Source organism: Marmota monax, unplaced genomic scaffold (assembly GCF_021218885.2).
Source record: "Marmota monax isolate L192 unplaced genomic scaffold, Marmota_monax_Labrador192_F-V1.1 WCK01_AAM20220418_F8-fsc00034, whole genome shotgun sequence".
NCBI classification, from domain to species: domain Eukaryota; kingdom Metazoa; phylum Chordata; class Mammalia; order Rodentia; family Sciuridae; genus Marmota; species Marmota monax.
The window spans coordinates 10,584,163-10,655,340 of record NW_026693934.1 but is presented as its reverse complement, the minus strand read 5'-3'; the positions used below and the strand labels follow the sequence as shown (position 1 = coordinate 10,655,340).

Sequence of the window (71,178 nt, the reverse complement as noted above, 5' to 3'; positions counted from 1 at the left end):
TTTAAGGAAAATGAACAGAGCTCATGGGACTCTAACAAGATCTTAACATCATCAGAGTCCTGGAAGGAAAGAAGAAGGAGAGCCGACCAGGCAAAGTATGTGCACATACACTGGCTGAAAACTTTTCAAATTTGGCAGAAGGCATAAGTCTACCTAGTTAGGAAGCTGAATGAATGAATGCCCAACTGGATAAACACAAAGAAATAATTCCATGATGACATAATTAAACTTTTGAATACTAAAGAAAATAATATTAATAGTAGCCAGAAGGATGGAAAAAAATACATTATCTATAGAGGAAAAAAGATCCAAATGTCGGTGCATTTCTCATCAGAAACCACAGAGGCCAAAAAGAAGTGGCATAATATTTTTCGAATGCTAAATGAAAAATATTGTTAATCCAAGATTCTCTACCCAGCAAAAATATTTTTTTTAGGAATGAACCACCAAATTCTCAGATAAAGGGAAACTATGAGAAATTGCCAATAGCACACTTACTTCAAGGATGACTGAAGGAAGGTCACTGACCAGAAAGGAAACAATAAAAGAAGGAAGCTTGGAACACCAGGAAGGGAGAAAGGACATGGTAAGCCAGAAGGTGGGCAAATACACTAAGTGTAAATGGTATAAATACACTAGTTAAAAGGCAATAGTTGGGGCTTGGGATATAGTTCAGTTGGTAGAGTGCTTGCCTCACATGCACAAGGCTCTTGGTTCAATCCTCAACACCACACAAAAAATGGCAATAGTTGGCTGAGCAGGGTGGTGCATGACAGGAACTTGGGAAGCTGAGACAGGAGGACTGCAGTTTGAGGCCAGCCTCAGCAATGAAGTGAGGCTCTAAGAAACTTATCAAGACTTTGTCTCAAAATAAAAAATAAAAAGGGCTGGGGATGTACCTCAGTGGTAAAGCATTCCTGTATTCAATCCCCAGTACCTCCATCCCCCAAAAGGGCCATGAATGGCAGAATGGTTTAAAAAACATGCCCCAACTCTATGCTGCCTCCAGGAAATATAGACAGGTTGAAAATAAAAGGATTAAAGAAACATAGACAATTTGAAGGTAAAGGGATGAAAAAAAAGTATATGATGAAGTATTAATCAGAAAAAAGCAGGAGTGGCTATAATAATATTAGAAGGTATATTCCAGAGCAAAGACAACTTTCAGAGACAGTGAGGGACAATATAATGCTAATGGGTCAAAATTCACCAGGACGGCATAACGATCTTAGATGTGTATGTATCAGACAGGCAATGATAAACTATGTGACATGAAACTGAATAGACAAGTGGAAATAAAACAGATTCACAATTACAGTTGGAGATTACAATGTCCTGCTCTGAAAAATTGATACAACAACCCTGCACCTACTATAGAAGAAAACATAGGCCCAACTTTCCATCATGGCAGCCAAGGAACAGTCTTCCTCACCAAGACTCCTAAAGCACAAGAAGTAAAATAAAGAATCAATAAATGGGATGGCACCAAACTAAAAAGCTTCTTCATGCCATAGGAAACCATCAAGAACTTGAAGACAGAGCCTACAGAATGGAAGAAAATCTTTGCCACCTGCACCTCACATAGAGCATTAATCTCTATTAATCAAAAAACTTAACACCACCCCCCCCCCAAACCAAATAACCTAATCAGTAAATGGGCAAAGAAACTGAACAGGTACTTCACAGAAGAAATCTAAATGGCCAACAAATATATGAAAAAGTGTTCAACATCTCTAGCAATTAGAGAAATGCAAATTAAAACTACAATGAGATTCTCTCACTGCAGTCAGAAGGACAATTATCAAGAATACAAGTAACAATAACTGTTGGTGAGGATATGCAGGGGAAAGGTACACGCATACATTGCTGGTGGGGTGGCAAATTGGTGTAACTACTCTGGAAGGCAGTATGGAGATTCCTCAGAAAACTTGGAATGGAACCACCTTATGACCCAGCTATCCCACTCCTAGGTTTATACTCAAAGGACATAAAATCAGCATACTACAGTGACACAGCCATGTCAATGTTTATAGCAGCTCGATTCACGATAGCTAAGTTATGGAACCAACCTAGGTGCCCTTCAACAGATGACTGGATAAAGAAAATGTGATATATATATATATATATATATATATATATATATACACACACACACACACACACATACATACATACACAATGGAATATTACTCTGCCATAAAGAAGAATAAAATTATGGTGTTTGCCAGTAAATGGATGAAATTGGAGGCTAACATGCTAACTGAAATAAGCCAATCCCCAAAAACCAAAGGCTGAATATTCTGATATTTGGATGCTAGCTTACTATAAGGGGTGGGGAGGGAAGAATAGAAGTTCATTGGATTAGTCAAGGGGGAATGAAGGGAAGGGAGGGGGAATTGGAATATAAAAGACAGTAGAATGAATCAGAACTTTCCCATGTGCTTATATAAATACACGATCAGTGAAACTCCTCTCCCTGTACAACTGCAAGAATGGGATCCTAAGTAGAGTAACTTATATTCCATGTATAAAATATGTCAAAATATACTCAACTGTCATGTATATCTAAAAAGAACAAATTTTAAAAATCTTTAAGTATGTGCTAGGTAGAATATATTTTAAAAAATTTTTGATGTTTTTACATGCTTAAAAATTAAACATCAAAAAATAAAAAAAAATTGATAGAACAATAAGACAATTTTATATGATAATAGAAGAAATAAATGCCTAACAGTCTTAGTTTGCTATTTATAGAACACTCCGCCCAAAACCAGCAACACATATCTTCTTTACAAGTGCTCATGGGACATAAACTGAGATAAGGCACATGCTTGATGATAAAATGAACTTCAACAAATTTAAGATAATTGGAATCATGTAGTGGGTGTTCTTGGACACTGTGGAATAAAACTGGAAATTAATAACAGAAAGAGAACAGAAAAATTTCCAAACATTTAGAAATTAGATTTCCTTCTAAGCAATCCATGAATCAAAGAGGAAGTCTCAACAAGACAAAACAAAACAAAACACACATTGAATGGAACGAAAATGAATATGTAATGTTGAAATTCATGGAATACACTTAGAACAGTGCTGAGAGGGAAATCTGTAGCACAAAATGCTAACATTAGAGAAGAGGAAAAGTTTCAAATCTAAAATACAGGCTCAAACCTCAAGAACCTAGAAAAACCCAAAGCAAGGAGAAGTATAAACAATCATAAAAAACAAGAGAAGAAATAAATATGCAGTTGTTTCTCAGTATCCCTGGGGATTGGTGCCAGGAGCCCCACTAGGATACCAGAATCTGCTCATGTCCCTTATATGAAATGGAATAGTGCTTGCATTAATTAGAACATATGCACAGGCTCCCATATCCTTTGTCTTCTCTCAATTACTTATATCTGATACAATGTAAATCCTATGTGAATAGGATACACTGTTTATATTGTTTAGGGAATAATAAGAGTCTGTACATATTCAGGACTTTCTTTTTTTGGAGGGGGAGTACCTGGGATTGAACTCAGGGGCACTCAACCACCCAGCCACATCCCCAGCCCTTTTTTGAGACAAGGTCTTGCTAAATTGCTGAGGCTGGCTTCCAGCCTGCAAGCCTCCTGCCTAATCTTCCTGAGAACCTGGAATAAAAGGCATGCAGCATTGCTTTGGCCCACCCCTTTTATTTTTTATTTTTATTCTAAACTGTTATGTACGGCAGCATAATGCATTAGAGTTCATATTAAAGATATAAAGCACAATTTTTCATATCTCTGGTTGTATACAAAGTATTTATTCACATCAATTTGTATCTTCGTACATGTACTTTGGATAATGATGTCCATCACATTCCACCATCATTTCTAACTCCATGCTCCTCCCTTCCCCTCCCACCCCTCTGCCCTATCTAGAGTTCGTCTATTCCTCCCATGCTTCCCCTCTCTACCCCACTATGAATCATCCTCCTTATATCAGAGAAAACATTTGGCATTTGTTTCTTTGGGTGGGGATTGGCTAACTTCACTTAGCATTATATTCTCCAACGCCATCCATTTACCTGAAAATGCCATGATTTTATTCTCTTTTAATGCTGAGTAATATTCCATTGTGTATATATGCCACATTTTCTTTATCCATTCATCTACTGAAGGGCATCTAGGTTGGTTCCACAGTTTAGCTATTGTGAATTGTGCTGCTATAAACATTGATGTGGCTGTGTCCCTGTAGTATGCTGGTTTTAAGTCCTTTGGGTATAGACCGTGGAGTAGGACAGCTGGGTCAAATGGTGGTTCCATTCCCAGATTTCCAAGGAATCTCCATACTGCTTTCCAGATTGGCTGCACCAATTTGCAGTCCCACCAGCAATGTATGAGTGTACCTTTTCCCCCACATCCTTGCCAACACTTATTGTTGTTTGTATTCTTAATGGCTGCCATTCTGACTGGAGTGAGATGAAATCTCAAGTGTATTTTTGATTTGCATTTCTCTAATTGCATGGGAGGCAAGCACTCTACCAACTGAGCTATGTACCCATTCCCCCATCTAAGATGTTGAACATTTTTTCATATATTTGTTGATTGATTGTATATCATCTTCTGAGACTTGTCTGTTCAGGTCCTTGGCCCATTTATTGATTGGGTTATTATTATTATTTTTTTGGTATTTAGCTTTTTGAATTCTTTATATACCCTAGAGATTAGTGCTCTATCTGATGTGCATTGTGGTAAAAATTTGCTCCCAAGCTATAGGCTCTCTATTCACCTCACAGGTTGTTTCTTTTGCTGAGAAGAAGCTTTTTAATTTTAATCTATCTCATTCATTAATTCTTGATTTTAATTCTTGCACTATAAAAGTCTTATTAAAGAAGTAGGGGCCTAATCCTATATGATGAAGATTTGGGCCTACTTTTTTTCTTCTATTAGATGCAGGGTTTCTGGTTTAATTCCTAAGCTCTTGATCCACTTTGAGTTGAGTTTTGTGCATGGTGAGAGATAGGGGTTTAATTTCATGTTGTTGCATATGGATTTCCAGTTTTCCCAGCACCATTTGTTGAAGAGACTATTTTTTTCCTCCAATGTGTGTTTTTGGTGCCTTTGTCTAATATAAAATATCTATAATTATGTAGGTTAGTCTCTGTACCCTCTGTTCTGTACCATTGGTCTACCAGTCTATTTTGGTGCTGATATCATGCTGTTTTTTTGTTACTATTGCTCTGTAGTATAGTTTAAGGTCAGGTATAGTGATGCCACCTGCTTTACTCGTCTTGCTAAGGATGGCTTTAGCTATTTTGGGTCTCTTATTTTTCCAGATGAATTTCACAACTGCTTCTTCTTGGTTGGCATCAATTTTGTTTCAGAGTTTGGTGTATGTTGTCCCAGGATCTTGTAGTTTTCAGGGTCTGGGTTGAAAAATCTGCACATAATCTAATTGGTTTTCCCCTATATGTAATCTGATTCCTTTCTCTCGTGGCTTTTAATATTCTCTCCTTATTCAAAATGTTAGGCCTTTTCATTATAATGTGCCTTGGTGTGGTTCTGTTGAGATTTTGTATATTTGGTGTCCTATCAGCCTCTTGAATTTGGTTTTCCAATTCATTCTTCATGTTTGGAAAATTTTCTGATATCACTTCATTGAATAGATTGCTCATTCCTTCTGTTTGGAACTCTATTCCTTCCTCTATCTCAGTAACTCTTAAATTTGGTCTTTTTATGCTATCCCATATTTCTTGAATGTTCTGTTCATGGTTTCTTACTATTTTCACTGTGTGGTCTACATTCTTTTCAAGATTCTATATTCTGTCTTCATTGTCTGAGGTCCTGTCTCTCAAGTGGTCTAATCTGTTGGTGATGCTTTCAATTGAACTTTTAATTTGGTTTATTGTTTCTTTCATTTCAAGGATTTCTGTTTGGTTTTTTAGAACCTCTATCTCCCCACTGAAGGAATCTTTCGCTTCCTGTATTTGTTTATGTAGCTCTTTGTCAAAATGATCTTTTGCTGTCTGTATTTGCTCTCTTGTATCATCCTTCAATTTGCAGAACATTAATTATTTACATCCTGAACTCCTTCTCTGTCATTTCATCTGCTGTGCTGGCCGTGGATACTAATAATGTGGTATCTTGATTTGTTTGGGGCATTTTCTTCCCTTGTCTTTTCATATTGCTTGTGTGTCTGCCCTTCTAGCTCTGTGGATCCCAGGCATTACCATTTTTACCCTATAGGCTTATAGTGCCCCTGTAGAGTTTCAATACCTCTCCTTTGAGGTGAAGGACAATGTTAATAGAACCCAGTATAAACAATATACACTCTAAAAACAAATGTTTGCTATTAAGACTTTTGCAGTTTGGTCACAATGTACAGAAATGTTGAATTCAATTATTATCTACAATATACTCAGTAGGTTTGTAAAAGGGTTTACAGTTTCTGATGGTGGACAAAGAACTGGGAGTGAGGAGTAGGATGATATGCTGAGGAGGTAGGAGGAGAGGATATAGAGTTATTAAATCTTAGGAAGTGTGAAAGAGAAATCTAAATAATATTAGGGTCTGTAAACAAGTCTGGATGGCGCCTGGCATTTTGCCAGAGGGAGTGGTTTGTGAAGTAACACCAGCGAGCCATTAAGTGTGGAGATTCCTTATTGGTTGACTGCGTATCTAGTTTATGTTAATTAAGATAAGCTGTGTGGAATGTATAAATACCCCTCCTGTCCTACAATAAACGGCTCCCACTCCTGCTATATCAATCTACACAAGTTGCTCGTCACCCACCGGCTCTTTTGCCCAGCCAGCCGGGCTGTGGCATCTAAAGAGGAAGATTAGTAGCAGAAGAGACAGGAAGTAATTTTTGGTAGACAGGTAAGTGGGAAGACAGTAGAGGACATAAAACAAGTATATATATATATATATATATATATATATATATATATATATATATATATATATATCTCAAAAATTAAAAAGAGGTAAAAATAGTAGAAATTGGTGGGAAAAAGGGAAAACAAACAAACCAAAAAAAAAAAAAAAGAAAAAGAAAATATAAAACACAATTGTAATATCCTATTCAGACCTCCCTGTCCTCAAAATCCTAGTTCATGCAAAATACTTGGTTTCACAAATGTTGGGGATGTGAGGGCCGGAGAATAGAGAGGGAGAAGAAATAAAAAATCTTGAAGGAAGAAACAAGGATATTTTTGGTTGGAGATCAGTATCTTTCCTGCTTTCCTTCTCATCCAATATTTGGGTGGTCTGTTGTTAGCTGGCTTCTCTGCCCTCAGGATGGTGAGGGTAACCAGAGTGTCACTGTGCTGGGATAGTGGCTGCTGGGGAGAGGGGGCAGTTAGACCCTGGGTACCTGGCCAGCCAGAGTTCCAAACTGGGAGTTGTCCACATTGAATATGGCAATGAAGGTGACCCAAGATGGAGGTCGTTGCTTTCAGCCATGGGGTGTCGGGTCGGATGGGGGGAGCCAAGCGATGGCCTTGGACCATGAGTTCAGAGTGTGCAGTGTGTGGCAGTCGGCTGACTTCAGAGCCTGTGTGAAGTTCCTGGGTGCTGGCAGGCTACTGTGTGTAGGGGACTCTCTCCACTGCTGCAGAGTCCCGACATGGAGGTAGAGGGGGTCACAGGGGAGTGGTGGCTGGAGTTCCTGTGTGTGGGAAGCTGCCAGGTGTCTGGGGTCAGTGATTTCTGCTCGGGTGGGTGGCCGAAAGTTCTGCACCGTCCTGCTCTGGTAGCCGGTAATCCTGTGTGGCCGAGTAGTTGGGATACCTACTCTGACCCTGAGTCCTGGAGCCCTGGACAGCACAGTGGCCATGATTCCTGGGCAGGAGCAGGAATATCGTTCGCTGAGAAGCAGGATTCTCACTACTTGAGTCCCAGGACAAGGAGTGACACAGAATACTGCCTCCCTCTAGCCTGCTGTCTTGGATCCTCTTGGATCCTCCCCAGCCCTTTTATTTTTTGAGACAGGGTCTCACTAAGTTGCCCAGGCTGGCCTCGACTTGCAATCCTCCTGCCTCAACCTCTCCCCTCGCCATGATTACAGGTAAACATCACCATGCCTGGCTCCAAGAGGCTCTCTGGCACTGCCTTGAAGTAAGAGACAAAAGAGAAAAGGCTTCTTAGTTTCTACAAGAAAATGCTGGGGCATGGATCTTCTGCATGGGTCATGTGACCACCACCTGGCCAAACCCTGTGACCTAGAGGCAGGGGCATCCCCTAAGGCGCAGGTCAGGCACCTCCAGTGTCCTGCTCAGATGGAGTTTCCCTCATTCAGCTGCGCTGTGCCTTGTGGAGCTGTGGTGCCCACTCTTGATACCTGAGGAGGACCCTTTGGCCAGGGCCCTGGAGAAGAGGCCAGATGTATGTGTAGGGGAAGGCTGGGATGCTCTGGTAGAGGGAGGACTGGTGTCATGTTGCTCTTTTGATGAATCCAGCGAAATAATGCAAACAGGTGCTCAAAGCCCCACAGCTGCCACCACCCACATCCCCGCCTCCCTGGTCCCGGTGGGCTCCTCTGTACACATCCTGGGAATCCTTGGACCCGGTGACAGTGCCCCTTTCTGCCTCAGGACTCTGAAGACTAACTTTTAACCTTAGGTTTTGCCTCCAGGCAGACTTTTAACAATTGCCACTTTTATTTTGAGTCATATAAGATCATGCAGAAAAGTAAAAAGAATGTTTTTATTTTCTAGATTTATATTATTAACATCATCATAAAATATTTATTTATACATAAATACATAGATATAACTATCACCCATCACCCAGGAGTGACAACTATCCCTTTGCCCATCTTACTTTCTAATTAAAATATAGAAAATGTTACAGATGAACTTTGCCTGTACCTTTCCTTCATTCCTCCAAGCCGGATTCCCACCCTGGCCTCAATCGGTAACTTGAAGAAAATTTTGCTTTAGTTTTATTTTCAGTCAGATACTGTTGAATAGGTGATTCATTCACATTTAAAATTCAATAGGTAGAAAAGGAAAAAAATATCTTTCCATTATCTGCATATTAATGCTTCCAGATAAATGAGGTCAGGAACAGGAGGGGGACAGGTGGGCAGGCTCTAGGCAGTAATCCCCAGCAGTGTGGATCGAGGGTGCTGTTACTAGGCTGCGGCCTTCAATTGTGTTTTCTTTGCAGCAATTTGATCTTTAGTGATCTTTTCATGTATTACACCATTATTAAGATTAGGTTCATTAGAGAAGGATAGAAACCCCAAGAGACACTGGCTTCAACAAGGTACATGGTTACTTCTCTTGTACACAGATAAAGTCTTAAAGTAGGCAGTCCAAAGCTGTTAGGGTGTTTTTACAATCTTCAGGGACCTATATTGTTGCTCTACTATCCTCAATACATGATTTCTACTTCTTGGTCCAATATGGATGCTTGAGCTCCAGACATCACATCCTCAGTCTAGCCATTAGGTAGGAGGAAAGAAGGAACAAGGCCAGCTGCTTCTCTTTCAGGATTGTTTCCTTAAGAACCAAGTGTCATTTCCTCTGATACTCTATTGGTCATAGGAGGGTGGTGTAATAGCGGTCTACTTTACGTTTTGAATATAGCCCTTGCTGCTTTGCCGCTGTGAAATGAAGTAATTTAGACTTTGGGGATGGCACCAGAGGATCTAAGAAATGACTCTTAAATTAGCAAGTGAATTACATCTCCAGACTGGAAACACTTGGAATGTAGCCTTGGAATCACCTCTTTAAAAGCCCCCGGTTTCCGTGATGGGCAGAATTACAGACTCTGGCATAAGAGTCCCCGGTGTTTCTCCCTTGTTGACAAAGCAATAAACATTCTTTTTCCTTTTCCCCAAAACCTCATCTTCATGATTGGGTTGGCTTTGGGGACAAGGACTGAGTTTTCAGGAATGGGGGTGAACCACATCTCATTGTAAGGGAGACTGGGAAGTAGAGGCTGGCCCACTGGTACGTGGAGGTTCTATGACTAGGAGGCACAGAAAGCAGGTTCTGCTGCAAGGCCCCAGTTTCTAATCCTTTCAAGAGGAACAGTCCCTTACTGCAGGGACAGCCAGCTGAAAATAGGCAGGTACCCCTCAGGCAGCTTGCCGCAGTGCCTCTGGACATCCTCTGGAAACACGTTCAGACTGTGGGGCAGACTGCTTCCTAAATAAGACTGTGCAAGTCCTACAGGCGGGTCCTTTGTTAGGCCCAGTTCAAGCCCTTTTTCTGAGCCAAGCGCCCCTCCAAGCTCTTCCTGCCCCCCCACCCCACCCCAAGGCTTTGTCATACCACGCCACTCCCTGGAGAGGGGACTGTGAAAACACCAAGCCCCTGTCATTCAGCATCTCAGGAACAATATTGCCTGAAGTGCCCTGGGCTGGCATAGGGCTTGGGGAAGGGCGGGCACCTTGGGAACAAAGAAGCTTTGCTGAGCTGGAAGCCAGAGGCCGGCAGCCGACTCCCTGGAGTTTCAGCCTCTGGGTCTTGAATGCCTGGCTTTTTGTTTGAAAAAGAAAAGTGTTTTGCAAAGTCCCCAGGCTGCCTCTCACATAGAAATCAGGGCTCCAAGGAGCCAGAGGGAGGGGGAGGGCAGGGAACAGGGAGGACTGGGGGAAGCTGCCAAGGTGCTGGGAGCTGTGGGACTTGGGGCAGCGAGGGAGGGAGACACGTGGTCCCTGCCGGGGCGGAGGCAGTAGGAACAGGTGGAGGGGCTGGGAGCTGCCAGTCTGGAAGCCCAGGCCGTGCAGTGGAACGGAGGGGTCAAGTGACAGGGGGATCCAGTGTCTGGGAGTTAGAAACCTGTGCTGAGGTGGGGACTCAGCAGCCCAGCCTTGGATGGGGCAGATGGCCCCAAGGAGGGGTCTCTGTGCCTTGCCTGAGCCAACAGGGGAGACCCCTGAGTTCCATCTGTCCTGGGCACCCCATGGGGAGCAGGTGGGGACAGGGACTGGCATCCTGGCCCGGGGGACCCTGTGTGGGTAACTTGTCCCTGCTAGGGGTTGAGTGTGCCTTCACCCAGAGTGAAGGGGAAGCAGAGATGGAGAGGGGACCCTAAGAGACTGGTTCAAACCAGCAGAGACATCACTAGACCAGACACAGTTTGAAAAAATGTAAATCATCCTTCAGGGAATGTGAGGGGTTTCTTTAAAAAGGGGATATTTAGGGCACGTCTGGGCAGTGCTGTGTGTCTAGACCCTCCTCAGCCTGGGCCAGGAACCCTGCTCCACCAGAGGGCCTGGGGCGCTGGGCTGGGCTGCGCTGGGCTGGGAGTGGGCTGGTCTGGTCTGTTGGACAGGAAGCTGGAGTGAGCAGAGACCCAGGGGGCAACAGGGCAGGCTACCTGCTAGGAGAAGATAGGACAGAGACCCACCCAGCCCTGGAGGTCAGAAAACAAGATGACCGGATCAGGCAGGGTGGGTGGAGGGTGATGGGTGGGAAATTCTCAGCAATTTGGGGAGGAAAAAAGGGGTGGTGGGGAGCTGAGTATAGTGGTGCATGCTGTGATCCCAGGGACTTGGGAAGCTGAGGCAGGAGGATCTCAAGTTGGAGGCCAGTTTCAGCAACTTGGCGAGACTGTCTCTCAAGATAAATAAATAGAAGGGCTGGGGGTGTAGCTCCGCCCAGCGTGTGGGAGGTCCTGGCTTCAATCCCCAGAACTGCAGGAAAAGGAATCCAGGATGGTCCCCAGGTAGGAGGGACTGGGGTCCACGTGGTTTTGGTGCATGGTGGCCCAAGCCGTGGGTCTGATCCCATTGGTTCAGGTTAACGCCAGGACTCTGCTTTTTAGTGAGCCCTCCTAGGGGACTGTCCCTCTGTAATCAGGGCTGGAGACTGTCTTCACGGCAGGAGTGGGGCCAGGGCGAAGACCTTGCCAGGCCCAATTCCTCCACTGGATGTAAGGAGGCGGGATCCCCAGCAGCATTCCCAACTGACGGAGAGAAAACGCGTGGGGAGAGAAAACGCGTGGCCGGTCCGTGGTCCAGCTGAAATTCAGTCCTCCATGACAGAGCATTTCCTGAGAGGTCTCTGTGGACGCAGTGTGCTGGGGAGGGGAGCGAGACCAGGCTTTCCCACAAGAGTGGGCGTCCCCTTGCACCCCTGAGGTGAGGCCTGTGTGGGAAAAGCAGCCCTGTCACCCAGTGTCCTCCTGGAGGCCTCCCCAAGACCACCTGCATATTCCCGGAGGGGACTTGGGGCTCCCATCCCTGTGAGGTTGGCCAGAGGCCAGGCTTTCCTCTATGCCCCTGTTAAGGGGAGCAGGGGTCCTAAGCTAGGCACCTGTGAGACCAGGCCTAGGAGGGGGCAGTCAGGACCCAGCGTCTTCAAGAAAGAAAAGAGGCAGCAAGTGTGCACAGGTGTTCCCGGCTGAGAAGGGTGAGGACAAGCCAGGCCTGCTGGGGACTGAGAGAAGACAGCAGGATTGGGCTGGGTGACAGCCAGTCGTGGTGTGGGTTTGATGGTAGGCGAAGAGGGTTCTGCTTTTGTCTGAACCCAGAGACCTGGGGAGGAAGGAAAGATGTGGTTTCTTTCTCAACATTACTGGAGGGAGCAGGGGGCCGCCAGCAGGTGGGCCTGACCTCATCAGGAGCCGTGCACCAGAAGTGATGAAGGCTGGGCTGGGGGTGACTGGAGCCCCTGGATCTGGCTTCAAAGTAGTCTTCAACTTGACACAGACAGAGGAGGATGAAAAAAAAAACCCTGTTTTTAGGAGAGCTCTTTTCAGGACTGATTTCAACTCTGATCACAACACCAGCCCTTATAGGGCTGAATGGAGTCACCGAAAAGCAGAAGACCCTTTCATCCTGGGTCCTCCGTAGCAAGAGCCGGGTGGAGGTCTGGTCCACAGCATCCCAAAGAAACCTCAAATGAAGGGTTTAGGAGGGGCTGAAGCCCCTGGAGATCTTTGCACGTGGAGGCAGTTCCTTAGAGTGGCCGCTCCTTACTTATTTGGACCCACGTGTTGGAGAATACAAGTCCCTAGTTGGGGTCTGAGGCTGGGCTCTGAAGGGGCAGCTTCATCCTCTTCCTGTTCTGCTGGTGCCATGATTCTTCCAGAAAGGCCCGGTCTGCAGGAGGTGTTCACTTTTGTTTGTTTTGACTAAATTGCAGGCACAAGCCCGGGCTCCCTGTGGCTCTTCTAACTCCTCCTCTGCAGGCAGCCAGTGGGGAGTAAGCAGGTGCATTCCTGCCCCCGCAGAACAGAGAAATAAAACTAGCACCAGAGCATTCACCCGGAGAACCACCTCCCCTGCCTGACATTCAGGCCCAAGATGTTAACCAAATCCAATCATGAGGAAATGAGAGAGAACTGACTTAGTCAAAAATATCAATATTAAAAGAAATAATGCTGGGCATGGTGGTGCAGGCCTATCACCCCAGGGACTCTGGATGAAGGAGATGAGGGGAGTCATTAGCTGCACTGTGAGGTCCTGGGGTTCCAAAGGCCTTCTGGAGACATCTTTGGGACAAGAGGAAACTCTGGCTATAGATCATTACATAATGATATATCAATATTAAGTTTCGGGGATGTGATAATGGGGTTGAGTTCTGTAGCCCGATATCATTCTTAGGAGATAGGTGTGGAAGCATTTAGGACTGAAGTATTCTGATGAGCACAGTCTGTTTTCAAATGTTTCATGTGAGTGTGCACACGTGTGCATGCCAGAGACAAATGGGAGTGTGAGCACAGAGTAAAAAAATATGACAGCACACTACCTGCAGGCTTGCTGTGGTTGGATACGGTTGCTTGTGTCGAACTCAAGCCCAACTGTGACGTGTCAGAGGGTGGGAACTTCATCTGACCACAGAGGCCACAGGTGGGGCCTTTGGGGGTGAGCGGGATTAGACAAAGTCTAATCAGGGTGGAGTCTAAGTTCCACTCCTGCTGGCTTTATAGAGACAACAGAGGACACACAGATTTCCTCTCTTGCTGTGTGATGCCCCCTGCCCCAAGGCAGGAAGGACTGTGCCTGTGAGGCCATCATCAGATGCTGTCCCTTGACCTTGGACTGGAACTATGAGCCCAAATTAAACCTCATTCCTTTGTAACTCACACAGTCTATGGTGTTGTGTTATTGGCAACATAAAAGGAACGAATACAGAGCTTACTAGTGTCTATGTTTGATTCTTTTGAAGTCTTTCCAAATAAAAGTTGAAAAGAGGTCACTGCCAATGTAACCACATGGCATCACTGTCCCTGTCAGCCTTCTTCTGTCATCTTTCCAAACACTGTAATAAATGATTAATGCATCATTCCTCTCTGTGGTAAGGACAGTCCCAGTTTTTACGCTGGGCACCTCTCACTCCATGTTACTGCTCTCCCTGGGCCCTCTGCATCCACAAGACCACCTGTGCTCAGGGATGCTGTTTTAATCACATGGAGCAGGGAGCCACTATGCCGGGGACTGCTCTGCCACCACAGACCACAGCACACAGCCTTCCTTTTCAGAGTTTATTTCATCTGCTAACATTCATTCTCAACCTAGACAAAAACAATTAGATGATTATGACTTGCCTTTCCATTATCAACTCATTTTTTTTGTATGAATAACCAAAAGATTTCTTCTCAACACTTTTTTTTTTTAATAAGAAGCTATAAATAAATAAAGCTTTTAAACGCTTCTGGGTTCAAGTTAAACAGTTCCAGTTCCCAAAAAGTTCAGACGTGTTCATCGGACAGTTCTGCTGTCCCTGGCTCCCCCTCCAGGAGGGGACATCTGCAGGTCTGTAGGGTGCTTGTGACCAAGTTGTTAGCTCACTGCCTGCTGGCTTCTGTCCTCTGAGTCCTGGGACATCTAGGTGCTGTGGGCACAAGGAAAGTTTGCCCCCAAAGCAGGTGGCCTGAGTGGGAAGTGCTGGGTTGGACGGCTGAGGAACTGAGGGTACCTCAGCCTGGTGATGGCCTGAGAGGGGGCTATTTTCCCAATGCAGCAGATATTGAGGAGAGACCCATGCTTCCATGAGAGTTGGGACAGCGGGGCGTAAGTGAAAACATATTCCAATATGTACAAATCAGATCCTACACTCAGGCCCGCGCACACGGGAAGCACACCAAGGAGAGGCCATCTTGAGACTTGGGTACCCACTTCCTGTGGCCTGTGAAAGACTGCAGGGCTCCCCGAACAAACTCATCCTCTCCCTAGGAGTATGCCCACCCCAGACAAGCATCAGAACTGATCCTTCCACATGGCTTGGCCTCTCTTTAAAAGAGCCACCCTGCTGACTCACCTTGGTGCCCACCTCCTCAGTGTGGCCACTCACGCGGGAGGTGGCTCTGGGATGGATGATGCCCACCTAGAGCCTATCTTGCCTTGGGACACCAAAAAGTCCCTTACCCCCTGCCTGTGGCAACAGATGCCTTCGTTCCATGGTGGGACAGCAAGGGTGGCCAAGAGAAACCCGGGGCAGGAAAGAGGTCCCTGTCCTGCTTCGGGGTCAGCCTGCAGCCTCTGGGCACATGCACATGCCCTCTGCAGAGCCAGAGTGCCTGACACTCAGGTGAGGACTCCCCTACGCCTCCTAGAATGAATGGGGGACAGGGCACGGGTCAAGTGTTAACAACATGGCTTCTAGTAGGGCCACTGGCTAGCCTGCAGGGCTGCTGGAAACAGGGCCTGGCCAGTCTTTGTGCGGAGCAGGGAAGTGCAGAGAGCCAGGGTGGGGAGGGCTGAGTATCTGGGTACCATTGCTGTTTCTTCCAACCCTAGTTGAAAATCGGAATCTAATGCGGTTCATCCTGGCCATCCAGAACTACTATGGCCCCAGGGTACGGCTCAGGCAGCAGTGTGGTTCCGCCTTCCAGCCAATGGAAGCTTATTGTACTTTTATACTCAGGGTTGTAGGAGCAGTGGGATGTGAGCCCTTGACTAATCGCCCCAGTGATGGGGTTGGGGGCAGAGGATCAGAAAGAACAGGGGTAGGGAGAGTTCTTAATGCCCATGCCCTTGCTGTCTGAGCCTGTCTGCCTGGGTGGTCACCCCCAGAGATCAGGTTGGACTGAATTTTGACCATGGGCCAGAGAAAGAAGTGGGCTTCCCAGAGGCCACAAGTCTCCTCTGCCGCAGCTGGGGTGGCTTCTGACCATCAAGCAGCTATGGATGGCTGAACCTAGAGTTCCGGTCCTGAGGACACTTTAGACAGCTGCCTGGGTTCCCAGGGATACCCTTCTAGGACCTGGGGGTATCAGGGCCCTCAGAGGCCAAAAAGTTTCGGGTTGGTTGCTTGGAGTTGGTCTCTCGTCCTTCCTGGCCTGGACAGAGGGCAAGAGAGTACAAATGTGTGCATAGTTGGTGTGGGACTCATTCCTGGCACATCCTCACTCTGATGTCTCTCTTCTCCAAACTTCCTGCTGTTGTGACAGTGATGTGGGGGTCAGGAGAGCAGAGAGCCACCTACCCGGAAGCCCAATCATGTCCAACATGCCTGGGGTATCCTAGCACACCTTCTTCTGACCTAGAGGGCCGCACACATTGTCAGGCCTCCAGACTGTGGCATACAGCAAGACCCGCCCTGCCTGGCCCACCCTTTCCCCACTCCATTTTTTCCCAGGATGTATCTGCCTTCTGATAAACGGGTTTGGGATGCTCCCCTAAACAGTTTTGGGTGGGCCCTTCTGTGTGTGAGTCTGCGCCCCATTTCACCCCTGCCCCTGCGAGGCCTCCCCAGCGGCCGCCACCACTACCACTTCTCGATGATGTGGCTCATGTAGTCCTCGGTGGGCACTCGGCCTGGCTCCTCCGCGTCCTCCCTTGGCAGCGCCTCCTTGGCGCGATGCAACAGGCGCTCCTCGCGGCTCTTGAGGCGCTGCTCCCTGCGCTCCAGCTGCCGCTTGTACTGGTAGCGCTGCTGGAAAAGGTCCTTGGCATAGTCATAGAGCTGCATGTCGAGGTCGTTGAGCTCTTCGATGCGCCGGATGGTGTCCTCGTCCACCTCCACGCCGCCCGCCCGCGTGCTGTTGTACTGCATGAAGGGCCGGATGAACTTGAGGTTGAACGTCCGCTCGAACAGGTACTGGGTCTTGCGCTGGAACTCGGTCAGGCCGAAGAAGGCCATGCCGCGCAGGTTCTTCTTTGCGCTCTCCAGCAGCAGCTGGGCCCGCTTGCCCTCGGGGATGAAGGACAGGTTGTAGCAGCCCACCAGGCTCAGGTCCGCCAGCATGCGCACCTGGCGGTTGTTGGCCAGGTTGTACGGGCAGTCCATGAACTCCTGCAGCGTGCAGCCCGACCAGTCCGTGCCCTCGTAGCAAGGTGGCAGCTCCTCGGGCGTGGGCGTGCGCCCATCACACATGTGCAGCGATGTCTTCCACGTGGCCCCACGCTGCACGTGCCGCCACTCACTCAGGTAGCGCGACACAGGGTCTCGTAGCAGGGTGATGTAGTAGAACTTCCTGCAAGGAGAAGGAGACCAGGAGAGGAGTTAAGGTAAGACGGGTGATGAGGTGGGAGGGGAGGAGGCTGGAGCTGTGACTATATGGGTCTCCACTGCAGGACTCCGGAGCAAGTAACTTCGTCCCTAACTGCTGCATTTAGCTGTCAGAATGCCATTTTTGAATGGGAAATCCCTGGAGTCTGAGATGTGAAGGAACCCATCCGGGGAACAAAGGTACCAAGTGGGACCACCAAGGGGTGTCCTGCAATGCCTGACCTCTGTGTCTAGGCTGTAGGCTGGGGGTTGTTCCCAGGAGCTCCTGACTATCCTCACACTTAGTTTTATTGGCGTCTGATGCTCCTTGCCTTCTTTGCGAACCTCTCTTCTCAACTCCACTTTTAACAAGAGTGACAGTGCTCCTGTGTGTCTGGGAGCTGCAACGAGGAAACTGGTTAAAAAAGCCCGTGGAAAAAATGCTCCACTGCGTTGGTCACTGAGGCAGTGACCATCATGAGATAGCCATGAGATAAGCCATTATGAGATGGCATTTGAGTGACAAGAAGGAAAAATCTGACAATAAATAGCTGGGCATGAATGTAGGGCTAAGCTAACTCCCAGCAGCTGCTTGTGGGATGTGAACAGGGACAGGTGTTTAGGGCCTTCACCGGAAAGCTCAGCATGCACACACCCCATGACACCTCCATTCCTCTCCGAGGCAAACATCCCACAGAAATCTTGTCATGTGCAGCAGCAGGCATGGATAAGACTGTCCACAGCAGCATTACTGGTTACTCCCCTAGGCACCTACCTACCCTACGGCATGGGCACATCAGTGGTGGCATATTCTGGAGGAATACTACTCAGCTGTTCACAACATGGGCAAATTGGAAGAATAAGATGTTGTAGGGAAAACAAGAAAACTTCACCAAGTATATGTTTATCAAGTTTCTCAGAATAAACAAAACCCAAGAAAAATTAGTGACACACATATATGAAAATTATCAAAAAGTGTGAAAGATGACACATACGGAAAACTTAAGTCAGAGGCTAGTCCTGGTGTGTTCTGGGGGTGGGAGAGGCCAGGCACGGCACCAGGGGTGCTCATGGTGGCTCTGATCATGTCCCGATTCTGGAGGAGGGCAGTGGGGATACAGGTGTTTATTATGACTTATTTCTTACATACATCATGCAAGTTCTGTATGTACCAAACATGTTGTGACAAAAGATTTAAAGGGAAGGAAAGCAGACAAGATAGATCCTTCAGGGCAGTCCAAGAGGCTCCCACTGCCTCACAGGGGAACTGGCCATCTTGCCAAAGCCAGAGCTTTGGTCTCACACAGCTCCCCAGGCCACTTTGTACCTTTGCTCCTGCTGCTATCTCTCACCTCCAGTGCCCAGCCACCTCCACATCTCCAGCATGTCACCTCCCTGTCCCTTCTACGCCAACACTACTGCAGTGAGCCAGGAGGGGGAGGCTCTGTGGGTTTCAGTGATGGGGGAATGTCTCCACTTTGGGATGGAGAGGGTGGCCAGCTGCCAGGTCAGCTGGGGCTGCCCTGTGGTTTGTTAACTAACTGCAGTAATGAGCCTGACTGCTCTGTGGCTTCTCCATGAAGGAAGCTCAGGTCTCACCGAGCCCGAGCATCCGGCTGGTGGTTGGTCTCGTCATCAGAGGGACTTGGGGATGAAAACAGGAACAGCTCTGACCCCAGGGACTTCACTACTGCTAACCCAGATGCAGGGAGTCAGGGGACCCTGTTCAGTAGCAAATTATGCTTTTTCAGGGCGACAGGCCCCTGGAACCTTCTATGAGTACAGTGGTCCTCTCCTACATGGTACCCACAGCACACTGACCTCCACTGCAGGTGTCTGGATGCCTACTGTGTGCCCTTCTGGACTCTCAGCAGTCGCCCTGCAGTGGGGCATGTACTGGTCACCCAAGGGTAAAGAGGTGGCCTTGCCTATACTTCTTCCTTTGAGCCTCCCTTGCAACTCTGGCTGCTTATAACCACCCTCCAGCCTGTGACAGGATGGGCTGTGGGCAGCACCTCTATAGTTGTGGGCATATTGTCCCTAGGCCTGTATGTGCCAGCCAGTCCTGGTAATTCTGGGACAGCTCATGCTGCCCAGAGCGATGGGGGAGAGACTGCTGAGAGTGCCAAGTGCCCACATCAGTCTGAGGGCTAGCTGGCCTTGGCCACAGGGCAGGATGGGCCTAGGTGGGCTGCATAGGAAGGGATCCATCCACCTGGGAGGGGCCAGGGGCATTGGGAAGCGGAAATGGCTGTGCTATCAGTATTTGGCCTCCAACCCTTTAGCTGGCCATGAATTCATATCTGGGCAGCTCACTGTTGTCACATGGGAACTGGTGGACTGTTGGCCAGTGGGTTCTGGGATTGGATACATTGTGGGGATGACATGGGGTGAAGCAGTAGTCCCTGTCCTAGTGCCTAGGTGGCCCGTGGGAAGGCAGGTTCTAAACCTCCACACTAATGCTTGACAAAGGTCATGAAGTAGCAATGCCTCTGGCCCTTGATGACAGCAGCCAGTACTTGGGTGTCTGCTTAGGGAGGGCAGGCATTTCTCCTGTTCCACAGGGGGGTGTCCCAAGGCTGAGAGGTGGGGTATGTTGGCTTTCCAGTACCATTTCCAAATGCTCTGGTTTGGGTGGAGTAGGACCAGAAGAGAAAGGGAGGTGGCGATCCCTGGGGCTGTGGGCACCAATCTCGAATGTGGGGGGACAGGGGGGCTTCTCAGAGGAAGCCTTACAGTGGGGGCGTGGCCTTGTCTCAAGAAGGAGGTGCAGTGGAGGCTGGAGGCTCAGGCAAAGCCAGGCTAAGGAGGGTCTTACGTATTTTATAGAAAAATAAGCTCAAATGGGTAATGGCCCAGAATGCAAAATTCACACAGAATTCAAAGATAAAGCATGAGACCTTAAAGAACTTCTGCCCTGTGGAGTATTTCTCATCTGTGTGGAAAGCAGCTTCTCCTGACAGCCCATGGGATTTATCGCTGGGATCGTGCACTCTGGCATTTAATTATGGCTGTTCTAATGCATTCTCTGACCTTCAGCTGTTCTGACATTTTTGTGGGCACTGGTTTAAAGTGCCCTACAATCATGTAAGATCCTGGTGGGTAAGGAGGACGTTTTCTTCTTGAGTCTGTTAAATAAGAATTGTAGGAGGTGGCTGTTTTGGACAAGACTCCTACACTGGCCCAATGGACCACAGTAAAAACCAAAATGGAGTGACTCACGCTAAAATTCCCTATCACCAAACACAAGCTTAGTTGTCAAACTTAGCTGATGATTTGGAGAAATTAGGAGACAGCAACAAACAAATTTCCCCAATAGGCCAGTTTCAATGGGCAGGATAACAAAAGTTCTCTTTGCCTTTATTAATCCTTACAAAAAAAAAAAAAAAGAAAACCTAACCTGATATTAACCAGTCAGTTATTTCCCCTTCATTAGTCTGTCTCCCTGCCCCCGCCTTACAAGGAAAGTAACTTTAAAATGACCAACTGCTGGGGCGAGGATTGTGGCTCAGTGGTAGAGCGCTTGCCTAGCACGAGTGGGACCCGGATTCGGGTTTGATCCTCAGCACCACATAAAAATAAAGGCATTGTGTTGTGTCCATCTACACCTAAAAGATAAATATTTTTTAAAAAATGACCAACTGCTCTTTGTTTCTGCTTTCTTCAGCCTCTTCTCTCTATAAAACCAACCTCCTCTGCTCAGATCATTGGACCACTCATTCTATTTTATGGAATGAAGTGCTGCTTCATTTTAGAATCATAAATCGAGTTAATTGAGATGTTTAGTTTAAATTAGCTTCAATCTGGTCTTTGACAGTTGTGAAACTGCTAGGGCTCCAATGAGGATTGGATCAAGATGATTCTAGCACCACTAGACCTTATAAGTGATGGGGAAACTGGGTTCAGTGCCAAATGACCCCAGGCCAGAGCAGGCAGCTTTGCTGATACCGCCCCCCCCCCCCCGCCCCGCCCAGCCCCGCCCAAACCTCTGAGATGTCATAAATTGCAAAGGCTGGAGGAGGATGGAAAAGAAGAGAGAAAAAGAACTTAGTTAATTGGCTGAAAGAGGAGGGCCAAACCAACAAGACTGTTTTCAAATTCCTGACTTAAATCTCAGGACCAGGCACCACCATGCCTCATTTACATATAAACCTTTGGGACTATTAATGTCAACACAGAAGCAATAAGTGGACTTATTTATGGACTGTGCACCTATCTCAAAACTTTCCCTTATTAACATAATCCTGTCCCTCTTATCTACAGCCACCTAGGTTCAATGTGAACAATTTGTGTTTTCCTTCCCTCAATTTTCACTATGACAATACTCTTGGCTCTTAGGTCTAGGGAGGTACTTCTAACTGCTACTGAACTTTGCTGCTGGTGGCTATGGAATCTTGTCCCAAGATGGGTCCTTTCCTGGGTAGCATCTGAAACAGCTCAGTAAACCCTTTTATTTCACAGATCCCTTATTCTCAAGAGTTTTAGTGAAGGGATGGGGGGCGGGGCGGTTGGCGGTGTAGCTTAGAGTCATGCCTAGCATGCATGAGACCCTAGCATTGGTTTTAAAAAAAAAAATCCCATTCCCAGCACTGGTTTAAAAAAAAAAAAATGGTTTTAGTTAAACACTGGGCACAGCAGTGACTGGAGGTGACTTCATTTTTCCTCCTCTGCCCGAGAGGATTGGTTTGACACAAATGATGCCTGCATCTACCATTCCTGACTCTTCCTTGGAAGCCCAGGACTCCAACCAGAGACAAGACCTTAAATCTGGCTCAGGAGACACAGTGGTACACACCTGTAGTGGCAGCTACCTGAGTGGCTAAGGTGAGAGGGTTTGCTTGAGCCCAGGAGTTTGAGGCCTGCCTCGGCAACACAGCAAGAACAATATCAAAAGACCATGAATCTGGCTCAAGGCATGTGGAAAGTCCAGAGTTGGGGGTGCTGGTGGCTTGGTGAGGGCCTTGCACAGTAATTCCACCTGGAAAGAAGGGGTGAGGTATGGCCATGCCACATCTGGAGCATGTTTCCTACAGTGCTGTGTTCCAGGGAGACATGGAAATACAGGAGGAAGATGAATGAACACACACCATGGACTCTTCTGTAGCCCACAATAGAAACGCCTGCATCTACCAGAGCATTGATAACTGCACTGTGGTCACAATTTTGCAAAAATTATATATGTTCAGGAAAAAAACAAAAAACAAAAAACCCCACCACCCAGGATGGTAATGGACTACTCAATGGCTGCTTCAGGACTGGGAGGCTGGGATTTTCCCCCAACACTGTATTATAAACATTTTCAAGCTTACAGCAAAGTTGAAAGTTCAGTGAAAATCTATCAACTCAAATGGGTGACTTTAGCATTTTCTTTATGTATTTCTGCACTGTCTGCAACTATAAATTATATGTTGAGCATCCCTAACTGGAAATTCAAAATCTGAAATGCTCCAAAACCTGAAAGAAACTAAGAGTACAGCATGATACCACAAATGAAAAATCTGACCCCTGTCAAAACCCAGGCACACTAAAAATGTTCTATACAATTAACCTCCAAGCTATGTGTATCAGATGCATATGAAACAAATGAATTTACTCCTTATATATGTACAAACATTCCAAAATCTGAAAGAATCTGGAATCTAAAACACTTGTGGTCTCAAGCATAAAGAATGTTCAGTCTGTATATAAATAACTGAAGTAAGCTGGGTGCAGCGGCGCACACCTATAAACCTAAGAACTCAGGGAGCGAGGACAGGAGTATCCCAGTATGGCCAACTCGGTGAGACCCTGTCTCAAAAAAAAAAAGGGATGGGTGTCACAGTGCAAAAGTGCCTTCGACTGCCCTTTTGGGGGTGAAATGCAGCATTTTATTAGGGCATGCTGCCTCCTTGGGCCACTCAGACTGTGCCTCCTGCTCCACCCAAGGGATGGATGGACCTGGAACGTTTCGAGAACAGGGTATAACCTATGAGTTCTATCCTTAGACCCTAAAACAGAGGCACTTTCCTGTCAGTGCCAGCAGAGTCTCACCCCCTCTTTTGACTGAGAATGCTATTATTTAGTCAGAATGACAAACCCGTTTTTAAAAGAAATATCTCAGCATAACTTCTGAAGCAGGCACTGGAAGGAAGTTGATGTCACGGTTCACCAAGAGTCCTTGGGTGCTAGTTTCAATTCAGCAACGAGAAGGTGTTGCTGCATTCTCTCCGCCAGGACAGGCTTAGCAGGGTCAGAGGGAGGCAGGAGATGCTCTGTGAGGGGCTCCAACAATCCCCATCTACTGTGTACTCTGGTCTCTCCGGACCCAGGGGACCCTTCACAGTAACAAAGTCCACACCACTAGGATTAGATTCAGATGACTGGTTTTTAAAACCACACTCCAAGGGGTATCAGTAGTTCCGAGGGCAGACATAGGTCATCCAGGAATGCTTGGGAGCTTGGAAGCAACCAATGATGGTATCCTGCTTCCCCAAGACTGTTCTCCTGCTCCCCATCCCAAGGCTCATGGGCATCACGGAGCAGGGGAAGTGATTGTGGTAAGTGACCAGACTTCAGAGGTTTAGAAGTGACAACATTCAGGAGACTGTCAAAGCTGGGGAAACCCAGGGCTTAAGGCACCTGGGCCAGCCCCTTATCAGTGCTGCCCACCTGCCAGGTATGAGCTGTCTTTGTCCTGAGATGGCCTCATGTAATGGCTACTGGCAGCACTAAGTGGCCCAGTTCCTGCTTAGTTCTTTAGAAAAATGTAAGTCTGACTGTGCATGGTGGTACATGCCTCTATAATCACAGTGGCTTGGGAGGCTGAAGCAGGAGGATCTCAAATTCAAGGCCAGTCCAGGAAACATAACAAGTTTTCTTTTTTTTTCTTGGTACTAGGGATTAAACTCAGGGGTGCTTTACCACTGGGCTACATCCCCAGCCCTTTTTATCATTTATTTTGAGACAGGGTCTTGCTAAGTTGCTTGGAGCCTTGCTAAGTGGCTGAGGCTGGCCTGGAACTTGTGATTCTCCTGCCTCAGCCTCCTGAGCTGCTGGGATTACAGGTGTGCCCCACCACACCTGGCTGACAGTAAAATCCTGCCACAAGATTTAAAAAACAAACAAACAAACAAAAAGGGCTGCGGATGTAGCTTAGTGACAGAGCACCCCTGTGTTTAATCTGCAGGGGAGGGGGAGAAGGAAAAGAAAAATGGAATTCTGATTTTGGCTCAGAGTCCCGCTATGAGGTGGAAGCCTTGTGGGTCCAGCTACTTCCTCCCCTTTCCTGTAGCAGGAAGGGGCCCACAGCGGGAAGATCCCCAGGGCTGTAAGGCTGTGTCACTTCCCTGCTAATAGGGCTCAGCAGCAGATAGAGGAGGCGGCAAAGGGCACAACCCAGAGGAGATGACCTGCTCCCAGCTGCCACCGGAACACGCTGCTGAACAGGTTCCCCATGGGCACTGACCCCTATCCTGCATCTCACCTCCTTGCACCTGACCTGTATGCAGGAGCAGGTTGCTCTTCTTGGTCCCTGCAGGAAAATCCAGACCACCAACTGGGGAGCCCATCTCCAAATGCAGGGTGGAAAATGCTGCTGGGCACTGTCCCTTCCTGGTAACATCTGCATGACAGCAGGGGTTATCTTTGTCGATTAACTGAATCTGCTTCCCAAAACACTCAGGTTCAGAGGCAGGCCTCACGACCTCAGGAATCAGGTGCTGTGTGGGCACAGGTGTGGGCAGCGCTTGCCCATGAGCTTCCTGGGAAGGCAGGGCTGCCCAGCCTTCTCCTAGGGCCCCCTTTGCTTTGGGAGGCCCAGGGCAGACAGCATGTGCAGCTGGCAGAGCCCTTGAAGGCCTCATCAGTGACCCGTGAGATCTGGGTGCCAAGTGCGGACAGGAAACTGACACCCAGAGGGGCAAATGAATGGCCCAAAGTCACTGGGTCCCTGGAGGGTCCCAGCTTCAGTGTAGCCCCTGGAACACTGACCTTCTTACAGGAAGGGAGCATGGCCAAGGCAAATCCCAGACATAGGAGACCCCGGATCCTGGGCAGGATGGGCTAGCTGGGGCTCTGCTGGCCTCATGACTCTGCTCCCTGCCTCACCTGCCTCTAGCAAAGTGAGGAGGGCGTCATTGGCCCACCCAGGTAAACTGAATTCTTATGACGGTTGGAAGAAGACTGTCTAATACAAAGAGCTGTGCTCATGTGCACTGCCCCCCAGAGATAGGTTCAGGAAATAGCATGGAAGTCCCTAAAGAGGAAGCAGCCCAGGAGCCAATTCCCAGCCAGGTGTGACTGTGTGACTAAGTCTGGCCATCCGGATGTCCTTAGAGACATCCTTCTTTGTCCTGTTTTTCCTCCTGTTGGCTGGAATGTGGATATAACTGCCGAGCATCAGCAGTCATCTTGAACCATGAGGTGGAAGGTCCACTTTCTGGGGCTGATGGAGGTGAGAGAAAGATCCTGGGTCCCTGGTGTTTCCCTAGCTGAACCCCCAGCATATCCTGTCTCTGCTAGTCTCTTTTGCAAAGGGAGGGAAATTATAGCCACCCTGTTTTGGCCTCTGAACCTGATCCATCTACTCAGAGCAATGCCCTAAAGACCTAGGCATGATCAGAGGGTGAGCTCTGGGGGTGGGGGTGGTAGAGGTTGGGTCAGCAGGGCCTGTGGTGTCAGGGTGGCAATAATGCCAAATTAATTACTTAGCTGAACTGCTGGTTCTTTACCTGGTCATCCTGACCACTCACTGACACCTATGGGCAAAACTGATTCCCATTTTGCAGACAAGGAAAGTGAGTCCTACAGGGGTCCCAACGGCTAACTCAGGCCACAGAGTTGGCCAGGCAGTGTGGGTGGAGGCCAGGCCCACTTGGACCTGGGCTCTGTCTGGTGAGATCAGCTCACTACTGAGCCACCACCTGGCTGGTGCAGAGGCTGATCTGGACAACCCCTGGGAGGCCAGGTAAACTTGTCCATCAGCCTGTCCACAATGCTGGCTGGGCACCCTGCTGACCAATGTCTAAACTATGGCCCAGGGGTGGTAGTGTTTTTTAACTTAGTTGTCAGCAAAAGTCACAGGCTATTTCCTTTAAAGCACAGTGAATTAGTTAAAAGGCGGAGAAGTCTTCTGGACCTGCAGAGAAGACACACCAGCACAGGGCTGAACGACTCTAAACGGAAACCAGGACAGTCCTGGGTGGCATGGGAACAGAGGTCACATCCTGGACTTTGACCCACCCTGGGCAGTACCTGCTGTGGGATGCTGGGGCGGGCCACCTCCTCTGGCCTGGACAGGTTCCCCTCTGGTTACACACCCCATGGCCCTACCCTACCGGGGACAGGGAAGATGTCTCATGACAGAGATGCCAGCTCACTGGGTGGAGTCCTATCAGCACTTTTGCCCCCTGCTGGGAAGGCAGGTGGGTGGAGACGTGGAGGCAGGAGGGCATGCACCAGTGTGAGGCTCTGCCATGCACGGAACAACGGGAGAGGCTGCAGTGAGCCACTACCTCAGGGCCTCTTCAGCTGCTCCAGCCCCCTCCCAACTCCGCCACACAGACCAGCGGTCAGGCCAGCGTGGGAGTGCAGGACAGAAGCCGGTGCCACTAGGAACTCTATCTGGAGAGGGACCAAGCCTTGTGGGATAGCAGACGGCTCAACTCAGAAACCTGAGCAAGCCCAGGCTCCAAGCCACCCGGGCCCGACAGACCTCAATGGCCACTATTTCCTGGGCCTTGGATACTCAAGAGACCAGACAGTTCCAGGGACAGGCTTACTTCCCTGTCACACTGTCTCTACTCTGACACACTCAGCAACACCTCCAGGTCACCTTTCCAGCAAACAGCTAGGCCCATAGCTGTGTGATCCTGAGTGTGCCACACTATGAGCCCACCTCCCAGCTCCTGCAGGGAAAATGGGGACAGGGTTCTCCAGCTTCCTCCCACATGGTGATGAGCTGGGGAGAAGGTGACAGCATCCCCAGGGCAACACACTAGAATCTGCTCACAGGATGGAACACGGTGAACCTGTCACTGTCACCTTGCCAAGCATCTATGGGTCTGAGCAAGAGAGACCCTGGAGGAACTCTGACTCTGCTGCTCGCTAAAGGTCTCCTCTTGTGGAAGGCATCCCTGAGCATCCCAGAGACCCCTCATCAAGGGACCTGGTGGCCTGGGAGTCACTGTCTAAGCTATTCCAATGTGAGGCTCTGCCATGCCTGGAACAACCAAGAGGCCTCCAGGAGGAGGTGACCCCTGGGCCAGGTGTCCAGGGTGAGCTAGTGGCCTCTAGCAGTGGCACTCACATGTGGAACTGTGCGATCTCGAGGGAGCTGAGCCCTGACACAGGTGCCCACTCTGCCATTAGTATGCGTCTGCCACATTCTCCCTTCCTTCTGTCAAAAGCCAGCAGGGGTGGGTTTTGGCTCAGTGAAGGTGCATGGTGCCCAGGGCACACAGAACTCTGCTCCCTCTTGGCAAGGGGCTGGCATCTCTCAGCTGTGCTAAGCTCCGAGGCAGCTTCTACCCCTGCAGAAACATCTCTCCCACCCCAAGCTTGGGTGGGGGTTACAATCACCTCCTAGGACTGTGGGAGACCTGGAGATGAAAATGATAAAAATAAGCCCCCCAGGCCTAACCCCTACGTTGTAGGTCCAGAGAACAGACTGGGGAAGCTCTCCCCTGGCAGGGGACACAGGCCTGGACCAAGCTGCAGACGGGCTGACACTCAGCCCGATGGGCAGCCCCCACTCCCTTCATCTCCCTATCAGCCAGGCCCACAGGCAGCCATTCTCCTTCCTGCTCAGTGCTCTGGGGCTTCCTGCTGGGAGCAGGCTTCCTGGCTCCAAGTCTTCTCAGGCTCCTGTGGCCAAATGTGAAGCTGGGTGCTCAAAGGCAGGAATTCATGGCTTAGGCATTTTCGTGTGACCCTCCTTTGGCCTCTGTGCCCTGGGCTGGCAACAGACACCTTTCCCTACCCCCACTCTAGGACCTTCCCTCCCATCTGTTGCCATCTGTCCCCCGCCATAGTCTGCCATCTGCCCTATACACTCTGCCATCTGCCCTACACATATCCACAGGCATGCGCCCAGCCCCTGCCCCAGGACCTCCCCCTTTCCCTGGACACACCAGTACCTACCACGCTAAGGAAGTACGACTCTCTGTCCCTTAAGAACTGAGCCTGAGAGGGTGTGACTTTCCTCCAGTAAGGACAATACAGCTGGAGCCCCTTATTGCAAGGCACCTTGGAGTAGCCAATTCTGAGCACGGCCTTTATAGATACCCAGTATCTGGTCAAGCGGCTCCTCATGCTGGCCCCCAGGATTGCCTCCACTGCTGTCCTGCCACTCACCAGAACACCCCATGGGAGTGAACCTATCTCTGGTCTTCAGGAAACCTGAGCATACCAAAGAACCTGTACTGACTAAGCACTTACTTACTGTATGTACTCTCTGCCCACTAGCTTTGGGATTCTGGGCCACTTCTGAGGACTAGGCTCAGGGAGCCCAAGGATGCTGATTTGAACTCGGGTCCTGCTGCTTTCAGACATGGATGTGAACTGCAAGTACTGCATGACTACAAGTGAACACAGGGGTGGGTGGTGCCAAAGGCCCCATCTGGGCCCATCTGGTCAGGTGGCGGAGGCCGGGGGCCAGAACTGCCAGCTTCTCCTGGGGAAATCTCTCTTCTCTCTCACAGTGTTAGCACACTGTTTCTGACCATGCCTGCACAGGGCTCCGGCTGCTGAATTTTCTGTGAACTCTGGCAGATTCTAGTGTGAAGGTGATCTTGTTTCCTGGAGCCAGGGTGATGTGTGGCCCAAGCTCTCTGGGCTCTAATATTCCTCTCTGGGGTGCCCAGGCCAGGTGTCTGGTGGGGACCCATGTCCTCTGTTCCCTGCCAAACTCCAGTGGAGCCCAAAGAGCCTCAGCAGGCACAGACTCGGGGGTGTGTGAGCCTGCACTGCTCCACACCAGGTGCTCCCAAGACCTCCTCTCATCGTAAAGCTTGGTGCTGACTATGGAAGCCAGCAAAAGCCTCAGAAGAGAAGGCTTGCGCCAGGTGTGGTGGTGCACATCTGCAATCCCAGTGACTTGGGAGGCTAAGGCAGGAGGATCACAAGTTCGAGGCCAGCCTGGGCAACTTAGTGAGACCCCCCGTTTCAAACTAAAAAAAAAATTTAAAAAAAGGCTGAGAATACAGCTTAGTGGTTGAATGCCTCTGGGTTCGACTCCAGTATCACATATACACAGAGAAAAGGATGTGCAGGCAGAGCCCCTGTGTGGGGGTGCCATCGGGTCCCATGGGAGTTGTGGCCAGGATAAAGGGTTGTCTGAGCAGATGCTGTATTCCAGCAAAGCTCCAGACAGCAGAGGGCCCCTCCAGCATCAGCACTACCCTTGTTTCCGCCTCCATCCCCCTGCCAGGCTAAATCCTGCCCCAGGCCTGGTGGCATCTATTATCTTCCTATCCAGGTGCAAGCTCCGGGCCTGCCAATTATTGCCTGGTGACAGCTTAGGCAAATGCCCCCCAGGGGGCCTGGGCCTTTCTGTAGGGATGGGGGGTGGGGAGAGGGTGTAATGGTGGGAGGAGGATGCTGGGAGCCTCCATCTCCACGTCTGCCCCCTCCTGGGTCAGCACCGAGACCGTCCAGCTGCTCCGATCAGCTCTGTCCTGAGGAGGGAGAAGCCGTATTAAAGGGAGCAGAGCAAGGAAGAGGTCTCAGAGTCAGACTGATGGGCAGGTGGGACTGTGCTCTGCCAGATTCTCCTGGGCGGCCTGGGGACAATCACCTGGTCCCTCTGAGCCCCCTAGGTGTTTTTACTAAATAGGTGGCCAGAGCGTACCTACTTCCCAGGTCCATAAGGACTGATGGAAGGATGTGTATTAAAGAGCTTTACGGCCGGCAAAGGATCCATCTACTCACTCATCCCATGGAGGTACAACCTGCTCAGGTGCCAGGAAAAGGGACAGGTATGAGCAGAGTGACCTCACTCACTCCAGGGATCAGCTCCCTGTCCCCTCTGGTCTGCCCGTCACAGGAGGATTCCCTGAGTGCTTGCTATGTGCAGGACAGGGGGACATTCCTTCCTCCCAGCAGCCTCAGGGAAGGCAAGGAATACAGCTGCTAAATAACCAGATAAGCAAGAACCACGGGAAGGACAGGGTCTCCTGTGGCTCCTGGTCAGGCAGGGCCTCCGAGGATGAGAGCTCTGAGCTGAGACCTGGAGGATGCAGAGCAGCAGTCCTGGCAAAGGGCGGGGCGAGGACACTCCAGAAAACCCATGGGGGACAGAGACGGGGGGGGGGGGGGTGGCTGAGCTCACGCCGTGTGTCTAGAGCTGGCAGTGCACCCAGGTACATGGGTGGGTGAGAAGAGGAAATGAGTTCCTGGTTTCAAGGACAGGACATTGTTAGGAAATGGTGGGAAAAATGAAATTTCCCATCCTTGTTTCAAAATACCCAATTGTTAAAAAAAGACAATGCTAGCAGTCTTATTAATTTGGGCGTAGGATACACCTCCAGTCTTCTCCCTCCTAACACCATCTGTTATTAAAGTGGGCTTCTGAAAATCTTCACTTCTTGTTTTATGAACAGGTTAGTGTTGTAGTTTGGATGTGGATTTTTCCCCAAAGCTCATGTGTTGAAAGCCTGGGCCCTAATTGGTGGTGCCACTGGGAGATGGCAGAGACATTCAGAGAGGGAGCCTAGTGAGAGGAGGTGGGGCATGCCCTGAAAGGGTTTGCCTTGTCTCTGTGTCTGTCTGTCTGTCTGTCTCTGCACAATGAGCAAAGTCTGAGGGAACACAGTGGTCCGTTATACACCTCATTCCCTGCAGAGTTCCACCCACACTGGCAGAGAAACTGAGGTATCATCTGGATGCATCATATGGCATAATGTCCTCAAGGCAGGCAGACCCTTCGAAGGTATCCCCGAAGGCCCAGGTCTCCTTGGGGGAAGCCCCAAACCCCCCTCACCTTCATAATCTCACTAGACCATGACAAGGCCCCAGGAGAGCCCTGGGGAGTGGGTGACTTCCTGTCAGGTCAGCATACCTGCAAGGGTACACCTACCTACCTGTGCATGGGTAGTAAGGGGGAAGTAAATGGGGGAGGTGCTGGGTGTGCCCCCTGGCCCCAGCTTGTGTACTGGTCACTCTCCATTCCTAGGAGGGTTCCCTATTCGCCACACTGAGGGTGCCTCAGTGGACTTGCTCAAGACCTGGGCCCCGCTACAAAGGCACAGGTGAGGGCCCTTCCCCCTAGACACACTTCCCAGCTGTGCCCCCATGCATGGCTAATGCAGACTTACAGCAAGTCCCTTACTCAGGTACCCAGCAGACTGGGAGGCGGGGTTGGGATGCTAGGCCCGTGAGTGTCCCCATTTGGCAGATGTCAGGTATGGTTGGAGGTTCCAGGAGCCCTGCCTAGGATGCGGTGAGGAGGTATTGGTCATGTCCTCTCAGCAAGGCTGGTCAGCAAGGCCAAGCTTGAGGGTACTTTTCATTAGCCTTCTCAGTGAGCAGGGCTCTCTTGGTTGGACATCAGAATGATGTTCTGCCTGGAGGCTGAGTTTAAGCAGGGGGTGGTGAGGACCATATCCCTCTGCCCTCCCAACTCCCAAGCTCCTAATACTGCTGGGCAGTGCTCCAGTGAGTGGACCCTGACAAGGAGGTGAGCCCAGCTAGGCCTCAAGACCCCAAAGGGCTGCCATTCACTCATATTTTACACCCACTTGCCTCGGACTTTCTGGCTTCTGACACCCACAGTGAGATGTCACTTCTGTCTGAATGCACACACTTACTCCTTGGGGAAGTGGGGGGCGGGCCAGGGAAGATGATGGTGCTTTGCTCCTCTGCTGGATATGGAGTTAGGTAGCCAGGCAGCAGGGAGACCTGCCTCCAGGGCCCCGATCTCTTCTTGTCCCTGATAAGAGTATTGGGGCTCACTCTTTCTGCTTCCTAGCCTCTGATAGGGTTGTTGTCCAGGGATCAAACTGCTCTTCCCCCACGTCACCACAGCCTGAAACTTCCACCTACACTACAGCTACCCAGGCCCAAGGGAGGATGTGAAGACTGTGAGGTTGGCTGAGGCTCTGCCAGGGTATGCAATATACTGGTCCTTGGTGGCCAGTCTCCACCTGATCCCGATGCCCACGATTAGGCAGATCTCTCAGCAGGTGTGTGTCAGGCATAGACCCCATGGACAAAGGGACCACGCAGTACTCTGCAGCTTGTTGGAGACTGTCCTTGCCAGGTTCCAAAGTGCTCAGGGGCTAATAAGCAAGGGGTCAAGGGCATGCTAAGCCTGGCAATTCCATGGCAACTGGGAGGCACAGCCCTTCTGGGGCATCTGCAGTAACTCAGGAACATTTTTTTTTTTTTTTTTTGGTACTGGGGATTGAACCCAGGGGTGTTTTACCACTGACCCACATCCCCAGCCCTCTTCATTTTTTAATTTTGAGATGGAGTCTTGCTAAGTTGCTTAGGGCCTCACTGAGTTGCTGACCCAGGAGCACACTTCTACATGCACGATGAGCAAGAGTCACACCAAGCTTGGAGATACACCCTTAGGCCAATGCTCTGCCAACCAGGCACAGAAGGGAGACAGGGCAGAATCACTAACATCATCTGGGTGGTAAGAGGCTTGTCCTTGCCTGGAATCCTGGTCAATTTTTCTTTTGCTTTTTCTATATTTCTCCCATTTTATTCAAGCCAAAGGAAGAAAGAATCAAACAAAAAGGTAATGTCCATAATTGAATCTGATTTTCTTTCTGAAGAAGGTGTGGTCAGGGAGGCCTGGGAGGCTCAGGGCGTTCCCAGCAGCGTCTCACGAGGCCACAAATGATCTGCCTTTCTGAAGGTCAGGAGGGCCAGGATTTGACTGAAGACCACAGGAGTGTCCTAGGATCTCCTCCAGGCCCAATCTGCGGACCCCATAGCTGGTGTGTGGCTCCACACTCCAAAATGACCTCTTCTCCCAAGATCCCAGGTAAAAGCTCCTGGTCTTGCCCCTCTTTCCAGAGAAGATGGGGCTGACACCTGCCCCTACCCATATAAGCACAGTGGAGCAGGGGATAGATGGCCTCAAATGCTCTGGAGCATTGGCTATTTTACTCTAGATAGAAAAATTCAAAGCCTCAAACAGTACACTTCAGAAAGAAGTCACCCCAAGTCCAAATCAGCATCCCCACTCTGCTTTCTACCACCTGAGGTGCTGTTGATCTGTGGCTCTGCTCACAGGGTGGTGGTAACCTCCTCTGGTTGATGCACTGGCAGAATTATCACCTCAATAGTGACCTTTGGTCCTGCTGCCTCGGGAGTCCTCCCTCAGCCCACAGGGCCACTTAGGGTCCCTGTCCTGTCAAGTGTTTTTGTGGTTGGTACCTCCAAGGGGGAGTGAGGCCTGCCAGGCATTCCCTTGCTTTGTTCCTGTGACGCCTGCTATGGTCAACATTATTAGACCCCCCTCGGCAGATGGGCAAACTGGCTCATCTTCCTGCACCTGAAGACTCCCAGATCCCAGATCCCAGACCACATTGCCTGATTTGTGTCTGCCAAGGACGGAGCCCACAGTGTACTCATAAGAACTGGGAGTGTTGTCATAAGCATCAGGAAATACGTCTCCTGCTTGCCAAGGGCTGTTACTGAGCAGCCATGTGGGCATGACAGGTTCCCCAAGAAACACCTCTGGCACTGTTTTTCTGAGGTCCATAGCTTGGTGCACTGCATGAGGTGGGGCCTGATCCAGCATGGAAAGGAGAGGAAACAGCTGTAATGGACTTACCTGTTCTCGCCAATTGAAGGACGGCACCAGGAGAGCATGCAAGAGACAGAGAAAGGGAAAAGCCGTCAGATAATTTGCATAAAATGTTCAAATGTACAACTCATAAATAGCTCTATAACTTCCAAAGAAAGGTCAAAGCAACAGTTTAAAAAGCTGTGGGAAGACCCACAGCTTACTTTAAAAAATGTTTATGCTAAAAGCAACACACCTATGTAATCACACGCAAGTGTCCATATACGTAAGCATATTTGTTATCTACAGGTCCACATTCGTATGTAGAAAGTGAGGGAGTACAAATAAAACAAAATGTTTTATTTTGTGGATCTACGTGAAAGGTAAAAGTCTCATTTTACTACTATTTCAACTTCTTTGAAACTGTATTTCGACTTCTTTATAGGTCTGACACTTTTCAAAATAAAAGTGGAGGGGAATATTTCTACAAAGAAAATTCAGACTATTTCTACCAAATTATATTTTCCAAAATTAATTAATTATGTAGCACTAGAGATTGAACCCAGGGGTACTTTACCACTGAGTTACATCCCCATTCCTTTTTATTTTTAGACTGGGTCTTGCTAATTGCTGAGACTGATCTTGAACTTGATTGAAATCCTCCTGCCTCAGCCTCCAGAGTTGCTGGGATTTCAGGTGTGTACACTCAGCTTCTACCAAATTTATAAGGAATAGATTATCCAGTTTTAAGGAAATTTTTCTAGACAGAGTATAGGAGTGAATACTCCCCAAGTTATTCTATGAGGCCAATGGAACCCCAATACCCAAATCAGACAAACACAGAAGAAAGGAAAATTACAGTCCATTTAATCCACAAGAAAAAAATCCCAAGCAAAACTTTTCATATCAAATCCAAAACATCATATAACATATACTATACTATAAGCAGGTTGGATTATCCCAGGTATGCAAGGATGGTTTAATATGAAAAAAGACACATATGTGACTTACCATAGCAACACATTATAGATCTCAACAGGTGTACAAGAACCATTTGCTAAAACTGAATACATATTCACAATATAAATTCTCAGTAAAGTAGGAATAAAAGAAAACTCCCTTAATGTAATGGAATACCCCCAAACTCAAGAGAAAACATAGTCCTGTGGGTAACAGTTAGATGTATTTCTTCCCAGATCAGGACCAGGACAAAAATGCTTCCTCTTCCTGCCAGCAACTTTCTGCATATGGGGGCCTAAGCTGATATGACAAAATGCCAAGGTACTAGAGACACAACTGTTGACAGAGTTCCCTCCTATACGCAGGCATTACTGGTCTGGGTGCTTTACACACCGTCTCCTGGGTCAACAGGAGCCACCAGCATGGGAGAGAGAGACTTCCCGTACCCTCTACCCTTGCCCAGGGTCCCAGAATGCCTGACATTAGGGCTATGGTTTGCTCTTAGAAGGCTGGAGATTCTGGAGGCCCAGAGCCGTGGGAGGAAGCAGCGGCCTCCTCTGCAGAGTCCTTCCTGTGATGGACCTCCTGGGGTGCTAGGTAAGCTCACAGGTGCGTCAGTCAGGGCAGCCAGCTTCGAGCAAGCTCAGTAGGTCCTAAAGGAGTTCTGGCGTGGGAGCCGAGGTCTCCCAGGGCTGGCTGGTGCCTGCCTGGAGCAAGGTGGATCTAGGAACCCTGGTGCGTGCTGTGCTCTGCCTGGCACGGCAGGGCTTTTAAAAGACACACTGGTGGGGCAGGGTCTCTCCAAGATTTGTCCCATGGCACTGGTCCTGCTGCCATGCTCCACCTGGAGCCTTCTACCATGCAAGGATGTGTGTTCAGAGCCTTGTAAGCTGGCTGCATGCCCAGACTCTTCCACCTGAGCATACACTCATTCATCCCCGAGTGAGCCTCAGCCCTCCTCTCCCATTCAACTCCCTCATTGTGCAGGGCCACAGGGGCCTCTGAACCTACGTCTCTGCCACTGCTGCCCAGGTGACTCTTGCACATCAAGCTCTTCTATCCCAAGTGGCTATAAGGGGAGGGTCTGGCTCAGGAGAAGGGCTCTGGGTCTCTGGAGAAGCCTGGGCTTGTCTTGGAGGTGGGGGATGCACAGGGCAGCAGTGAGGACCAGGTTCTCTTACTGCTAGAGACATCTCCTCAGTGCAGATGGGGAGAGAGGACCCATGAGGGGCCATCCTGGCTGGCCAGGCTTGCCCACTTGCTGCACGCTTGTTTTCTCTGGGGTCGGAGCCTGGCAGCCACTAGTCTGGATGGGCTCTGGGTTGTATGGCCTGGACCTGCTCTGACCGAGGGTGGTTTCCTGAGAGTAGTTGGGCCCAAGGCTCTGGCCCGTCTGTGGACTGAACACTGGGGGCAGGGACACCCACATGAGTCTGAACACAGAGCCAACTCAGGGCTAGTCTCTCACAGGGGTGGAGGATATGTGTTCCTCACCCACAAGCTCCAGGGTCCTGCTTCCAAGGAGGAGCAGGCAGAGAGTCCATCAGCCAGGGCTTCAGGGCAGGATGCCAGGGCTCCGGTATCCTGGCTACAGGAGGGCTGATGGACTCACAGGAAGAGCCTGGCAGAGGGGAGTGTGAATGGGCAGTGGGAGCACAGGAGGCCGGGACTGTACTGCAGGGGAGGGACTGCGATGCCCTGAAGCAGGGGAAATGCACCTGGATCAGGGAGCCAGGCCCCTGATCTGGGGCCCTCAGGCTGCAGGCCAGGGCACATGGCCCGGTGGGGGAGGGGGCAATGACTCATGAGAGCAAGAGGAAGGGTGGCTGGGTGCTGTCAGCTGATGGATTCCCAGTGGAAAAGACCTGACTCACACAGGAGGGCGTCTGAGATAAGAGAGGGAGGACCAGTACACAGAGTGTGAAAAACCCCCAGTATCCACCTCCTGCAGCAAGATCAAGAAACTACAGCACAAGGTCCCTACACCCTTCACGCTGAGCAGAATTCCTGAAGTGGGAGATGGGCTGAGGTCTATTGATCCTCTGCCACTAGCTGGACATGACTTCAACTCCACCTCCTCTAAGGGTTCATACTGCCACCCTGAGGGTCAAGAGGGACCCCACGCCTGCTGCTGTTGGGCATGGCCAATGGTGTCCCTTTGAATGACAGGCTCCCAGGCAGAGACTCCTTGGGACCACCTCCCACCTGTCTGGCCCTCCTATAGTCTGCTCCTATTCCTGCTGCAAAAGGGCCCTGGAGATCTCCCAGGTGACTCTGGGGTCCTTGGTGTGGCTAGAGGCCCTTACCTGTGCACAGCTTGTGTGATTTCTTTCTCTGGGTCTGATCGAGTTGCTCCCTGGCTCAGTTTTCCTTCCCGAGAGCCCAATTCTGCACTCACAGTACTAGGCATCTAAGTACCCCACCACGGACCTCATGCCCTTGCCAAGGAGTGCTGCCTGCAGGCACCTCCGATTCCCACGCCAGGGGCACCTCAGGCTGTACCATGCTGTTTTCCTCTCCTTGCCTGTCTCCCTGCTAGCCTGGTCCCATGGGGCCTGGGCAGAGTGAGGCCTCAGAGTGGCTAAGGCTTCGAGGCTTAGAAAGAAGCTGACCCACTAGTGATCACAACAGCCACTCCATAAAACTGAGAGCAAACAGTGGCAGTGACTGTCCCCACCTAAGGAGCACTTGCACAAACCCTGGGTGGAGCCCGGCACAGCCAGAACAGCAGCAGCAGGGGAGGTCAGGAAGGAGGCCTGCAGAGCAGCTTCCTATTTCCCAGAGCCCCGGCTCCTCCCACCCCGAGGGGCGGGGCCTCTCCAGGTAGAAGGAAGCAGTGAAGGACCTGGGATCCACAGAAAGGGGTAGCCGGGACCAAAGGAAGTACCCAGAAGACAAATGCTCCACATTGATGAATCACGGTATCAAGAATACCAAGAGGACAATGCAGAGGTCCTGCCGCATCCTCCTGCATGCACCTTTTCTGCATCTCACGACTAGCCCTGGCCTGGGGCTCCAGTGTATCCATGAGGAGGTGAGAAAATATATTTGCAAAATTTACCACATGGGGGAATAAATAATGTGGTCTAGGTTGGGTCTGGAGGCTTAGCCAAGAGACTGTGGCCACCACCCCTGCAGGGACTTGAGGGCCCCTTCCTGCCAGCAGAGGCTCACACCTGTAAGACCTGGGCTTCTGATGATAGTAGTGCCAGCTGCTGTGTGGGAAAGGGGCTTACACTTGACCATGGAAGCAGGGAGGCACAGGCTCATGGAGCCTGCAGACCTGTGAACAGTGCTGCTGGATGGCCACAATGACCCTGTGTGGTGCGTAGGACAGGAGCAGTTGGTCTATTATAGCCTAAGACCCTGGCAGTTTCACGATCCTCCTGTCTCCACCACATGTGCTGCTAGGATTACAGGCATGTGCCACCATGCCCAGCTGATGCTGATCCTTGTGCGCAGGGATCCCTGAGAAATCAAGATCCTGACAGTGAGAGGTTTGTCCACTGGTCTGCACTCCTAGCTACACTGGTCCCATAGGACAGATGAGCAAGGAGAGGACATCAGGGTGGCCTGAGGCCACCAGCAAGGGAATCCAAGCCACAGGTGCACCTGAGCACCTGCTTCTGAGTAGCCTGCAGGGCTGTGAATATTACCAACCAGCCTGGAAGGCAGGAAGCTGAGGGAATGGGTGAGATCTATGTACACCGGGTTGGTAGCCACCTGGGGCCCAATTAGTCCCTAGACCATGGAACTGCCATGCTGGAACTCCTGGGGAGGCGAGGCAGGGTGGTGGTGTGGAGGCCTGGCTGCAGATCAGGGGTCCAGGCTAAGACCACTCAGGGCCACTGGGATGACCCAGGCCACAGAGCTGGTACACTTAAGCTGTGGTCTCAAGGGCAGAAGCCTTGCCCTCTCCTCTCCACATCTGCTCTATTGGCCCAGACCTTCTGCTGCATACCTGCACAAACTCCACCAAACACTGTCCCTGCACCCTCAACCCCACCACAAGACCCCATATTGGCTCTTGGTCCTGGCACTGCTGTCTGTGCTCCGGGCCCTCTTTTTCTTTGTGCTCCCCTTTCTCTCCCTTTTTTTTTTGGGGGGGGGGAATGGGGTCTCACTCAATTTAGCTCAGGCTGGCTTCAAACTCCCGTGTTCAAATGATTCTCTTGCCTCAGCCTCGTAAGTCGCTGGGACAGGCATGCTCCACCCTGTCTGGCTTATACTGGGCTCTCATGAACTAGGCCAGTGAAACCTGCAACTCTACTGCATCTTTCAGAGGAGGCATAGACGGGGTGGGCTGTGACTGAAGGTCCTGGGACCTGCCCCAGGAGGTCCCCAAACCCTAAGCACTGAGGTCACTGCCTAAGGTGGAAGGGCTGGGCTCCTCCCAGATCTTGTAGTGGGCAATCCTTCGTTCTCCAGCTGCCGACTCTCCTGGGCAGGGTCTCATGCAAGCTGCCTATAACTGCCTGTCTACTTTGGGGAAGACCACCAGGGTCAAGAGGTCTGCTGGCTTTGGGGTAGTGGCTCAGGCTGGCCCCCCTGGCCCCCAGAGCCGTGGCGATGAGCGACTCTCAGCACGGTGTGCTCCTCCAGCCTCCAGGATCGAGAGGTAGAAGACCTGATGAGAGGGTAGGCTGCCTGAGGGGAGGAAGGTCAGGATGCTGGCCAGAGGCCATTAGGAGATCCAGGCCTTAAGGGTGCATGTGTGGGGTGGGGGACACACAGGTCTTCTGACCACGTTCTCATACTCAGGCTCCAAAAATTACCCTGTGGTGACTCTCAAGAGTGTCAGAGTGGGTGGACAGGCTCTGCCTGCTGAAACCTCTTCCTTCAGGGATGTTTGTGCTGACCTTCCACAGACACAGACTGGCTCGTCAGATGGGCTCCTGGAGGAACAATGAAAATACAGAGAGAGGCTGCCAGGATACTGGCTCTAAGGCTCAGTGGGCCCTACACCTGTCCCACCTGCCCCTCTTAAGTCTCCTCCTTGGCAAGGCAGGGAAGCAGGGGTACGGAGACAGGGGACTGGAGGCCCCAACAGAGCCAATGCCGTCTGAGCTCTCGGTCCCTCCTCTGAAAGATGACAAGAGCTGCCGTAGTACGGGCTGACGGTGCTGGCCGACAGCATATCCTGCATCCCTGGTGCTCCCCTGTGCTGGGCATCTTCTAATAGCTCATGCCTACTTGCTCATTTGGTCCTCACCCCCACCCCAGGGTAGGCGATACTGATTCCTTCCTGGCACCCCGGGTGTCTACACCTTTTCCAAACTCTTCCCAAAGACTGCAGACTAACTCATTCTATGAGGCCAGCATTAACCGCATACCAAAGCCAGACAAAGACACAAGAAAACTACACATCAATACCCCTTATGAATATCAAACTCCACAGCAAACCTGCAAGCGGAATGCAACAGCATATTAAAAGAATCATGTCTCATGACCAAGTGTGACTTATCCCTGGAATGCAAAGATGGTTCCACATATTCAAATCAATCAATGCAATATGCCAGATACACAGATCAAAGGGGAAAAACCCATGTGATCACCTCAATTGACGTAGAAAAAACACTGGACAAAATACAATAAGCTTTTATGATAAACAACATTCAACAAACTAGGGAGAGAAGAAATCTACCTCAGTAAAGACAACTGCTAGACTGAATGCTTGTGCTCCCTCAAAACCCATTTAGAGAAGCCCTAATCTCCAATGTGATGGTATTTAAAGGTGAAGACGTTGGAAGTTTGTGAGGTCATGAGGGTGAAACCCTCATGAATGGGATTAGCACCCTTATAAATAGGAGACATGAGAGAGAAGGTCTCTCTCTGGGCCATGTGAGGACACACACAAGGTATATGACAAGAAGTGTCAGATGCTAAATCTGCTGGTCCCTTCATCTTGGACTTTCAGGTCTCCAGAACAGTGAGAAATAAACGTTGTTTAAGTCGCATGGTATTTGTTACAGCAGCTGGGATAAGATAGCTGTGTATGAGAGACCATAGATAATATCACCCATAGTGTTCAGACACTGAAAGCTCTTCCTTTCACATCAGGAACAAAATAAAAATGCCCACGTTTGCCACCTCTAGCAAACAGAGTACTAAATTAAAAAATAAAAACACCCCACAGATTTTAAAAATTGTGCTCTATATGTGTAATAAGAATGGTAATGCATTCTGCTGTCATATATAAATTTAAAAAAATTAAAACACCCCATAGTACTAGAAGTTCTAGTCAGAATATTTAGGCAAGAAAAAGAAATGAAAGTAATTTAAATTATAAAGGAAAAGGTAAAGTTATCTGTTTGCAGACGACACAATGCTATATGTAACAAACCCTAATGATTCACCCCCCCAAATCTGGTAGAGCTAATAAACTAATTTAGCAATGTTGTAAAGACAGAATTTTTAAAAATATCAGGTGTCTTTCTACACACTGAAAATAAATTATCCAAAAAGAAATGATTTTACTTACAATAGTATCAAAAAAATAAATAAATAAAATGGGGCTGGGATATAGCTCAGTGGTGGTTGTTCAGCATGCAGAAGGCCCTGGGTTTGACCCTCAGCACAGCAAAACAAAACAAACAAGCAAAAATTTAGGAGCACACTCAACCGAGGAGGTCAAAGACTTGTATCATGAAAAGGATGACAATGAAAGAAATTAAAGATGACATCAATACATGAAAAGACAGCCCAGGCTCATAGATTGAAAGATATAATAGTATTACAATGTCAGTGCTCCTTAACTGGATCTACAGATTCAACACAACCTCTGTTATACCCCAAGGGTATTTTCTTCATATACAGAAAAACTTATTCTAAAATTATTGGAACTCTAAGGGGTCAGAAATAACCAAAGCATTTGACAAAGAAGAATAAAGTTGGAAGACTCATAAACCTTGATTTCAAAAGTTACTACAAAGCTACAGTAATCAAAACAGTGTGTTATAGGCATAAAGACAGACACAGGGACCAATGGAATAGAATAGAAAACCCAGAAATGAACCAGGGTGCCAAAATCAATTCAGTGGGGGAAAGGACATTCTTTTCAACATGTGGTGCTGGGAATATGAGTGTACAAATATGTTAGACAGCCACATTCGAAAGAATGGAATTAGATCCTTACTTTATACCACATATAAAATCAAACTAAAAAATGAACTGATGATCTACACATAAGAGCCCCAAACACAAAACTCTTTGAACATAGGGGAAAGTTTTATGACACCCAAACATACAACAACAACAACAACAAAAGTAGTTACGCTGGAATTCATCAAAATTAAAAAAAACAGAAAACAAAAACCTTTTACGCAATAAAGGACCCTCTCCACAGAATGAAAAGCCAACCCATGGAAGAAATGTTTGCACATTGCAAATTATATGTCTTATAAGAGACTAAGATCCAGGATATATAAAGAGCTCTTAGGACTTAACAAAAACATGAAACAATCCAGTTTTAAAAAAGGACAAATATCTCGAATAAACATTTCTTCAAAGATATACAAATGGCCAACAAGCACATGAAAAGATGCTTAACATCACCAGGCATTAGTGAAATGGAAATCAAAACTGTAATGAGATCCTAATTCCCATCTATCAGGAGGCTAAGGTAGGAGGATGGTGTCAGGAGTTCCAGGCTACAGTGGATTGTGGCTGCTGGGGGTCTATACTAAGTATCTGCAGTGGGACTGTGACTATGTATAGCTGCTGCACTCCAGCCTGGGCAATAGTGAAACCCAGTCTCTCAATAAAAAGCAAAACAAAGGGGCTAGGGTTTCGGCTCAGTGGTAGAGCGCTTGCCTAGCATGTGTGAGGCCCTGGGTTCAATTCTCAGCACCACATACAAATAAATAAATTAAATAAAGGTCCACCAATGACTAAAAAAAAAAAGAATTAAAAAAAAAAAAAGAAATTAAAACAAAACAAATGATCCAGAAATAAGAAATGCGGGCAAGGATGCAGAGAAAATAGAACCCCCGTACGTTGCTGGTGGGACAACAGTAGGGTGGTTTCTCAAAAAATGAAACATAGAATCACTATATCATTCTGTACTTCCCCTTTTAGGTCCATGCCCCAAAGAACTGAAAACAGGAACTTGAATAGGTGTTTGTACACTTATGTTCACAGCAGCAATCATTCACAGCAACAAAATGTGGAAGCAACTCAAGTGTCCACTGATGAGCAGATTAGCAAGATGGGGTCTATGGACACAATGGCATCTAACCAGCCTTAAAATGGAAGGAAATTCTGACATATGACAACCTGGGTAAACCCTGAAGACAATATGCAAAGCCAGTCACAAAAATACAAACATCATGAGGTACCCAGCACAGTTAAATTCCTAGAGATAGAAAGTAGAATGGTGGTTGCCAGGGGCTGAGAAAAGGGGACTAGGGTGTCCTGGTTGAATGGGTAATCTCAGTTTGGGAAGATTAAAAAAAAAAAAAAGTTTGGGAGATGGATGGCATGAAGGCTGACAAGGGACTTAATACCACCGAACTGTACCACAAAATGGTTCACTTCATAAATTTCACGTTGTGTATATTTTACAAGTAAAAAACCAAAAGGTTCCCCACAATGGAATGCCTGTCGCAGGCTTCTCAGGAAAGATGGTGGTCCTTCTCTGGGTGCTGCCATCCTGGGGATCCTCAGTGACTGAGGATACATGATGTCCACTTGGTCTAAACCTGCCACTCACCGTCTCCTAGACTCTCTTGGAATGATAGGACCAAAGGGAAGACTGAAGGCACCAGAGTTGGCCTTGGATGGGGCAGAAGTGCACCTGGGCATGGTCCAGGACTCAGGTGTGACCTGGAGGAGAACCTGTTTCTGTACTCTGGTCAAACAGCGGGGCCTTGGTGAGCACGCCTCCTCCTGAGGGGCAGAGAGCACATCCCTTGCAGGGAGGGGACAAACTGGAGGCTAGGAAGGCCCCTTCCCTCCCTAAAACCAACACTGTAGCTGCTGTCATCCAATGTGTGGCTTCCATAGCCAGCCTGCCCCCTATCCCTGTACCCCTCACTCCTCAGCCGAGTAGCTCCAGTGGCTACAGTCCTCCAGCCTCTGCGAGGTCCATCCCCAGAGGCCACTCTCCAGTGAGAAGGGGAGGGGCAGATGCCCTCTCTGCCATGACTCTCTGTGCATCCAGCCTCCCATTTGTAATTGATCTCTTCAACCAGGCTTAGAAAACATCAGAACCTGAGCAGTAGCACATGCCTGTAATCCCAGTGGCTCAGGAGGCGGAGGCAGGAGGATCATGAGTTCAAAGCCAGCCTCAGCAACTTAGTGAGGTGCTAAGTAACTCAGCAAGACCCTGTCTCTAAATAAACTAATTTTAAAAAAGGGGGCCGGGGATGTGGTTCAGTGGTTGAGCACCCCTGTGTTCAATCCCTGGTACCAAAAAACTGAACAAACACCAAAATAAAACCAGCAAAAACAACTTGGACCTGGCATCCTGCTAACACTGCCAACCACACCTTCAGCACCACACCCATACTCCTGGGCCCCTGTGGTGCAAGCAGGGTCCACTTTCCCTGGAAGGGCAGAAGGGAGTCCTAAGAACACACCACTGGAGTCTGGCTCCTGTAGTCACCCTCATGGGCAGGAGATCCCACCCCACACATGGAGGCTCCAGGTTGCCCCCCACCCCCTTTTCTACAAATCACCTGTGAAAACACTTTTCCTCTGATATCCTGGCTGCATTCTGAGAGCTGGGGATTTAGGAGCAGCCCAGCCACCGAGTGGAAAATTGCTCAGCTTTTAGTGGGAACTAGTGGGAAGGAATTTCAAATGGGAGGAAATGTCTCAAAGTGCCAACCACTTGTAAGGAAAAAAGGAATTCTCGTTCCAGAATGTTTGAGTCACCGCTGGCTTTGAGGCCTGAGCTGCTGCTGGGAGCGTGCACACGTGTGCTTGTTGGGGGGTTAGTGCCTTGTGCTGCCCTGGTCAGCCCTGGGACTCTCCCAAACTCTTGCTCTTGAGGACATACCTGTACAGGTGTAAAGCCTGTGGCTGATCCTGCCAAGCAGGGCCCAGCTCCCAACAGGATTCCCTGCACTGATGGAAACCGTGGCAGACAGTCTTCTTGGGGCTCCACTGGCCTGTTCTTCCACCAGCTCATGCAGGCAGCAGTGAGGCTGACGACCAGTTGGGGACACCTAGCTCACCAAGATCCTAGATGGCACGAGGGGAGGGAAGGCAAAGGACTGGACTCTCCGTGGTGCCCTGGGTGCTCTCCCTACATAATAAAAGACATTTGTGGCTGAGCCATGAAGTCAGTCCTGCCCTTCAAGAACACCTACCAGCACCTGCAAATACACGGTGTTGCTGCACATGGTAAAACTGAAGAGCAGAGTGCTGTTCAGTGGCTTCCAGCAAGGCCCGCGCCTTAAGCTGGTGCTGCTGCCAGGGCCACCACAGGGGGAGGCCAGCTGTTGAGCTGTGGGACCCCCAAGTTCACAGACCTGGAAGTCAAGAGTGCTGGCAGCAGCATGCTTGGGTCAGGCAGGCCGTGTGTAGTGTGTGTGTGTGTGTGTGTGTGTGTGTGTGTGTATGGCTGTTCTCACTGGGCCTCCTGCTGAGAACATCTGTGACCAGAGCACTCCGTCCCTCACTCCTCTGCAGCTCCTTCAGGTTTGGGCAGCAGCTCCTGAAGGGTAGGTTTTAGTTCCTTCTGAAGGCCCAGGGAAGGCTCTGCACAGAAGCACTTGGTTGTCACTTACCTCAGCTTCCTGTGCTGCCTCCTTGACCTGTGGCTGGCTCTCTTCTGGTCAACCCCTGGGACGCCTCCCCACCTGTTGCTTGGTTTAAGGCACTTCCCAGGGCTCTAGGAACTAAAGGGTGGGTGGCCAGGCTGTGCAGGGCTCCTGTGGGTCACCTTGTGAGAAGGCTGCTGCTCTGTGCTTGGTCTTCCTAGCTGTACAAATGGTAAGGGACACGGCCAGCCTTCTGGCCTTCTAGATCAGACAAGACGGCCAGCACTTGCTAGCACTTACTCTGCCATTTGCTGGGGACAGTTAAGGCAACCCAAGGATGAAGGTCTGGGGCACGCCTGTGGGGGCCCCAGCCCTGACCCCTTCAGAACCTTTCAGACCATGCTGATCTGCTCCATGTGCTGATTCCTGGCTTCATTTCACCCTTGCCACAGCTTGGGGTGCACAACCCTGTTTTGTAGACTAAGAAACCAGAGGAGGCAAGGCCCAGCCTGATGGTGGAGCAAGGGAGGAGTACCCAGGAGGCAGCAGCAGCAGGGGACAATGTCTGCAGGGTACACTGCAGGGGGCCTGGCCCTAGAGCTGCTCTGCTTCTTTGCTGTCCAGGGCTAGCAGAAACCCTGAAGGTGATCCACTTATATACTGCTGGCCACCAAATCTCTCCTGCTGAGGCCAGGAAGCTCTTGCATACATGGCTGGGGACATCTGCTACCTGCTGAATATCCTGCCAATATCCTATTACTTTGTAATAAGCAGCTTGCCTGCTGGAGGGGGTCATTAAGTGGGTGCCTCAAAATACATGACCAAGGCGCTCTCTGAAGAACGCTGCTGCCACTCTGGCTGCCCCACCAAGCTGTTGCCCAACACTTGTTTCCATCTCAGGTCCCAACTCAAAGGATCTAGTAATGGCTAATTTTAGGCGTCAACTTGACAACAGGAAGGATACCCCCATAGCTGGTAAAGCACACTCTCTGGACATGTCTGAAGGTGGTTTCAGAAGGAGAGGAACATTTCAATCAATGGACCAAGTAAGGAAGGCCCACTCTCACCCAATGTGGGTGGGCACTATGCAAACAGCTGGGGGTTTGCACAGATCAAAATGGCAGAATCTGGGCAGATTTGCTCTCTGGAGCTGGGACACCTTCCTCCTGTCCTTGGACATCAGAGTTCCAGGTTATCAGGCCTTTGGTCTTAGACTGAGTCATGCCACACTGGCTTCCCTGGTCTCCAGCTTGCAGAAGACTACTGTAAAACATCTGTCACTATAATCACGAGAGCCAATTCCCATTCAACCATTCACCCACCTACTCAATCCATCCACATACCCGTGCACCTACGTACCGATTTACATCCTATGGGTTCTGTTTCTCTGGAGAATTTACAGCTGTCCCTTGGGGGATACCACTAGCCATGTCTACTTATCTAAAGTATGTTGGCCCTTTGGAAGATTGATTTCCCCAGGGCTTGGTGGTCCCCAGGAGACAGGGATGGTGCAAGTGCCAGGCCTGACAGCAGGAGGGCCATGAACCTCTTAGGACAGAGACCACCGCTATTCCAAGTACCCTTTTGCTGAGTACTGCATGGGGCTGAACTGTCTACCTTTGGCTAAAGGAGCAGGTGGAAGAAATAAGGGACTGCCATAGACGGCAATGTTCTGGGTCTCTGACAGGCTGCCTTGTTAATGGATGTCAGCACAGGACTCTCCAAAGACCTCTGGGCTAGCTGGGGTAAATCCCATCCTGCTGATGACTAGTTCAGTACCTTGGCGGAGTCCCTCAACTCTGAGTGGTTCTCCCACCTGCAAGTGGGAAATGAGGTACTCACCAGAAGACTGACAGGGATGGCTCTGCCCTGGCTGACTCTCACACAGGGCAGCTGCTCAGAGCTGATGTCCCTACACCATGTCATCTTCCCAGGAGATGGCTACCTGCTCCCTTTCCTAAGACCAAGTATCCCTGCACCCATGAAGGCCTTCAGCTCTGAAGGTCTTCCTGATGCCCCAGAATAGCTTATGTAATGTGTCACATGAAGGGGTCACTGTCATGCAAGAGGCCAGCTGGGCTCGGCAGTAACTTTACTCCATACCCCCCACCCCCATGGGCTGCACTGTGAGGGCAATGCTACGTTATCACCATCCATGTCCCCCGGGGTTACTTCCTTCATGCTCAGTTCCTCCTCAAGCACCTCTGGTCTGGCTGGCAGAGGACAAAATAGCCCTATGTATGGTTTAAGGGATTCACAGGTCTGCGGCCAATGTGTAAAAGGAAGTATAAAAGGTCAGGGAACAGTGACCAGTGACAGTAAGGTTCAGACTGGGTAGGGTGCTGAGAATGAGAGTGGGCAATAGGGATTGGAGTGGTCTGCTCAGCTAGCCACAGTTTCATGATGTACCAAGTAATGCCCATCTCCCTAGCTGTGTGGGTTCTCTAGTCCGGAAGGCCCCATTCGATGAGTTACTTGCCAACTTGGATGGGGCCATGGCAAAGGGCTGGGCCCGCAGACTGGGGCTGTGGTGGATGAGGGAGTCCCGACACTGGCCACACAATCTTTGCTTCTGGAGACTTCTGAGCATCTCATCGGCCAAAGCAAGGGACCCGCAAAGTAAGAGGGGGCCCTGTGCTGAAGAAGGAGCCAGAAGGAAGATGCCTCAGGTTGCTGGGGCCCCTCAGCTCTTTTACTCAGGGATTCTTCATCCTCTGCTGGCCTGAGTACATTCCATACCCCTGAGAGAGTCTGGCCTGAAGCCTGCCTGGGACCCCCTTTCAATCCAAGTGCTTGAGCAGTGGGGCTGGGGGCTGATGTGCTGCAGCCCTGGAGCAGCCCATCAGTCCCCATTCCTGCCTTTTACCCACTTGGCTGAAACCTGACCACTCTTTGTAAAAAGTATGTTTTCCCCTGGGCACGCTGCCAGTCCAGCTTCCAGGAAAGCAAAGGAAAAAATCTCCCCTTACAGGACTCTGCTTCCCGAAGGGCACGCAGGAGGCCCTGAACTTTCTCAGGGTTCAGGAGGTGGGCCGACAAACAGCTCTGCCGGGACTTGCACGAACAAAGCCAACCGCCTGGACCTGCCTGCCTGCCAGAGGGAGCAGGCGCTGGAGAGGAAGTGCTGAAGGAGCCCCTCTGAGCCCGACCCTGGAGGGCCGGGAGCAGGCAAGGAGGATTCCAGCCTGGCCAGCTGAGGCCTTTGTTCTCCAGGAAGGGCTGGAACCTGTAGGCTTCGTGCCTGGGCAGGGCCTCTCCTTCCAGGTGACATCAGACACCTCCAGACTCCCCTGAGAGACCATCTGCTCTGCCTTCCCCCACCCTGCCTTTGGATCTCTCCAGGGAGCCGCCATGTTAGACCTGATGATTTGGCTGTTTGGGGCCAGGCAGCCAAATTCATTCAGCTGGACTCTGAGAAGTGGGGGCTGGTGGTCACTCAGGGAGCTCTCCTCAGGACCTGGCAAGCCCACCCATGAAGCAGCACCATTTGGTGGCCATGAGTCCACACTCTGACAGACTTCTGGCTCTGCTGGCAGGGAGAACTGCCTGGCTCCTTGCCATGGGAAGGGCTGAGGGGGAACTGTGGAGCCACAGGCCTGTGTGTGAATCTGGCTCTGCCACGTGGGATGTTAGGTGACAAGTTATGTAGGTCCTCTGCCCCTGGGTTTATTCAGCTGTAAGATGGGGCCCTTGATAGTGAGGCTTGTATGAGGAATGCTTGGCACCATGTGAGGGTGGTACTCAGCCATAGCCACACTCTGCTCCTAGGACTGTGACCTAGGGCAGGGATGCCCACATGCCTCCATTCCCCGGCTATGCCACCTTGGGCAGCTTTACTCCACATGATGGCATCAGGACTCCAGAGAAGTCATGGTGCCACACTCACACCCCCAGGCTCACTGCTAGGAAAGGGCATCCCATCCTGCCTTTTGCCATGGTGATGCAAACACAAAACCTCAGTGCTGGCAGGTCCCCATTTCCCAAAGATGCCAAAGCTCCAGAGAGGTAAATATTTACATGTGAGTTTTGGCGTTCATTACTCAGAGGGGAAACGCTCTCCCTGCTTCCCATGGGCTGCTAGTGGGTGCCCATGTTTGATCTTGGGGTCTTGCAAGCCCTGCAGCAGCAGCAGCAAGAGCTTTCTTATTTTGGACAGGGACTTGGGGGCTACTCATCCCCAGGCAGCAGGGGGTCCAACTTGGGTGGAAGTAGGTTCCCAGGTGACATGGTGATGGGTTCCTCTCCTGGATGCTACTTATGCAGTGCTGGCACTGTCACTGGGGGAGACTGAGGCCCAGGGTGAGTGTCCAGCATCAAGGTCAGGTTGAGTGGGTAACAAGGGCAGGCCTTACCTGGGCAAGGCCCACTCAGATCTCCATGTGGAAGGGGGAGGGTCCTGTGAACTCCAGAGCAGTGGGTTCCCGGCTCTGTGCTTAGCTGTTTTCTTCCAACTCAATCTCACAGGAACCCTTATAAGGGGGCCAATACCAGAAGGGCCTGATGGCTTCACTGGTCCTCCTGGGCTCAGCCTGTACAGCTGCTGCCTTGGATACTATTGAGCATCTCCAGGGAAGGCCCCGGGGGTGTCCACACTGCAGTGAGGACAGCAGTCAGCTGGCCATCTGTCCACCCATTCAGCCTTGAGGCCTCTGGCTGAGATCCCATGACCAGCAAGGTCCCAGAGGGGTTCAGAGGTCATCAGGCACACCCCTGCCCACATGTACACATGACACTGGACAAAGGACAGGGTGTGCCCTGTCCAGCTCGACCCCTACCTGGTGCAGGTGCCATAAATCACAGGTCCACAGAGTGAACGGGCTCGTGGGAGGAGATGCCTGCTGGGCTTATCACCCACAGAGTCTGACACCAAGATACACAGAGAACACTGCCCCAGATCAATAGGGAACTCCAGGGAAAACCCAGACTAAAGACACAGACAACCGATGGTGAACACCTCTGTGGCCAATAAACACCCCATGAAGATCTCACTAGAGTAGCGCAAATGTGCACTGAGACCACAGTGGTCTCTGTTTACAGCTCCTGGATTGCAAAAATGCCCACGTCCGTCAGCCAAGCAGGGGGGAACCTGACACAGCACAGGTGTCGGGTGGAGGAACCACTCTGGGTTGAGGACAGAATGCCCTCTGACCCACTGCTAGGGACACACAAGAACCAGGTGCAGGCACAATCACTATCACCAGGATTGTGACAGCCAAAGCCAAACATGCTCCCGGCTCTTTTCAGAACAAAGCAGAGGGAAAGGGAGCTATGTCTAGACAGCGATGACAATAAATCCGGCAGTGGATGGATTAAATATGCATGTCATGGACCAGCATAGATACATCTCAGAAACAGGCTGAGAGAAGACAGCAGGTTGTAGAAGGTTAAATACAGTTTGATACGGGGTTCTAGAAAGTCTGAAACCTCAAAACAGCACTACGTATGGTTTAAGGGATTCACAGGTCTGCGGCCAACGTGTAAAAGGAAGTATAAAAGGTACTCGAAAGAGAAGATGCTGGATAGTGGCAATAGGGTGGGGTGTCTGGAGACTTCTCCTTCACCTGCAGTGGGACAGAGATATACACAACCCACAGCCCGGGGTCCCAGCTGCACCACCCGCAGACATCCTGTGGAAGTGATCCAAGCCTGGGTTCAGCCCACAGCTGGAGGGCACCAGGGAGGGGAAGAACTGCCACTTCCTGAGGAACAAGACTCTCACATGGTGTTTGCGTTCCTATAGCTTCTAGACCTTTAGCTCCTCCACATCTGGCCTGAGAGGGCAGGGGCTCTCTGGAGACCGAGGGAGCAAACACTGCAAAGCCCTTTTGCTAAGTAGGCATCGATAAGAGGCCTGGGTGGTCCCCAATGCCACAGCCCAGGGTGAGATGGCGACCCCATGGCTGAAGCAGGGAACATCCCAAGTTGTCACCTTGAAAAACCTGTGTTGACACGTGGAGGATGTCCCAGATAAAGGGACCCTACCTGCATAGATTTTAGCTACTTTAAGGGAAGCTCTGGGCCGGCCCTCAAGCACACCAATTCATGGATAAGAACAGATGCCAAACTCCTGGCTTTGGCTTGGAGGTCCCTTTCCTGTCCCCCCAAAAGAGATAAGACTCATCGTAGTCTTCTACAGAAAGGAGCCCACATTGGGACTGCATGCACAAATCCAAGCACCTTCTCCCATGGCAGAGAAGTTGCAGAGCTAGAGAGGCACCAAGCGGGGGCTTCCTTCCCCTCGCTCTGTTGCTGCCCCAGTATGTCCTGGTGGTCCCCGGCTCCAGGTTGCCCATCTCCCCAGCTGGCTTCCCTGCTTCCAGGCACTCATACCACCTTCTGTCCTTACTTGTCGTGGAGAATGGAGCAGAACTTACGGAGCAGACTCTTTGCTGGGCTCTGCCCCCACCACTCCACAAGGCAGGGAACATAAGCATGGCTCAGAGGGTTCCAGGTGGGGAATGAAGTCCAAGCTGGAAGCCGGTGTTCCAAGACGCACCTCACACACGGTGCCAAGCACTTTCTGCAGAATGGCTTCAGCTGACCAGAGGAGAGGTCCTCCCAGGGACCCCGAAAGGACAGGACCTGGGCCTGTTACCCTGACCTGGAGGCCCTGCCACGGGGAGAGAACTAACAAGGGGCCAGCTCCTGCCCATGACCAGAGCGGGTGTGTGACCCTGGCCACTGACCTCTGTGGGCTCCACAGTTCTGTAAACAATTAACTCCTCCTGTGTTTTAGTCTCTCTAGTCACTATCTTGCCAGACAATTACTGATTTGTTCTGATGTCCCCCCTGGTGGGCCTTTTAGTGTTCCCTGTGTAAACAAACAGAGGCAGCTGCAGCCCTCAAAGGACAGATGCGGAGAGCAGGCTCTCCCTGAAGCTCCCTCCCCCGCAGTGCACCAGCCCGGAGCCTTGCCACCTCACCAGGGCACTGTGGGCAGCTGCTGACAGCCTGCTTTCCAGAGGAGGAACTGGGCCTCCAACTGCACCGGGAAATTCTAAGAGGTTATATGTGTCAAGGCTCCATAAGACATGGGACTGAAGGTACCACAGCGTCACAGGAAATCACAGATAAGTGGTCACTGGTGTCTCTATAGAAACAAATGATAGAAAAACATCTCTATCTTAGAGATGGGGAATCTGAGGTCCAATATTTTTCCCCCGAGCCATGAGCCACCCTGGGTGCGGCGACAAGGGAGGAAGGCTGTCTCAGGGGGTTGCTCTCTTTCCAGAAGGACCCTATCCCAATATGCCCCACGGGCCTAAGCAAGCAGGCACGTCTCTGTGTTTCCTCCCCTGGAGTCTGAGAGTCCTGTCTACAGAGAGGACCCAAGAGGTCCTGTGCAGCCTGTGGTGGAACTTGGGATATGTCACTGCGGCAGGCAGCCTGCCCAGGCCAGGGTATAGGGCTGAGTGAATGACATGAATGGACGGACAGCTGGGTCTCCCAATGGTCCAGCTGCCCTGGAAAGAACCTCAGGCCTTTGTAGGAGCAGGTCATGCTGCAGGAAAGGCCATCCACACCCCCATGGGCTGTGTGTCCTCAGCAAAGCTCCCAGCACCCACAGAGCTGGCTGGGAGCCTGGCCTGGGAGGAGCTCCCTCGGGCACAGCCAGCGGGAGTGGGTTAAAGAGCAGCTCAGGATGGGCTCCTCCAGGTCCCAGCCTCTCCTCAGCACTGGGGTAGGATGTAGGTTGCCTCTGTGTCCAGATACTCTCTGTCCTCTGCCTGCCTCTGATGTTCTCTAACAATGTCCACCTGGAGTCTCTCCTGTGTACATGGGCATGCCATGTTTTCCCAAAATGAGAGCCCCTACATGCAGGGGACTTGGGACAATACCACACCTGGAAGGGGGCATTTTACCAAGGGATGAATAGGACCACAAGTCACATAGCCAGGAACTAACAGTCCTGCATTCCAGGGTAGATGGACACTAACACCTCGGCCTCTGTTGTCCTGTCCCAGAGCTCTCTTGCTCCTATTCATCCTCGCCACCAGCTGTGGATCTCAGATGACACATCTGAACCCTAACTGGTTCCAGAGTACTGCTTCCTGTCTACACCTCCCAGTGGACGGTCTTTTCCATACCCCTCAGACCACCCTTCCTGGTACTACCACACACACTCGGGCCTGTCACTGTGGCTAGGGCAGCATCTCAACCCCAGAGCATAGGCCTTCTGTGAACCTAACATGTTCTTTCCAAAACAAAAAACACACACAGCAAAATCTTAGGGAAGGTAAAGAGCTAACTGTTCTTGGAAACGCAAGAACAAGAATCTTTAGAAATGAAAAAACAAATACCCCCAAAACATTTTACAAGCACATGTCACCTCCAAGGTATGGGTCTCAATGCCATTTCTGTTTCTGGTTGGTTGGGGAGTTGGCTTGGCCTATAGTACCTGCTCCCCAAAGTGTGCTTTCTGTCATTTTCCTTTTCAAATCCCCCAAACCCAAGGCACACACAAAGGGAAGGGGGAATCCCAGCTCCAGAAGCCCCCTCCATGACTTTGTGCTTTTAGATATCTGACCTGGAGATGCCCCGCAGTCTTTCACATAGAGACTCAGCTCAGTCCCACAAGGTTTCAAGAGAAAGGGTGAGGACACCCGGGGAGGGAGGCCTCCTACCGTCTATCACCCAGCAGGGCACAGAAGCTGAGGGGCAGAGGCCAGCGGGGCTCAGCCCTAGCTTTGCCAGGTTGCCAGCACTGCCTCTCACATGGCCCATCCATCCGGGTCAGGAGGTGGACTCAGCCGTTCTGGTCCCAAGGACCACCTGTGAACCACCTGATCCCGCAGGGCAGGTGTGGCAGATGCTGGCCAGGCTGTGCTGTAAGCTAAGTGCCCCCTTGGATGGGCTCTGCTGACTGTCGGTAAACGGGGAACGTGGCCCAGTTCTCATCCTGCAGCTACTTGAAGGCTGCCAGATGTTTTCCAGAAAACCTGATGACGCAGGTCTGCATGTGAAATTGTGCGTGTCTGCCCAGGTCTCAGAAGGAAGGCCACCCATTCTGAATCCTGTGGCTGCCATGCTCATCTGGGGATGGTCCTCCCCACCAGAGGGTGGGGCAGGGCACGGCAGAGGACTCGGCCAGGCATATGGGCTTCAGGACAGATAGATGTCCAAATCCTGGCTCCTGGTCCTCCAGGCATAAGGACTCTGACAGGTTCTCAAACTTCTCTGGGCCTTGAGTTCCTTTTGTGGAAAACAGGCCAACCTTCACACACCTACTTTGCTGCCTTGGTCTGCTTTCCACTGCTACAATGAGACACCTGAGACTGAGTACTGAGTAAGAAAAGAGGGTTAATTAGCTCACAGTTCTGAGAGGTTTGAGGGCATGGTGCCACCTTGGATCTGGTTAAAGCCTCAAGGTGCATGGTATCGGGGTGGAGCTGTGAGAGAGATCATATGGTGAGACAGGAAGCTAGAGAGCAACTAGGGAACTAACCAGGGTCCCATGAGAACTACATCAATGCCTTCTGAGGGCAGTGACCCACCTCTTAAGGGTCCCACCACTTCAACACCACCAAATTGGGGACTAAGCTTTCAACAAACAAACCCTTTGGTGAGAGGTGGGGGGGCGCATACGCAAGCAATATCCCAACTACATCAAGGGCCAAATGAGATAACCCACGCTTAAGTACCGCTGAGAACTCAGGGGACAAGAACAGTTCACCAGCCTCCTTATTTACCCCCATGGCCTCTTGCCCAGCTCCCTCTGATTCCAGGCTGCACCCCTCTCTAAGTAGGGGTGAGATATAAACATCTGTGAGCAGGTGGAGAGGCAGCTGGGGTGACTGAAGCACAGCTGCCCCCAGTCCCCTAAAGTGCTGGGCCACCCAAATGGTGCCTGGGTGGGGCAGGACTTTGGAATAAAAACAAGGTAAGCACTTTTTTTTTTTTTTGCCGATTTAAGGAAGCAAACTTTAAACAAACCCACCACAATAATACCAACAAGGGTGCTGCTAAGATGGGCACTCGAATGCCATGGGCAAGAACTGGATAAGGTGTGAAATTTCTATGTGTGAAAAGTAGGTTAACACTCACATTCAGAGCATTAAAACACTCAGACTCTTCAACCCAGAAATCCCACTCCTAGGAATTCCCAAAGGAAATCAGAGCTATGTAAAATATCCGCACACAAGGATGTCCGTGGCAACATTCCTTACAGGAGCAAAAAAACGAGAAATCTGCACGTTCAACGTCTGAGAGCCAACTGCAGAGCACAGAGAAGGGGGGATCATCTGCAGTCACTAAAAGTAAGTTTTGAATCACATGGAGCAACACTCATGGTGTGTAATTTACACTATGGTTTCAATTAGAGAAGAAAACGTACTTGTGGGAAATAGTATGGTTTCTCTTTTCTCCCTTGTACTTTCTTTCCACTTGCTACCGCAACAATCATTGCAATAATAAAAAAGTGTGTGTGTGTGGGGGGGTGGGGCACGTGAAAGAAAGACTCAAGTTCTTACTGATAATAATGCCAGCCCTTTCCTCCTCCCTCCCTACTGGCCTAGTGGGCTCCAGATCCAATGTGGCCTGAACCACCACTGCCAGCCTTGCTCCCAGAATGGGAGCCAAACAGCTCAGATCTGCCATGGAGAAGGACAACCAGTTGAACCCATAATGTCCCTGCTGTTCCACTGGCCTCAGAGCCCAGGGTGGGCACTGTGTCCATCAGCAAAGGGCTCTGTGACTCAGGAGACAGAGCTGGCCCAGGCTGAACACTGGAAGTGCCTAGAAGCCGTGGCTGGGCTCATCCTCGGGACACAATGACAAGAGAAGTGATAGCGCAGATGACCTCCTAGCCAAGAACCAGCTAAGATAATGACAGTCTGCCTTCTTACGTGTCTGCTTACGAGGAAGGAGTTTTTGGTGGAAGTCTAATTTGGAATAGCTTGTCCTCAGATTCCCTTCTTCTCTCAGCCAAAGGCCTCTCAAGGCCATGTAGGTCTGGCCCCAGGTCCTGGTCACTGGCTCACGGTCACAGGAAACAACTGCCCCCATTGCAGTGGATGCCGGTTTTCTCCCTTGATCTCAAAGAAAGTGACTGTGAAGGCACTGTTGAGTGCTGTAGGAATGCTCTGACCTAAGCCCTACCTGTCCTGGCTCACTGAAGGTCCCTGGGATCTCAGCACAGCACTCAGGGACTCACAGGGAAAGGCAGGATGGAGCACAGATCCTGGAGGAAAATGTTCTGGTTGGTACCAACAAGAGGGCAGCACCTGTTCTACACTGGGGCACAGCCAGTGCTATGGATGTGCCAAGGTGGCAGATGGGAGTGCAGCTGAGGGCACTTAAGGCAACAGAGACCTAGGAACAGGAAGACAGGGAAGGCTTCCTGGAGGAAGGGGCATCTGAGCAGCAACTGAAGTTGGTGGAGTAACCTGGAGGACAGTCGGGGACGGTGGGTGCAATGAGGCACAGGGGGAGTTCAGGCTGGGCACCAGGTAGGTGCTGGAACCTGAGGTGACTTCAGGATGATGGAGGTGAGGCAGCACACAAAGATGAAGCTATAGGCATTAACAGGACATGTCAATGACGAGGGACCACTGGTTCTACTGCTCCCATGAGGAAGCACAGTCGCTGAAGGAGGTATCACAGATACTAGGAGCCCGCTGCATGCTCCCAAAGGTGCCCTGCTGCAGAGAGGATGTGACCTGTGCCCAGGAGCCCAGCCAAGGTGGGCCAGAAGCCACTCTTGGTCTCCAGATACCCTCTGTGGTTCTTTCCAAACGAAGCCCAGATGATTTCAGGGACATTTCCGGGTTGACCCAGGCAAGATCATGACTGTATTTCCTCTAGTGACACCTTCAGGCAAATGGGAAGAGGAAGAAGGGGCATTCTGACTACAGGTGCATCATTTGGACCCTCCGAGGTGACACCAGGGTGTGGAGTGCCAACACACTGACCAGAGTGGCCTTGGCCCTGGTGTCTGTAGGCAGCCACATCTCTCCAAGCTGGTCAGTGAAACCCCCTTTTCCTTCTTGGCTGTTTTCACAAGTGTCCTAGCTGACGGCAACAGGCGAGAGCCCCCATAGTGAAGGGGACCACAAAGTGACCTGCCAACACTTTGCTCTCATACCTGTTCCTCTATCAAGGCAAGAAGCACTAACAACTGCTGGAAGTTCCAAACCATATTCCAGGAAGGAAGTGAAAACCTGTCCAACTCCATTTGTCACCCGAATGAGTGCTCAGCTCAGAGAAAGCCTGGGTGGACGCCGCATCATGGGGTGGCTGGGAGCTGAGCAAAGCCCACTTCCCCATAACTCAGCCTACCTCTCTTAAACCCCCCACCCCCGATACTGTGGATGGTGGCACCAGAAGTGGGGAGAAGAGGGGACTCAGGGCAAAGGTTCCTGAAATGTGCCTTTGTCCAAGCCCCACAAGAGTCTCGGAGGAGGCAGAGGAGACAGAGAGGTCCCAGACCCAAGAGGGGCTGTCAGGGCTGGGGAGCAGGCCCAGACCCTCCTCAGTTCACCAGCTGGATGGTTACATCCACGCACACAGAGTGCGGGAAGGGCAGGTGAAGACAGCAAGACAGCAAGGGTGACATCCGAGTCCTCTGAAAACCCAGTGCTACTCAACACCAGTCATCCCGACATTGTGGACATTGCCCTACGCTCAGAGTGACCAGTCCCTGGGAAAGTGGAGGAAGTGCACCTTGGCCTCCACAGCACTGAGGCCCAGCTCCAGCCCTAGAGGTCCCTCAGAAGGTGACCTGAGGTGCAGCTGAGATGTAAATTTACAAAGCCAAGACTTCCTGTGCCTCCCCAGTGAGCTCCTTACAAAAGCAATCTACCTAGCCCTGGGAACAAAAATGAAAAGAGATGGGAGGGAGAGAAGTGACATGGAGGCACCGTCACCTGTTTGGTGGCAAGGCAGAGGAGGGACTCCTGAGGGCCCTGGTAGCCCTGCCCCCATTCAGCCTGTGTGCTGCTGAGACAGCGACTCTCAGGCCCAGGGGTTGGTGGTCTAAGAATTAAGAGGCATCTATTTGACTTTGCACCCACACAGGCTTCCCAGGCAGCGGGTGCTGGGGCCTCTCTCCTGTAGCAACTGGGGCCCATCTACCTCACTTGCTCCTCCCACTCCAGGGTGGGAGGGCAGCTGGAGCCTCTTCCTCTGGGGCCTCCAGCTCTGGGGAACAAACTCCGAGAAAGGAGACCAGAAGCCTCCCAACCCTGGGGGCTCACAGGGTTGCAGAAAGAGCACCCTGGTTACAATCTAGGTAAGCTCACTTCTAAAGCCCCAGCCTCTTGGCAACCCCAGGACGGGTCTGCACACTCTCCCCTGGAGCTCTCCTACAGACAGGATTCAACCTCCCGCAGGCAGGAATGTGTCCACCTGGGCTGGTGAGGTTATGTCAGTATTCAGCTCTGGAGCCTACAGCCCTGGTTGGTGAAAGGGTGGACAGCCACAGCTGCCAGGCCCAGCTCTGTCTATAGCACAGTGCGGCTGGACCACGGGGGTGGGTCCTGCACCAGGAATGTGCATCTGTGCAGGGCAGATTGGGCAGAAACAATCTTTCAGGACAGGCAGTTCTGTAACCATTACACTAAGATCCCAGAACACCACTTCTTAGCTGCTGAGGGAGGAATGTGGTACAACTAAAGGAAAGTGGGAATATTCCCTCAGTTTCAGGATCCCTATTATCTGAAAATCTGAGAAAATTCACAGGAAAAAAAAAAAAAAAAAAAAAAAAAAGGACTCAGGGAAAACAGTGTCATGGACCAGCCAGCTCTAGGCTAGCCGAATCCTTCCTGTAGGATCTTCCAAGCCCACCTGGGAGCCCTTACCTTTCTGACCCAGGAGTGCCTAGGAATATCCTGTCAGTCACAGGCTGGCTCACTGCATCCCCCCCCCCCACCCCTAATCTGTTTGCAAATTCAGTCCTAAGGAAGAGAAACAGAAACAAAAGGCAGGCAAGAAGGCTTCACTTCTGGTCTTTCCCAGCTCTGACATCTGGCCAGTGAACACCAACAGAACGGGAGGAAAACAATCCCAACTTTATGTGCCAGATGCCCAGCACTGCCAGGGGATCTGTTATAAAGTGTTTTCCAGGAAACCCCCAGCACCCTTGTCCACACACAGGTCAGCCCCGTGTCTCTCAATCCTACACATATAGGGGGAAGGGGAGCCCTGACAAAAGGTGTCTGCTTGAACAGGTACTACTAAAACAGCTCAGTCGGCTCTAACCTGGCTGTGGGTTCCCTGGAAAGGGAGCCCCCAACTGGCAGCTTTTGTTTCTCTTTCTGGGCTGGGGAGGACAGGTAGCACAGCCTTCTCCCCGCCCCCAGGCCCAGGTCACTCGGGGCCTTTGTTCTACCTGCACACACCGGTAGGCAGAGCCCACCCCTTCCCTGGCAGCTCCTCCCCACCCCGCTGAAAGCAGGCAGGCACGGTTGGGCTGGGGACACCACAGGTGCAGGGAGAGGGACCTCACTTCTCACTCCACTTTTGGTATTAGAGGGACGCGGGGAGGTGAACTCGCAGGGTGAGCTGTACACACACCAGGGAACACGCTTCCTCTCCCAAAGACCCACCGGGCTGCATGAGGCCAGCCTGGACCGTACCCCTGGCGGATCAGCTCTCCTGCCAGCCAGCGGTGCACAGCAGGTGGGGCAGCCAGACGGCTGCAGCAGGCGCTGACCCAGAAGGAAGTCAGGGCACCACGCAGCCAGGCCGGTCGTGGAGCAAAGACAGGCACAGAGATGTTAAGAGGGAAGTCAGAGGGAAGGGGTGACAGCTGCCAGAGCTGACGAGCTCCCTGGGAGCCTTGCGCGCCTCGCCTGCAGGTTGGAAAGGGCCGAGGCGAACGGGGGCCCCAAGGGGGTAGAGTTGGCCCAGCTCTGCCTGGCGGAGCCAGGACCCAGGCTCCAGGGCGCCCCGCGCGCTGAATCCCCGAGGCCCTGGGTCCCGACCGCGCTTCCCGCAGCAGGCGCTCACCTGGGCGTGCGCAGCGCGGCGGGGTCGCGGCGGTCCAGCACGCCGGGAACGCAGTTGGTGAGTTCGGTCCAGTCGGCGTGCAGCCCGCAGCTCCAGCCCGTGGAGAAGCGAGAGAAGAGCCAGGTCTCGCGGCGGTTGGGTCGGTAGCAGGTGCACTTCTTCTGGCCGGGCCGGCAGTCGCAGGGCACCTCGAGGCGCACATTCTGCACGAGGTGGCGGCCGAAGGTGGTGCCGCCTGTCTTCTGGATGTGCAGGAAGACTATCACGTCGTCGCCCTTCATGTCGAAGCGCAGCGAGCGCTCCAGCTCGCGCACTGGGAAGTAGTACTTCTTCTCGTAGTGCGGGTCTGGCGTGGGGAAGAGGTCCAGGTCGTCGGGCGGCGCGCGGCCGCCGGGCGCGCCCAGGCTCAGCCCCGGGCCCGCGTACTGGTACAGGATGAGCATGAAGCACGCCGAGCCCGCCACCACCAGCACGAACTTGCTGGCGCGCTCAACCATGGTCCTGCCGCCGGCGCGCCGCCGCCGCATGTGTCACCATCGCCGGCGGCCCGGGCGCGGGGCGCGGGGCGCGGGGCCTGGGAGGGCGGGGGGCGCCGGCGCAGCTGCCTCCGCCGCCGCCACCCGCGCTCCGGCCCGGCCCGGCTACTCGGCGCCCAGGCTGCCCGCAGCGGCACGGGCCCCGGGCCTCCGCGGCGCCATGGGTGCTCCCTGCCCGGCTCCGGTTTCCCGGGCCCGTCTCCGGCTTGGCTCCCGCTCGGCCGCGACCCGGCCCGCGCCCCGCGCCTCTCGCCCTCCGCACCAAGCCCGCTCTGCTCCGCGCCGAGAACGCTCTGCGCCGCCCCGCGCGCCGCCGCGTCTCCGCAGTCTGCCGCCGCCCCGCCCCGGCCCGCCCCCGGCCCGCCCCCTCGGCGCCTCTTGTCGTCGCCGCCCGCGCGGATCCTCGGCTCCGCCTATGGAGCACTGGGGGGCCACAGGCCAGTGCTGGGCGCCGGGTTTGGTGTCTCCGGCGGTGAAGTCGCAGCCAGGAGGCGGGCAGCTGTAAACCGGGAACTGATTCCAGTCAGCAAGAAGCGTCGGGAGCGACTAGGGAGCGCGGAACCGAGGCCCGGGCGATCCTCCTGGGCCCGGAGCACTCAGCGGCAGCGCCTCTGGGGATTGGGTCCCCTGCTCCTCTCCAGGTCTGGAGGCACCCTTGTCCTCACCGGAGGAGAAGCCTTGACCTTGCATGCTGGGCACTCAGAAGTTCTAAATTCAAGAGGGCCCAGCTACACTTCGAGAGACCAGGGGGTCGGGAGCACCACGTGGGTTGGGGCGACCGAGCTAGGGCCAGGAACTGAAAGGGAGGGTAGGGAGCCAACCCAGAGCCTGGTAAGACACCTTCCTTGCTCCCTGCTCCCTGGGTAGCTTTGGGACCATCACTGGGAGTCCTTCTGTGCAAAGATGTTGAAATGTCTGCAGAGGCCTGCGGGCCAGTTTTATGCAGTCTCTTCTTGTTTGAAAGGAATTTCAACCAATGTGCATTTTTCACCTTCATGTTTATACTCCAATAAAAAAAGTTATAAAAAGCGGAGCCAACATTTAAAAATTGTGAGAGTCCAGAGCAAATTCTAACTTCTTGATTTCATGGGTGGGTTGGAGGGTGTGATGGTGTCCTGGGTCCATCCTGTGTCCAGCCTGGGCCTTCCCGTTGGTGCACACCTTGCAAGATGGGGTCTCCAGTGGATCCCAGGATGGGAGGATCTGGTGTAGCCTGGTGCACACTGCAGCTCTGAGAGTGGGCCACACCCAGTACCCTGACTCCATGCAGAGGTTGTAGACCCTCCAAGGAGCAGGAACTGGGGTGGGGTGTGAAATGATGGTCCAGAATCTCACAGTGGCAGGGGGAGCCTGCCTGGGCCTTACTGTTTTGATTCAGGCCAGTGTGGCCTCTGGGAGTGAGTTTGACTGTCAGGCCTGATGTCCACATCAAGCTATGCCATTTTCCATTCTTTTGGGGACCTGAGTGCAGGTGGGGGTCCTGATTGACATTTACAGCATGTCAGTTATGTCTCAAAAAAGCTGTTTAAAAATATGGTAGATCACACCAAGAAATCCTCAAGAAGGAAACCCAACTAAAAGGGGAGATGCAGTTTTCCAAAGGGATTGAAGGAATATCTGGTCCACTTAGAGGGGGGGTACAGGGCCCGGAGCACAGTATAGAGTGACCTAGAGGCTCTGCGGGGGGGTGTCCTTGGTGAGATTCAGGACCTGAAAGCCCTGCTCATCTTATAAGCTGCTTTAAAACTGTCCTTGACCATGGAAGCCTGGGGGCAGCTTGATCTAGCTTCTCCGGTGAGAATTCATTCTTGCTAGGAGTGTGTGTGTGTGTGTGTGTGTGTGTGTGTGTGGTGGGGGAGGGGTGGCACAATGGAGCACAGCAGTGTGCCTGGTGCTGTCTGCTTCTGCCTACAGTCCCTGGACCCCATCTGTGGCTGAGGCCTGGGGAGTCTTCCTGCACAGGGCTGGAGGCAGCAGCCCAGAGCCACAGGGCAGAGCTGCCCTATCAACCCACCAGGTATCCTTACCCAGATGGAGCACTTTTTCAAGCAGCAGATTGTAATTAAGGCTGTTCTGTATTGAGAGCCCTGGGTACCAGTTTCTTTCTTATAGCTGTGTCTTTTCCAACCTCATGAGCAAGCCCAAGTCTATGATACACATTTTACAGAAGAGAAAACTGAGGTTCAAAAGTATTACTATACTGGTTCTAGGGCCAGCCAAGCTTGGGACAGTTACCAGAAGTGGGATCCTGATTCTGGGCTGTCTGGCTCCAGAACCCTTCCCTTCCCTTCCCTGGTCCTCAGGTCTGAGGTGGGGGACGGTGAGAAGGTCTAGAGGAGCCACTTCTCTGTGCTGGTGATAGTCACTGCTGCCAAGTGGGAATATGGTCCCAGAATGGTCAAGAGAAAGCTGGGATACTTTAGGAAGGCCAAGAAAACCTTCTGTGCTTGATCTGGGACCCACCAGTGACGATCTCTTGGTCACAATGGGGAAACTGACTCCAGAGAGGAAAGAAGGGCCTGGTGTAGGGTCCCCAGTGAGTTTTTGCCTATGTGACAATCTGCAAAGGGAGCCAGAACAGCCTGACCCATGGAGCAACGACATCTCCTCCAGAGGGGTTGAATCAAACTTCCTCCTTGCCATTATAGCTGACTGGGACCAGGCACAGTGGTGCATATCTAAATCTCAGTGGCTTGGGAGGCTGAGGCAGGAGGATCGCAAGTTCAAAGCCAGCCTCAGCAACTTAGGAAGGCCCTATACAACTTAGCGAGACCCTGTCTCAAAATAAAAAAAATGGAAAGGACTGGGGATGTGGCTCAGTGGTTAAGCGCTCCTGGGTTAACCTGGATTGAATCCTGGGTTCAAGCTTCTGTACAAAAATAAACAAACAAATCCCGAAACCACCAGGGAAACCCAATTATTCAGGAAGCCCTTCATTTCTTGAATTCTTTTAGAAGGAAGAAAATCTTCTTTGTTGGCTACAGGATTTTACTCAATCTTCCACTTTGACTTAAACCTGGCACATGCACCATGAGATTTCAGGGGGTGACAGGTGAATTTCTAGGATCTCAACATCAGGTCAGATGAGTCACAAGCCTGAAGTCAAGTTGCTTTAAGAATCATTGAATACTTGAGAGCATCGGCGTGGAATGTAGGTGCTAGCCCTCACTGCCTGAACAGCTTTCTTCAGGTTGCTGTCTTTGGTGTTCACACGTCCATTGAAGGATTGCTGTGGATTTCCATTGAGATCATACAGGCACAGCCCGGGCCTGACAGTCAGTGGGAGCTTCTATTTGCGGTTTCCTTTTCTTTTTACCTGATTCTGCCCAGTAGCCAAGGTTCCCCACAGTCCTAAGATTGTATGGGACCATAAGGGGAGTTGTTTGCTGGAGGCAGCGCTTAGAATGCATGCTTTTGAGAGTTGGGAAGAGCTATCGCTGCTCCTGGGCTCAGTGGCTATCTTGGTCCCCTGAAGACACACTTCATCAATTCTTTAATGCATTGTCTTTGACTTAATGTCAAGGAAAAAAAAAAAAAGAGCACCGCTGGTGGAAAGATGTGATGATCCACTAAAAGCAAGTCACTGCACGTTTTTGGCTCAGGAAAGTGCAAGGCGCGGTAAGATTTCGACTTTAGGAACCGAACATTATTCCCTACCCAAGATGCGTCCTCAGAGTCTGAGAACCAGGAGATCAACGGCGGCGCCCCTCCCTCCCGGGATGCAGTCCCGCTGAGTGACGCGCGGGGGCAGCACGGAAGCCGCTGGCTCGCCGAGCGCCCAGCAGTTGACAGTGCAAAATTGGGGGATTTTCCACACTTGCTTCCCCGGTTCTCTTTCGGCCGGCTGCCCATTGTTGTTTCCGAAGGGGTGGAGGAGGGCAACCGCGTCTGTCCTCAGAGCCTCCCGCGGCGAGGCGGAGAGAGGGGTTTTGTTTGGGGACAAACTTTTAAAAGGGCCTCGCGATCTCGGTGGAATCGGAGTCCCCTGTAATTAGACCAGCCCTGGCTCAGGGTCCAGTGCTGACTCCAGAGGTGGGACAGTGGGGTTTCAAGCGAGGACCTATTGTGCCTCTTACCGTTGTCCCCTCCACCCCTCCAAGTACCCGCTGCTGTGCGGCCTCCGGCGGGGGAGCGGTCCTTCCCTGGTGTCCCCAGCCTCCTCTTCCAGGGAGGCTTCCCTTGCGCAGCACCCCTGGCCAGGTGTCCCCTCCCCCCGTACCCCGAAGTACGGGGTGCCTTTCTCTCCAGCGGGCGCAGAAGCCCTGCCCAGTGTCTTTTCGGGGCCCCCAAGGGACACGTTCTAGTCGGACCCTTAGGGAAACGCTGGGTTGTCCTGTGGGTTAAAGGACACGGACTGGAAGAAACCACCAGAGGCACTGGGACGCCGGCTGTCCCGCCTCCACCTGAGCTTTTGAAGGGCCTGCCGTGTGCCAGGCGTACGCGCCCCCCCCCCCTCCGCCCCCGGGCGGTGTAGACTCCCTCCCCGCCACCCGAGCCATCCTGAATTCTCGGTCTCCACCAGGTCAGATGTTGGGTAAGGGCTCCGATGACTATGTTCCCTCCCAGCCAGCGGAGCAGCACCTGCCACTGCCCTTCCCATGCCCCTGGCCGCCTTCCTGTGCCTTGGCTGTCACTTTTCTTTGTGTTCTCTCCTGTTGAATTTAAAGGTCTCCTTAAATTCTTATAGGGACAAAGTGGGAGTATAAATAGATTAATGAGAATCTGAGCAATTCAAACGAGAGGACATGGCCCTGGTCTTCCCCCATCCCGTGGTTGCAGACCATGGGGGACTGCACTGTGACCCTTCCACAGCCCTCCCCTGCTGGTTCTGGGCGACTGTTCGCCGTAGCTGGCCACTCACCCTACTGCCTGTTCTAGATCTCAGTGACTCCTCTGTCAAGTGGGGCCCAGGACAGGTGGGTCCTGCTGGGTGGGACTTGGCCTGTTGCTGGGTCAGAGGCAGAATCCTGCGGTGGAAGTTCTGCGTTTAGGTCTCCACAGGATGGGGGTGCAGCCTGCTCTCCTCCCCTGGCACCTTCCTGGGACTGAGTCTAGGGTAGGGTAGCTCCAGGCCCCACAGGGAGGGTTCTGCCAGCTTGGTAAGGCATAGCCCAACATGACCTTTTTGCTTGGAACTTATTCTGCAGGGCCATGCTTTGAGAAATTCCAGGACAGAGATTTGTGTCCTGGGAGGGTGTGTGTGGCAGGGTGGGACGGGGAGGGGGAGGTGACTGTGTGTAGATCCAGGATGTCCAGGGGAAGCTCCTGGATTTGTACAGTTTATTTCTCTGTACAGAGGGGTCCTGACCCAGCTGGTATGTGGGGGCCACCAGGGAGGCAGTGGATAGTGTGAGAAGATAGAGGGAGGAGGATATCTTCTGGGGGTGGGTAGTGGCCCTGTTGAGGATTAAAAGGGATAGGCAGAGGCAAGGACCATGGGGGCACTTGCTGCTCTGTCCCCTACCCTGGCTCCTTGGAGCCACCTGGAGCCAGGGCATTGGTTGGGGGGAAGGAGACCTCTATCCTCAGCCCCAATGCTGTGCAGAGCCCTGGGGAAGGGCCATCTGGCAGCCTCTATTCACTTGGACTTGTGACCGTTCACGTCCTCTGTTTCCTGCATGGTGGTTGCCCCCCCTCCTTCTCTGCCTGTAAAATTCAGGCCACCCTTCCTGGAAGATAACATCTGGCCCCCTTATCTGGCCTTGCTCTTTTTAACTCAGCTCATCTCCACTGACATTCAGGATTCGCTCTCCTGATACATTAATGTCAGTTGGGACAAGTCAGTTGACTGCTCCCCACCCCCAGCTCCTTTAGCGCCATGGGCCAGACCCCAGGGCCTTCACGGGGTCTGGGCCCTGGTGGGGGGTAGATGATGGAGAACATTGAGGTGCTTTATGGAGAAGGCCTATGTTTCAGAGAGGCTCCCTAGGCTAGCAGGACCCTGGCTGCCCCAGTGGCACCGTGGGGGGGGGGTCCCGCCTATCCTGAGCCCAGGCCTTAGTCTCTACAGCTGTTAGCCTGGCTGGCCATGATCCTTTCTGCTCTTATTGCTCCAAATAGCAACATTCCTCCTGTCCTTCTTTAACTTTCCTTCTTTAACTCTCCTCCTTGAAGGAGGAGATTTTGTGGTAATTAGACATTTAGGGGAAACCTGGCTCCAGCTCATCAGGGGCTTTGAGCTGCAGGAGGCGGCTTGTGTCACTCTCTGGGTCCCCGAGGGATGACTGCCAGGTAGTTGGGCAGCCACAGTATCTCCTCACTCCACAGCTCCTGGGAACAGGGGCTGCACCGTGTGTGGTGCACTGGACTATCCACCTGGCTCAAGGCCCACGCTAGCGATAAGGCTCCGTTGTGGCCAGGGCAGCCGCCGTGCTGACTGGAAGGACGGAAGCCAATTTCTGAATGAGTAGCTAGTCACAGGTTAGCTTTTCTTCAGCAGCAAGGATGGCATACAGCTCAGGCCTGCTGGGTCTGGGGACTGCCGCCCAGCTCAGAGCTTCACCGTCCTAATGGCCAGGGGAGTGCTGGTCTGGCTGGGCCTAGTTAGGCGGGGTCTCCTTTAAGCCACAGGGCAGCTCTTGGGAAGGTCTTTTTACAGATGATGAAGCCAGCCTGGGAGGCAAGGTCACTGGCAAGGTCACGGATGGAGCCCAGCCAGCTGCCTGCAGAGCTGAGCTAAGCTTGTAAGGAGAGAGAAAACCATGGCTCAGGTGAGGTAGGATAGGGAAGGAAACTGGCGGAAACTCCGTATTTGCACTCAACACTGCCTTCCACAGCTTGGACAAGCCTGGGGCTGGGCCAGGGCCTTTTGGTGGGTATTTGTCCCCTAACTTGATATTTGGGTGACTGGGGCTTGGAACACTCCTTCTACCCTCAGGCAGATCCTTGGAGGCCCACCTTGGCTGAGTGGTCCAAAGAGGAAGGTCTTGGACCTATCCTATGAAAACGAGGTCAGGTGGGGCTGTTAGGAAAAGGGTGTGGGGTTCATATCTTAGCTTTGCCTACTAGCTGTGTAACTTACAGCCAATTACTTAACCTCTCTGAACCTTCCCATGTTCAGACACCCAGCCCTCAAGGAACTTAAGAACTGGGTTCTATGGCAGGACACATTCTCTGGCTGTGGTACTTGGGGTCTCCTTGTCCGGCAAGGTTTGGGACTTCTGTGTGCCTTTCAGTTGCTCCCCTGGCAGAGCCATCCCTCCCCCTTTTTAATATTTATTTTTTAGTTATAGGTGGACACAATATATTTTATTTTTTTATGTAGTTCTGAGGATCGAACCTAGTGCCTCACGCATGCTAGGCGAGTGCCCTACCTCTGAGCTACAACCCCAGCCCTCCATTTTCCCCTTTTTATGGAAGTTTTTTTTTTTTTTTTTTAAATTCTAATACACCTGTCTAATTTGAATCTCCTAGTCCCGACATCTCCCTCTTTGGCTGGAAGCTTTGTTTGCCTTGGGTGGTTTTGGGCCTGCAGAGTGAGCACGTTCAGCATCTAGATTCCAGAATCAGGTGCTCTGAGTTTGCACCTGGCCATAGGCTTAAGAGGTGAATTTTGCTTGAGAGCTGAATATTTTCCAAATCTTCTTTCCCAGGGTGTCTGTGAGGGCGTTTCAGTCCCTTTGGGGCCTCTGGGCGGAGGCTGTCCCGCAGGGCAGCCCGTGATCACAGGGGAGGCCCGGCAGGACACACATGGTGACTTCCGTGGTTGTGGTTGGGAGGGGCTGAGGAGCCCTCCCAGGCAGCCCTGGGAACCTCTGTGGTGGGGATGGGGCCTGGGAGTTCCTGTGCCACAAACAGGGATGCAGAACTCAGAGACATGGGTTGGGGCAGGGGACTGCCCCTGGGCCAGTCTATTCCCCTGCTACCCAATTCTGGGGGCTGCAGCAAGACCCAGAATCCCTTTAGATTCAGGCCTGGAGCCTGTACCCGGTGCACACACCCCCAGGCTGTGTCTGAAACACTGAGCTGGATCCAGACATATGGTGTCTGGGGTTGACTTTAAATGGTCTAGGGCCCCAGGGGCCAGGGGCTCTCAGGAAACCCGATGGGCCGCTGGTTGTGGATATTGGAGAAGGACAAGTGTGATCTTGATGTCACCGACTCTCCACCTCTGTGTGAGTTTAACTTTTCATAAACAAGAGCTAAGACATAAAAGAAATCCTTAGCAATTATTGGCTCAGACGGGGATCACCGGGTGGCATTACGTCTTCGGGTTTTCTCTGCTCACAATGGGATGGATGAAAAGTGGATAGATGGGAGCAGACAGAGAAAGGAAAAGCAATTGGTCCGGTTCTGATCCGGACAAGCTGGTGGTGACCTGTTTTTCCTGGTTCCTCCCTGCTAGGCACAGGTATCCCCTGGAAATGACCCCAGAGAGAGCCAAAGGAGGGTGCTGACCGGTGGAAGAGGAAGGCTAGCCCATTTTGAGACTGCAGGCCTGGAGGAATAGGGACAGGCTGATTCACAGCCACACCTGGCAGAGGACAGTGGACCCGGGGGACCTGCCGTGCTGCCAAAAACACCAGGGGAGCCTCAGCAACTCTAAGGAGTTTGAGAATCGATGGGGTGAGGTGCGATGGCTGGTCCCCACCATCAAGGACACCAGGATTCTCTTCATCTCCTTGGACTGGAGAATCTCTCTGCCTACCTAGAGGTACCTGAGCCTGGGGATTCTGTGCCCTCCAGCCCCAACAGGGACCCATGGAAGGAATCGGGTAAGCCGTGCAGACCAAAATAGTGTCAGAAAGGCTTAAAAAGATGAGATTGTTATTGGAACCACAGACCGTGAAGTGGATCAGGACCTGCTTGCTCAACCTAAACAGGGGGCTGACTGCTGAAGTCAAATATTTAATAGTCCATTCAAGACTCCTAACATAATAAAAAAAAAGTCAAGGATAAAATAAAAAATTCAGTCAATTACACCCAAAACTGGGAAAATTTCAAGTTGAATTTGAAAAGAAAATCAATTGATGCCAACACAGAGAAATGAATCAGGTGTTGGAATTACTGTTAGCCATCTGAGAAGTGCTTCAATAAGCAATTACAAATGCTCTTGGAACAAATTTATAAACTGGAAAATCTCAGCAAAAAAACCCATAAAAGTTATAAAAATGATACCCCCAAAAATACAATAATGGAAAAATTTTTTAAAAAGCCAATAGTACAGTGGAGATGGCAGAGGACAGAATCAGTGAACTTGAAGATAAAACAATAGAATTTTCCCAATCTAAATAACACAGAATGCAGGGCTGGGGATGTGGCTCAATGGTAGAGGGCTGGCCTGCCATGTGTGAGGCCCTGGGTTTGATCCTCAGCACCACATAAAAAGAAATAAGTAAAATAAAGATATTTAAAAACAAACAAACAAGACCAAAACCAGAAAATGGACTAAAACCAAGCATGGTGGTGCACACCTATAACCCCAGAGGCTCAGGAGATTGGGGCACAAGGATCCCGAGTTTGAGGCCAGCTTTAGCAACTTATCGAGACCCTGAGTAACTTAGTAAGCCCCTGTCTTAAAATAAAAAGGGCTGGGGATGTAACTCAGTGCTTAGCACCCCTGGGTTCAATCCCCAGGACCAAAAAACAAAACAAGACAAAACAACAACAAAAACCCAAAAATCCACCCAAAATCAAAACAAAGCACCATCATCTCAACAAAAACAAACAAATGAACCAACCAACCAACCAAACAAACAAAAAAACCCAAACTGGACTTAAAGCAATGAACAGAATCTCCGGGACCTGTGAGACTCTAGCCAAAGATTCAACATCTATCTCACTGGAGTTCAGCTGGAGAAAGAGAAATAGAAATATTTGGAGAAATAGTGAGTGAAAACATTTCATATTTCATATTTGATAAAGATATACACTTATGGATTCAAGAAGCTGAGTAAGCCCCAAATATAACTCCATGTCTCAGCACACTACAATTAAACTTCTGAAAGCTGAAGA

At 51.1% G+C, this 71,178-nt stretch overlaps 1 protein-coding gene across 1 annotated transcript; it reads right to left on the bottom strand.

The window, feature by feature from the left end:
- Window positions 1-14,397: 14,397 nt before the first annotated feature.
- On the bottom strand, window positions 14,398-61,263 carry Hs6st1 (heparan sulfate 6-O-sulfotransferase 1). The gene is made up of 2 exons (XM_046463685.2): window positions 60,689-61,263; window positions 14,398-17,345 (listed from the first exon to the last, which is right to left on the bottom strand). The coding sequence occupies exons 1-2, from the start codon at window positions 61,213-61,215 to the stop codon at window positions 16,637-16,639; spliced, it is 1,236 nt and encodes a 411-aa protein (XP_046319641.1). The 5' UTR covers window positions 61,216-61,263; the 3' UTR covers window positions 14,398-16,636.
- Window positions 61,264-71,178: the final 9,915 nt, after the last annotated feature.

Excerpts from the sequence above, each read along its gene's own strand:
- Hs6st1 (XM_046463685.2), bottom strand. The coding sequence starts at position 61,215 with ATGCGGCGGCGGCGCGCCGGCGGCAGGACCATGGTTGAGCGCGCCAGC. Across the intron at positions 17,346-60,688 it reads GCCGCGCTGCGCACGCCCAG|GAAGTTCTACTACATCACCC; the intron begins GTGAGCGCCTGC and ends TTCTCCTTGCAG.